Source organism: Juglans microcarpa x Juglans regia, chromosome 6D (genome assembly GCF_004785595.1).
Source record: "Juglans microcarpa x Juglans regia isolate MS1-56 chromosome 6D, Jm3101_v1.0, whole genome shotgun sequence".
Classification (NCBI taxonomy): Eukaryota; Viridiplantae; Streptophyta; class Magnoliopsida; order Fagales; family Juglandaceae; genus Juglans; species Juglans microcarpa x Juglans regia.
Genome location: NC_054604.1, coordinates 14,409,346 through 14,481,434, shown reverse-complemented (window position 1 = coordinate 14,481,434; position 72,089 = coordinate 14,409,346). Strand labels below are relative to the sequence as shown.

At 36.9% G+C, this 72,089-nt stretch overlaps 3 protein-coding genes, 2 long non-coding RNA genes and 1 pseudogene across 5 annotated transcripts; 4 read left to right on the top strand and 2 right to left on the bottom strand.

Annotated features, from left to right (window-relative positions):
• The first annotated feature begins 15,311 nt into the window (after positions 1-15,311).
• Positions 15,312-16,856, top strand: LOC121268897 (gibberellin 2-beta-dioxygenase 1-like). Its single transcript, XM_041173165.1, has 3 exons — positions 15,312-15,829; positions 15,960-16,308; positions 16,480-16,856. Exons 1-3 carry the CDS (start codon positions 15,429-15,431, stop codon positions 16,726-16,728), a joined length of 999 nt encoding a protein of 332 aa, XP_041029099.1. The 5' UTR covers positions 15,312-15,428; the 3' UTR covers positions 16,729-16,856.
• Positions 16,857-36,048: 19,192 nt separating this feature from the next.
• LOC121234442 lies at positions 36,049-47,719 on the top strand. Its single transcript, XR_005934394.1, has 2 exons — positions 36,049-36,625; positions 47,317-47,719. It is a non-coding gene; the product is annotated as an uncharacterized LOC121234442 (long non-coding RNA).
• A 6,567-nt stretch (positions 47,720-54,286) lies between these two features.
• Positions 54,287-65,776, top strand: LOC121235828. The gene is made up of 3 exons (XR_005934602.1): positions 54,287-54,299; positions 54,583-54,587; positions 65,633-65,776. It is a non-coding gene; the product is annotated as an uncharacterized LOC121235828 (long non-coding RNA).
• Positions 57,332-59,219, bottom strand: LOC121235825 (cationic amino acid transporter 8, vacuolar). The gene has a single exon (XM_041132250.1). The coding sequence runs from the start codon at positions 59,175-59,177 to the stop codon at positions 57,411-57,413; it is 1,767 nt and encodes a 588-aa protein (XP_040988184.1). The 5' UTR covers positions 59,178-59,219; the 3' UTR covers positions 57,332-57,410.
• On the top strand, positions 59,710-60,492 carry LOC121235826 (annotated as a pseudogene).
• LOC121235827 (40S ribosomal protein S28-2-like) lies at positions 60,564-60,850 on the bottom strand. The gene has a single exon (XM_041132251.1). It carries the CDS (start codon positions 60,792-60,794, stop codon positions 60,597-60,599), a length of 198 nt encoding a protein of 65 aa, XP_040988185.1. The 5' UTR covers positions 60,795-60,850; the 3' UTR covers positions 60,564-60,596.
• Positions 65,777-72,089: the final 6,313 nt, after the last annotated feature.

Here is a 72,089-nt window from a genome sequence, read left to right as displayed (position 1 = left end):
GACACCTCGACCTGGATGCTTGTTTGAGGATGGTATGGTGTCGCCACGTGATGGGTAACTCTATACTTAGTTAGTAGCGCTTCAAATTGGCGATTGCAAAAATGCTTCCCGCTATCACTGATTATGGCCCTCGGAGTGCCGAAACTGGAGAAGATTTTCTTCTGTAGGAAATTCACTACGACCCTTGCATCATTGGTTGGCAAGGCGACCATTTCCACCCATTTGGAGACATAATCTACAGCCACCAAAATAAATTTATTAGAATATGAGGATGGAAAAGGACCCATGAAATCTATACCCCAAACATCAAATAATTCAATCACTAAAATATTGTTTAAAGGCATCTTATGTTTTCTAGAAATGTTGCTAGCCGTTTTACAATGATCACATAAATTAACAAAAGTAAAAGAGGCTTTAAAAATAGTCGGCCAATAAAAGTCACATTGTAAAACTTTCATTGCTGTTTTTGCTCCACCAAAGTGGCCGCCTGCTTCCAATGAGTGGCAGTGTCTGAGTATGCTCGCCATCTCCTCCTCGGGCACACATCTCCTGATTATCTAGTCCACACAATGCCGGTATGGAAAAGGCTCCTCCCAAAAATAATATTTCAAGTTGAAGAAGAACTTCTTCTTTTGTTGATATGTCATCTCGACAGGTAAAATTTTGGACACCAAATAATTTATCTTGTCGGCATACCATGGAATGACTTGTATAGCCATTAATTGCTCGTCCAGGAAAATCTCATCAATTGGAAAATTCTCCTCAGCGGTCGCCTCTTTAAGCTCAAGACGAGATAAGTGGTCGGCCACTACATTCTCGGTGTCTTTCTTATCTTTTATTTCCAAATCAAACTCTTGTAATAGCAAAATCTATCTTAACAGTCTTGGTTTGGCATCCCTTTTTGATAGCAAGTATTTCAGAGCTGAATGATCGGTGTAGACGACCACCTTCGAACCTATCAAATAAGAACAAAATTTGTCAAAGGCAAACACAACTTTACATTTCTCGAGGGATAAATATGTAACTTGCAACTCTTTTTACATTGTTAGTTACAATTCAAGATGCGATTGACATGGAGTGTGAAGAAGGAAGCCCTGTGGTGGAATTAATGACGGCAAATATGAGGGAAAAATCTTATAAATATTGGGGTAACATTGCAAATATAAATTTTTTGTTCTATGTTGGGTTTGTTCTTGATCCTCGGTACAAGATGATATATCTTGAATTTTCATTAGAATCAATGTAAATCCATGATCCAACAAAATCAATTGGTTTGAGTTGGAAGGTTATAGATGCTTTAACACGCATATATGATGCATATGTTGATAATGAAGAAGGGAACAATTATGTTCAACAACAGCAGCGCACAAGTCACCCATGTAAAGATGTAAGTGCTACAGTTAGTAGACTTGAGGATGGAAGGCACATCAATTGGCCCTATTTAAGCAACAGTTACAATCGAAAAACTCTTTGGAAAGCAAGTAAGAGGTTGATAGATACTTAACTGAAAGTAGTGAGGAACAAGATACAAGTTTTGACATTCTAAATTGGTGGAAGGTTAATTCAGTTAGATATTGGGTACTTTCAAAAGTTGCACGCGATATACTTGCAATACTGGTATCTATAATGGCCTCTGAATCTGCAGTTAGCATGGCGGGTTGTGTACTTGATCCTTTGTGAAGTAGTTTATCTCCGATGATGGTTGAGAGTCTCATTTGAGCACAGAATTGGTTTCGTTCTTCTTCTACTCCAATCAGTCTTTGGACTTTAATGGATGAGGTGGAGAATTTTTAGAAGTAGCTGGATATGAGTATGTAACAATTACAAATTTACTCCATTTTATATCTTTTTTTATTTATATGTTACACAAATTTATATAATTTGTCTTATTTTATCTTTTATGTATAGAACTTGTTGGGGAGGTTGAAAATTCTATAGAAACATCGAATACAATGCCTACACCCAATGCAGATGAATGAGGTAAGAAGAATATACTTTTATACTACTATACTAGTTATTTTTATTATTAAACTAAGACATTTAATATTTATTTGCTTTGTTTCTTCAATAAAGTTGTGAAGACTTACAGTTTTAGATTTTGAGACTAAAGACTTGGAGTTAGAATTTTCTTTTATTTCTATTCAGTAATTTGCAATTTGGACTTACATGCATGGATTATAATTTGTAAATTTTATTGTGTATTTTTTTTTTACTTTTTTTTTGGTTTTGTAACTTTTTTTTTTTCCTTTCATTTGGAGTTTGGATGATTAGGGATTTTTAGTTTTATTAGTATTTTTTCATTTTTTCAATATTTTGTTGTATGTTAATAATAAATTAAGTTGAGAATAGTCTCAAAATCAGGACTTGAGCCAAAACTTGACTAGTAAAGTCAGTTGGGCTGAAACTGGAAAAGTGGCCCATTGGGGTAAGGGTCGGACCGACCGACTGGACTGGACCGATTGGCAACCGTCTGGTCCAGTCCATAGGCCACTTCAATTCGATCCAAGGTGGGAAAACAATGGACCGGACCCCTTCGGTGCGGTTCACAAAATCCCCTTTGGATCGATCAGGCCGAACCGAATTCACACCTAGACATTACAGTAGTTATGTTTTTATGATTTTTCATCAAATTAAGATTAGGCCTTGTTTGGGAAGTGAGATGAGTTGAGAACATCTCATCTCATAATTTTCTTCTGAAACATCTCTTAAGCAAGAAACACTTTCAATTTCAAGTCTTCAACTTTTAAATCTAATCATTACAACTTTCTCAGACTTTCAAACAAAACACAAGATACAATACAAAATTTTCAAATTTCAAAATAAAAATATTATTAAAAGATTATATTCAAACATTTTTTTTAACTTTATAGTATTTTTATTCAACTTTTTGTCTCTCATTTCCCAAACCCAATAAAACATCTTAACTCAAACCATTTCACTATTATTGACATAATTCTCATCTCATCTCATTACCCAAACACGATTACCTCTTGTTATTTTGCATAAACGTGTCATACATTAGAAAATTTGGCCCCCTCTTAGAAATTTTATTGTTTTGCCACTATTCATGAGTGAGGTTCAGGTGGACTAATTATGTGTTTATCAAGTTGAGTGTCAGTGTTAAGCTAGGTGTATGATCTAGGGCTTAATGTACTTGGAGTGTTTCAGGTTCTGGTAAAGAAGAGTTATAATGGGTGTACTAAAATTTATTATTTTATGTGGATGATCCTAGGTTAAAAAGAATTTATTGATGATGCTTTTGATGCCATACGATAGACTTGCGTGAACGAATAAAAGAAACTGAAACCCAAATGATTTGGCTTAGGGTCATGTTTAGAATTAGGGTCGTTGATGTTTGAAGGAGTTAGACACACATCTCATCCTTAGGTTTAGTTGCATGTTGCATACGTTATTAATATCAAGAGATGCTTATAGAACTACATGAATTATTATAGGTTCCATTTGAGGACTTTGTGACTCGTACTTTAGTTTTAAGCAAATTCCAATCTTCATTCACCAACTTAACAAAATTGGAATTTGTGATGTTGCCTCTTTTGTTTTCTCTCTCAGTGTTTTTTAGCTTTCTTTCCAATGGGTCTCTCCAAATGTACATGCAATGGTGTGGCGTCCCATCCCTCGATAAGGTCTTGGTGATGTTCCGTGGTGCCAAGGGTGCCAGTCAACACCCAGGGTTTGGTTGGGTTAGGTGTGCCTCGCCTAGATGGAAGTTGTGATAACCTGGACTAAGCCAATTCCTCACTCGTTGCTTTTCCATTTTCTGTCTAGGTCCAATTAGATTTGGTCCCAACAATTTATGAAGACTAGAACCTTGTAAGTAAAGTGGACCCTATCTTTCACTATTGAGATAGGCGCCCAAGCCCAAAAAGAAGCCCAAAGTCTAGAGATTTAAGCCATAAGGGTTTAGGGTTTTGGAAAAACCTAATCAGGGTTTTGCTGTAAGGAGAAGGTGCCTAATTGGGAGAGAGACCCTTAATTTCCCTAAGCCACAATTATTAGAGCCAAATGAAAGGATTTTCAGTTTTGGCAAGCATGCAACTAAGCTTCTAGAAGAAGCTTGTAAGAAGGAAGAGGAAAGACCATTTTCGGCCATAGGGAAGGAGCTACCATTTGGCACACATGCAAGAGGGACATTTGAGTTTTCAAGAAGGGAATAAGCCATAGGGTTTCAGTTTTGAAGAGCGACACGTCACTTGGCAATCATGCCATATCCCTCCACTAGGTTCATTGTATTTGGACCCAAAAGTGGAAGAAGAAAGGGAAGGAAATGATTTTGGGCATGGAAAAACACACGCAACTTGCCACATGGCATTCATGCATTAGCTTCCTAGGGTTTCTAGAATATTCTAGTCATGATAGGAGATATTTAGGGTTTCAGCCAATGAGGATCTACATGCCACCCTTGTTCTTTGCATGGGTTCATTCAACCTAGACCACAAAAAAGATGATAAGAGGCTTTTAGGATTTTGGCTAGGGCAAGAAAATGCCACGTCTTTAATGCAAGAAGTGTCCCTTAGGATTCTCAAGAGAAGCAATGCTTAAAAGGAAGAGGAAAGGATTTCAGCCAAGACAAAAAGAGGGCGCCACTTAGCACCCATGTAGCAACAACCCTTTAGTTTCCACATCAGAGTAATGATAAGAGAGAGAGTTAGTGGGGGACAAGAAGCATTTATAAAGGGGCATTAATGGCCAGGCGCCCTTACCCTTTTTCGAAGAGCATGTAACCTTGAGTTGCATGTCGTGATACTTCAATTTTCATCCAATCCCTAGCGGGGTATTGGGGTGTCACAGAAGTGCATATGTCGGGTTTTAGATTTAAAGGTCAAAGTGGAAAAATAGAGGTTTTATAACAACCCAAAAACCTAGGAGGATTTATGTGATGCCTCTAGATCCCGCTTGGGATTGGACGGAGTTTGAAGCAAACACCTGCTACCTCCTGAGTTTCTCTGTGTTATGTTGGAGTGCTCCCAGCTATGAATCGAGCTTGTCCTCATCCTTCGTATGGTCATCATGTCCTTTACTCACTTGGTGTTGGGCGAGCCTTCCTTTGTCGCCCCCTGCTGTCCCACAACTGACAAGCTCTCTATGTGTTGCTTGCCTTACTTCTACCTTGGCCGCATGTTGTTTGTCCAGCTGCCTCATTGTTGCTAGCATTTTGCTCGCATGACGGGATTCCTTCCCTTAATTCAGTGTAGCCCTCACAGAAAGACCACGTCATACGTCATCCAATCATATTGTTGGCCTCCATAATTGAAAATTAAATCAGCATTTAGTATATTATTTTCTCGGAGGTGGGCAGAGGGGGTTGGGTTATATCATGTCCACCTTATTCATTGATTGAGTACGTTCCATATTGTAAACCAAACAGTAGGGACACCCATTCTAATTTTGCTTTTTAATATATCTTGAGAAAACTAGAAAATAAAAAATAAAACGAAACAGTGACACATCATGAGGCTATGGATCCATACCTAAGCCCTAAGGCCAGGTACGTCTATAATTGAGGCACCGAATGTATCATCCTCAGATTCATGCACACCTGCAGACTGAAAAGCTTACCCACCTTCAAAATAACTAAAAAGAAAAGGAGCAACTGCATCACCGAGTCCATCATATCATCGTACAAACTAGCTTTTTCTCAAAAAACAAATGTAGTGTACTCAAGAAATTGGAACAAACCGCTGGAAATGAATTACTTTAAAGAAAAATGCTGATCCTCTCGTTGGGCGCTGGGCTACCGTTGGGTTTTTTTTTTTATTATTTATTTAATAATTAAAGAAGTATTTTTTAATAATGTTATAAATTTTTATTCTTTAAAAAAATATTTAAAAATATTAAAAATATACATGTGAAAAAAATAAAAAATAAAAAATAAAAAGACATCCAAAATACACTAACAATAACTCAACAGTAGGTGTAGAGCCACCCTTACTTTAATAATTAATAACATATCTAAGATTCCCAATTACGTCACTATGGACTAAAGAAGTTTGCGTTTGTTGAAAGAGTCAACGGTTTTTTTTTTTTATTTTTGCCTGAGCGAACGATACTAATTAGGGGCGGACTTTTCATTGATAAAATGCATTTGTTGCATGCTATGCTACAAGCTTGGCATCGCCGTCATCATATTATACATACATACATATTATATATACATATATATGTATGCATGTATAAATATATGTATGCATGTATATACTTCATCAAGAATTTAAGATAACAAGTTGTTATTTAAACAGGACCTTAGTCGTTTACACTTTATTTACACTTTCATAGATCCCATGCATGCATCTTGATTTACTTTGTTTTTGTTCTCCTTAAGAGAATGACATGATAACTAAACGTATTCTTCAGTTTGGATGGATTCTACTATCTACAAGCTAGTTATTATAGAACTATATTTATGGTGAAAATCAAATCACAGATGTTTTTTTATTCTATCTAATATGAAAAGCTTTCACTTTAATAGTATAGCTGATATGTCAATAAAAAATTTACCAATAAATTTGTTAGATATATAGATAATCATAGAGCGCATGAATATATTATATGTGTTAACGTCGTGTTTCGTATGTCTTTGGGTCAGATTCCAGCAACTCGGGTTTTTAAAGTTGGGCCTGCAAAAACGAAGAAGAAAGAAGCTAGGAGAGGGCGGCTTTGGGGCCAGAGAGTCTCCGATGCTAAAGTCAGTAGAGTATTTTAAAAGTTTGTAAATAATGAGAGAGTCTAGAGAGATTTTTTCTTAGCGTTTTTTTGTACCTGAAAATTACTATTTATACCGGGAGTTTGGGAGGACAGATCATGCTTGTCCCTATGGAGACCATGTCATTTTCAGTGTTCTTTTTGTCAGAGTCCTTTAAATGCGGTGTGCCTCTATGACGACGCTATTAATGTGGTGCGTATTAAAGAAGATGCTGAAAATATGCAAAAGTCAACAAAGATCCAACGGCAACAATAAATCACTCCAGATCTCATTCCCAGATTTTATGCTAAGCTTGATCACAGGAATCGTCTTCATTCTCAGATTTTATGCTAAACTTGATCACAAGAATCGTTTTTATTCCCATGTAATTAATAGTTTTTATTCTTGCTGTAAATGTTATTTTTCAGTTACATAATTATTGTAAAGCTCTCGGATTGTATTTATATATACTAAGGTGAATAGAAATGAAGTGTGTTCAGTTTTTCAAAATCCTTAGCAGTGCAATCCTTTACAGTGCTTTGCTCGGGTAGTGGTGCCATTGATACGGCGTGGTTCTCCGATTTGCTTGGCAACCATAGTAACGTTTTTCTTTCCGCCTTTGTTGGCACATCTTCCGATAACTATGCTTGTATTCGATGGCATCCTTTCAGTTGTGTCAGTATTGAGGGTGTTAGGCAGTGCTTCGCTTGCGCATTGCTTCGTGGTGCGTATTCCCTAGGATTCGAAGTATCTCGCACCCTTTTCTTCTACAACAGGGTGTGAGAGATTAACCGCAACGTCCTTCCCTTATAAGCACAATTGGGCAGTTGTATTGTCTTCTTTCTTCGTACCGTAATCTTTTCACCCTTCTTTTCTTCTAACTTTCCATTTTTTTACGGCCGACCTGGGAGTTTTTGACGTAGGAAATTATGGGCTTTGCGTTAGGCAGGGGGATTGCTGTCATCCAAAACTTTACGATCCACCCCGCCAATGCCTAACCTATTCCTGGCGACCACGCTGGTCGACGACTCTCTACTAATATTGTCCTTTTTCGCCCTCGTTGGTCAGTTGTGCCTTTAGTGATATTGTTTGACGAGATTGATGTCTCTCCACTTTTTCTTTAAGCCAATTTCCTTCTTTTTGCTGTCTGTCTCTCGGATGTGCTTTACCTCGCCTAGTTCTTTAGTTCTTTCATTTTACATTGTTATACTTTATTTTGATATGCAATTGGAAAAAAAGAAGTGTCATCAGGGTATGTCGGCCTTCGTTCGCTGCCGTCGGCTTGGAGGGGATGGAAATCCCCCCTAAGAGTTAAACTGTGTCAGGGAGACTCTGGTTGCCTCCTCAGGGAGGGTAGGCCGGGAAGCATAGTGGCTGTGGAGTTGAATTAAATAATATGGGCTGCTTTTTGCTGTAATGGGGGCCGGGATAAGTATTTGGGTGACTAGGAGGCCGAACCCGCTCTCCATTCACGGGAGGGACAAGGCGGCTTCTAGCTTGACCAGTCCTTTTTATCCCCGCAAGAGGTAGATTGTTTGAACAGTTTACAATTGGACCCGCTCCCGCCCATTGAGATTGTATATTTAATTCCTGACAAAAAAATAAGAAGGTTATCATAACTTTATCCTTAACTTCGTAGGAGTTAAACTTCACAAACCTGGGCCATTTGGCCTATGATGCGATGTGCTTGCCACTTTTTACCATGTTGTTGATGTCCGCATTCATTGGTGCAGCATTTAGGCGATCAAATGACTCGGCCCGCACTCCATCAAGGAGAGGTCAGGATACCTCAGGTCAACCTGCCTGTTTAACCCCACGAGGAGGTAATTCGGATAGCGATGTGGCTGCTCTGCTCCTTCACCGTGATGGGGGTCGGAGTAAGTTTTTTGGTAGCCTCAGGGCTGGACTACTCTCCACGCGAGAGGGATAAGGTGGCCTCTAGCTCAACTTGTCCTTTTCGTCCATGTAGGAGGTAGGTTGTTCGGGTAGTTTGTAACTGGACTTGCTCCCACCTGTTGACATCATAAAGGGTAAGTTTGGGTTAGGCTAGCGCTGATCCCATACTTCGTCATAGCGAAGGTCAGAGTAAGTTATTTGGGTAGCCTGGGGCTGATTCCGCTCTCTACTGTGAGGAGACAAGGTGGTCTCTGGTTCGACCCGTCTCCTTGATTTGCAGGGAGGTAGATTATTCGGTCAGTCTGTAACTTGACCCGCTCTTGCCTGTTGACGCTTACAAGAAAGGTAAGTCTTCATTTTTGAGTAGTTGAAGACTACTCGCACTTCGTCGAGGAGGAGTCGGAATGCCTAAAGCCAAATCGCCCCTTTGCCCCTTAATGAGGTAATCCAGACAGCGATGTGCCGGTCAACTGCTTCGCCGCGATAGGGGTTGGGGTAAGTTTTCGGGCAGCCTTGGGGCTGGACACGCTCTTTGTCACGGGAAAGACAAAGTGGCCTTTAGCTCAACCCATCTCCTTGTTCATCGCGAGAGGTGGGTTGTTCAGGTAGTCTACTACTGGATCGCTCCAGCCCGTTAACATTGCAGGGAAGGGTAAGTTTTGCTTCAGGTTGGCACTGAACCCACTCTTCGTCATAGCGGAGATCAGGGTAAGTTATTTGAGTAGCCGTGGGGCTGATCCCGCTCTCCGGCGGGGGGAGATAAGGCGGCTTCTGGCTCGACCCATCTCCTACTAGACCCACTCTCGCCTGTTGTAGCTTACGAAGAAGGTAAGTTTTTGTCTTCGGGAAGTTGAGGACTGACCCGCTTTCCGCCCAAGAGGGATAAGGCAACAATTTGGCCTACTTTTCCCTCTAGTATCTTGTGGGAAGGTAATTCGAATAGCGATATGGCTAGTTCGCTTCTTCACCGTGATGGGGTCGGGATAAGTTTTTCCGGCATCCAGGGGGCTGGCCCACTCTCTCGGACGAGGAGGTTGAGCCTTCTGCTTACCTATCATCCTTCGTGGGGAGGTAGGCTGTTCAAAAAGTTTGGGACTAGACCCGCTCCCACTCGTTGACATCGCAAGAAAGGGTAAGTTTGGGTTAGGCTAGCGTTGATCCCACCTTTCATTGTGATGGAGGTCGAGGTAAGTTTTTCGAGTAGCCTCGGGGCTTGACCAACTCTCCATCGTGGGAGGGACAAGGTGGCCTTTGGCTCAACTAAACTTTTGGCCCCGTAGGAGGTATATTGTTCGAGCAGTTTATAACTGGACCCGCTCCTGCTTGTTAACGATCACGAGGAAGGTAAGTTTTTATCTTTGAGTGACCGAGGGTCGACCTGCATTCCTCCGCAAGAGGGACAGAGCAGCCTCTGGCGTAAGTTGTCTCTTTGGTATCACGCGGGGAGGTAAATAGTTGATGAAGACTTTGTTGATGGAGATTACGTTGATGGAGATTCTGTTACATTCCTAAAACTTGACATTGAAACACAACACCTCTTCAATTAGGATCTGTAGTGTATGCAAGAAAAATATAAATTTACAATAATTAAGGTAGTTTTAGAAATAAAATTTTCGTAGTTGTTCGGCATTCCAGGGGTGCAGCAACTTGTTTTCTTCGAAGTCTCGGAGTCTTTAGGAGCCCGAGCGATTGATGGCGGTGACCACGTAGGGGCCTTCCCATCGGGGGCCCAACGTTCCCTCATCTCGCGTCGTTGTTCCTTTTTTTTTAGTACGAGGTCTCTGACTTTGAACGCTCTTGGACACACTCATTTGTTGAAACATCATTGAGCCCTCCTTTTGTTGGCGGCGTTCTTTTCTACGCTAACACTTAAGCGTTTCTGCCTCACCCCTTTGGCCTTTAGGTCCGTGTTAAGGCTGTGTTGTATGACTTCGGGGGCTATTTCAGGCATGTTCTCATGGCTCTAAGCTAATACATCCCTAGTGTTCGGCGAGGAGTTGCTGCGTGGCGCTCCGCACCTCAAACGCAATCTTGCTAGCAATTCTTGTAGTGGCTTCTAGTCGATTCGAGTTGAAGGAAATGAACTCCAATGGCTGGTTCGGTTCCACCTTTATGAGTCTCTGCTCATCTTGGGTTTCGCCTTCTGCTGGTACACAGACTAGTGGCAGTGGTAAGGTGCAGTCATCTACCATAGGGCATACTGCGTTCACCCCATTTCCTGGGTATGTTCTCGCCTCTCTTCCGCGGTGTCTCCTTATCCAATTCTGGGAGCTTGCTTCCTTCTTTGAAGACCTGAGTTGTCTAGAACGGGTTGTCGTTGTCCTATGAAGTACACGCTAGATCTACAAGGATCTCACAGGCGGCGCCATTGTTAATGTTTTGTTTATTACACCTTTGGGTCAGGTTCTAGCAATTTGGTTTTCAAAGCTAGGCCTACGAAAACAAAGAAGAAAAAAGTTGGGAGAGGGCGGCCTTGGGGCCAGAGAATCTCCGATAATAAAGTCAGTAGAGTATTTTGTAAATAATGAGAGAGTCTAGTGAGAGTTTTTTATACCTAGAAATTGCTATTTATATCAGGATTTTTTTTTGGGGGGGGGGGGGGGACAGATCCTGCCTGTCCCTGTGGAGCCCATGTCCTTTTTACTATTCTTTTTTTCAGAGTTATTTAATTGCGATGTGTCTCTGCAACAACGTCATTAATGTGGTGTGTTACTCGGATAGTAATGTCATTAATGCGGCATGGTTCCCTAATTTGCTTTACTCTGCTGATGTCTTTGGTGATCCGTCGATATTCCCTTGTCAAAAGAACAAAGGTTCTCCGTCTTTCTCATTCTGCCCATGAGCGGGATGAGGCCAAGTGGCGTCAGGCCTGTCTGTCCCATCAGCCATCATTGCCTACTTTTCCTTGCAGACGAGTTGCTTTGTGAGCAAGTCTGGGCCCTAGGGTCAAGTATCGGGGCGAAACTCATCACTCTCGACCGAGCGCCAAGTAGGCTTATGAGTGAGGGGGAAATCCCCTTACAATATGCTTAATTTCATACTCATTGATCACAATAGTATTGTTGTTTAACAATACATTAATGTTCTCTTTGTTTATGTAAATAAAAGAATAAGAGATTTTATAGAGAAGAAAGTTAGATATGATTTATTAAATACTTAACTTTATTTAATTTATAATAATAATAATAAATGACATATATTCTAGTATTCTATGTCAACTTCCCCTTTCATATAAATAATGTTAACAAAAAAGAAAAGCTAACCATCAAGTTCAAGACCCATCGAAATTCTAAAATTCTTTAACATATTTAAGATGTTGAACATTTTATACCATTAAGAGAGGCATATATATATATATATATATATATATATATAGACTCATTTTATTTAATACAGTGTTTTGTTGCATCAATAACATAGAGTATAATATTAGAGAAATAATATTATGGAGTCTATACTGTATTTATCTCTCCTATCCTCGATTTATCAAAAATAGTTAGATAAAATATTTAAAAAAAAAATTCACAAATAACTAAATAAGTATCCTAGAAGAGAATCATCCCTTCAAGATTAGATGGAGTAGTCATGAGCTAACAATTCATTCCAAATTATAGATAACTTTAAATATAAGAATATTTTTTATTAAATTTAAACACATCAAATAAAAAATAAAAAACAAAATAATATTTAAAATAATATTATTTTATTACGTAATTATATATAAGTTGTTAATTAGTGATAACTTTATCATTTGCATGGAGGTATATAAAGGAAAGGTAAATGGTAAACAAACTGATACATTCTATTAAGATTTTTTTTAATAGTTAAGGAATTAATTATTAGTGAATTTATATATTTATTGTTAAAAAAATATTAAAAAATATTTGAAAAGTATTTTAAAGAAATTATAAATAAATAATCGTTCTATTCTCTCGATTGGCAATTTGGCTGTAGGGTTCCACGTAGCATTGTACTAAAGAAAACGGTGGACGCTTTTGGACAAGCTGGCACTGACAGATCTTCTGTTGGTACAAATACGGATAAAGAAGTAATAATAACTTGAATAGAATAATAGAAGAGTATAGAACGAGCAAAAGAGAAAATTACGAATGCTAGGAAGAGACGTCATGAAAAGCCAGGACGGCCCTCCCCAATAGCCACCCATGCACGCGTTGTCCATAATACCCACCAAGGGGATGCTGATTGCTGACCCTTCAACACGTGTGCTTTCACCTCCAAGATACAACTCCCAAAAGTTCACCATTGACCCCATTCTGCTTCCCTCCCAGTCTCGGTGTTTATTTCTGAGCATTCATTGCTCACTTCAATTATTATTTCTCCAAATCAAATAGTTATAAATATTATTACTCATTTTTATCGCTTGTTTTTTCACACTTTTCAAGAAAATTTTATTCCGATCAAAATCAGATTTCAATTTAATAGCGAGTTATATAAACCATCTGATTTAATCTTATTTAATTTTTATAAATTTTTATATAAAATATAATTAATCATTCAAATTTTTAAAATTTTTAAAAGATATTATTAAAAACTGTATTATAATAATATTTCATTCGAGTTATAACTTTCATCTTATATTACAAACAAGTCAAGGATTTTTTTATTATTTTAAATAAATTGAAATTAAAGTTAGAAGTTGAATAAAATATTATTATAAAATATTTTTTTAATATTATTTTTATTTTGAGATTTGAAAAAATTTAATTATTTATTTTATTTAATATAAAATTTATGAAATTTATAATGATTAAATACCATTAATTGAGATTAATTGTTAAAATAAGTTAGACTAATGATGCAGTAATACTTTATATTTTTATTTTTTCATGAAAGACCTTGACTGCGTGGCAAAATGTAGAGCAACAAACAATGGTCCCCCCAAGAGGCAGAGAGAAAGAGAGACGGAGGGTGAAAGAAAGAATCTTTTTCTATTAAAAAGCATCATACTGTTGGCGATGGCCATCCTTTTCAGTCCAATTCAACTGGACCCCTTTTTTATGGAACAGTCAAGTATAAAGTTAGGTGTAGGTCAAACTGTAGCCTCTATTCCCATCATATATGTATTTACTATTCATTACTCATTTGTGATTTGACTTTAAAAGGGATGATGCATGCATGCTCTAAAATATCCGGCCACCAAGCTCTTATTGAAAAGTTGAATATCAAATTAAAACATATGGAGTCGTATTTAGTAAAGTTTAAATCATTATGGTTTTTGGACCATTTTTTTAGATGATTCTTTCCCCTTAAATAATTCAATTGCCTCGAGAAAAAAAAAAAAAAAAAAAACAGAAGTAATTCATCGGCGTGCTGGATTTGCGTAAAGTAGCAGCCTTCATCCCCTTCGACGTAGCAAATCTTTTTGACATGGTGAAATTAAAGTAATTCAAGGTGAAATTCTAAATGGATTTAACAATAAATTAATTAAAAGTAAAAGTCTATCATTAACAAGATAAGATGAACTGAGTTTTTTTTTTTTTTTTTTTTTTTTTTTATGTAAGTTCCTAACAAAATAGAGGTAATAACTTCCCACTCACCTAACGCACCATTGATCTAACGTTCCATATGAGTTTCTTTAGTACTCGAAAAATGACAATCACATATGTCTAGTTAGAGTACAAAGTATATAATTATCATCTAGAGAAATCCTCTAATTAGAAAGCAAGACGTGATATGGGTTCTCAAGAAAATTCCCTCCTATAAAAGAAATACACAACAAACATAAAAGAGAAATCCTTTAGGTATAAAAAGATTTTATAAAAATAAATCTAAAAATTGATGTGTTTTGATATTATACGTTAGATTGTAAAATTATTTTTATTATAAAATAAATCTAAAATATTATCTAAAATTATGTCAGTTTATATATTTATTTTTGTGTAATCTTCCATCACTTCTCAACATAAAAACACTAAACCCAGACAATACCTGCATTCATTCCAATAAATTCTTAAGAGTACACCATGGTGAAGTCGCTCATCCTCTCTATTTGTTTTCATTTGGGTATAAAAGTATAATCTTTGAATTTCAAAGATTATTTAACTTTTTCCTCTTATATAATATCCCACTTTAATACTCATTGAACATTCATAAATCTAATTGGACTAAAGATGAATTGAATTTTGCCATTGCAATAATGCAATCCATAGCTCTCTAACCAAATGTTTAAAATTCAAAGACGCAAAGTAAAATCAAATACAAGGAACTTGTTGATGTGACCATTTCCTTTTTAAAGCAATAAACTTGTCATGTCACTTTTAGTGGAAGAAACTCGAAGTAGTTTGTATCATCAAGGGGTAGTGATGGCTGGACCGCTTTTTAGCGTGATAGTGATGTTCATTCCATTTGAAACGGATGATAGAGTGAAAAAACAGTAAAAATAATGTTTTAATTATCCTTTCTAAACTGTTTATTTAATCATTTTATATTTTAAATAAACAAACACTCCAAAGTTACTGTTTATAATTAAAGGCGTGTGACTTGATTATTATAATTTTCAATTTTTAAAATAAAAGTTTGAAATTCGAAATTCCATCCTTTAAATATATATATATATATATATATATATATTTAAAGGTCTGCTTGTCTGTCTGTCTGTCGGTCTCTCCCTGATCTCCGGTAGTCGACTATTTGCAAGTCAAAAGGAACCCACGACCCACCCGTTCAAAATTGTACTATAAAAGGGCCAAGAGCCCCCAAACCATGTAGTTCAAGTGCCTTAAAACAACTCTCACCCAAATCCATTTCTATAGCTCTATCTTTCCATCCTAATCACCCTTTACAAACACACAAGAAACCACCGCCTACAACAATGGTAGTCCTGTCCAAACCAACAATAGAACAGTACTCTTACATCAGAAACTGCTTGAACCCCACATTATACTCTGGAATTCCCCTGATAGATCTCTCGAAACCCGACTCCGACCACCTCATAGTCAAGGCCTGCGAGGATTTTGGATTTTTTAAGGTCATCAATCATGGAATTTCAATGGAGTCCATCGCCAACTTAGAATCTCAAGCTGTCAGATTCTTCTCCCTACCACTCTCACAGAAAGAAAAAGCAGGGCCTTCTGCTCCCCTGGCGTATGGTAACAAGAGTATTGGACCCAACGGGGATATTGGTTGGGTGGAATACCTTCTTTTCACAGCCAATCTAGATTCATGTTCTCAGACATTTCTCTCAGTTTTCGGAGAAAACCCAGAAAAGTTTCGGTATGAAATTCAGACAGAACCAACCTGAAGTTGAACTTGATTCACATGGATAACAATTTTGTTTTTTTATTTTCCGAATATCTAAGTAATTGCTAAAATAACACGTTTATTCTCTTTTTGTTTATTGCAGTTCTGTTTTCAATGACTATATATCAGCTGTGAGGAAAATGGCATGCAAGATTTTAGAATTGTTGGCTGATGGATTGAAGCTTCAACCAAGAAATTTGTTCAGTAGGCTTCTGATGGATGAACAGAGTGACTCTGTTTTCAGGCTAAATCACTACCCTCCATGCCCAGAGCTTCAAGCTTCGAAAGGCGCCAATATGATCGGATTTGGAGAGCACACTGACCCACAAATCATTTCCCTGCTGAGATCAAACAATACATCAGGCCTCCAAATTTCTTTAAGAGATGGGAACTGGATTTCAGTCCCACCTGATCAGAACTCATTCTTCATTAATGTTGGTGATTCTTTGCAGGTACAGCTACAGTTATAACAGTAAAGGAAAGATTACAGTTACATCAACTTCCTGTTCCCATGGATAAGATAGAGCTTACTTGGTTGATTCATTGGGTTTTTTTTTTCCTTTTATCTTACAAATATTATTCTGTTAACGGCTTTTCTTTGTTTGGTGGATCGATGTATGCAGGTTATGACTAATGGAAGGTTCCAAAGCGTAAGGCACAGGGTATTGACAAACAGCTTGAAATCTAGAGTTTCAATGATATATTTTGGGGGACCACCTTTAAGTGAGAAAATAGCTCCATTACCCTCACTTGTGGAAGGAGAAAAAAGCTTGTACAAAGAGTTCACGTGGTTTGACTACAAGAAATCTGCTTACAATTTAAGATTGGCAGATAACAGGCTTGAGAACTTTAAGAGAATTGCAGCCCCATGATGTAACATAAGTACTCTCACCTTTTACGCAAAACAATACGGTGTTTCAATTCTTAGAGCACTATGATGGATTATGTAAAACAAATTGTAACGACCCATTCCCTAATAAAGTCATTTTTGTTAATTTTCAGAAAATTAGTGCGCTACTAAACTTTCACTTAAAAATTTTTTCTTCTTAACGAAACGTCAGATACGAAAGATCCCATAAATAAATAAATTTTATATTTCTTAAATACTTAAAATCTAAAAGAGAGTTGCGGAAGCACTTATTTAGAATCAATAAAGTCTCATGTACTTAACAAAATAAATTATTAAACTAAAATCATAAAACTAAGCATAACATAAACTGTCTAGGGCTCTGCCTCACCTTCCTGGGCCAAGTCCTGTCCTGCAGTCTCATCCTCATAAAGATCATCACTTGGGATGGTTAAAACATAAAAACATTACAGGGTGCACTACTAGCATGTACAACCTGACATGAGTATGTCCAACAAGAGTCACATAACATCATGTCAAGTAAGCAAGGTTGAAGCCCAAATGGAAGTGATCCTGATGCAACAACCAATTGGGTTTTAAGTCCATCATAACCGACCCAATATATATCTATTTTAAGACTTTCTTATGTCTAAATTGAAGTTCAAGATGTTATATTTCCAACTAGACAAGTTTCAGTGGATTTGGAGGTGCGCACCTGGAGATATGACTATTTTAAGTGGAGTGGTCGGAACTGCCCAAAATTTCAGGATCTTGTTTCCTTCCTACTTGACATTTGAAAAAGCATGCTTGCCCCCTTGACTACTTTCCCATGAATTTAGCATGTTTGTCTTTACATTATTCTCAATCCTATGCTTAGAGGATTGTTCTAAGCTTCTATAAGTATTTGTGTTTGAAGATGTAGAGAGACTAGAGTTTATGAATTGAATCAGCCTTTGGCTTTGTGAGAAGAGATAATTCTTCTTCTTGTAATTCTGTATCTCTTTGGTATAATCCTTAGAGTGGTGAATTCCTATAGTTCTGTATCCCTTGTTTTAATCCTTTGGGTGGTGATATTCAATATCCATTTGGTGTTATTTCTTGGGTGGAGAACTCCTATATTTCATTTCTTTGTTTGATTGTTGAGTTTCCTCCACCTCCATTTCAATTTGGTATCAAATTAGTATCAGATCTTTGGTTTCTTAAAGGTCATTTCTAATGCCTTGGTTTCCATATCTTAGTTCCATATCCGCTGCGAAGATCGATGTTTAAAGCATTTATGGGTCAATTTGTTGTTGTTTACTTTGATGATATCTTAGTTTACAGCAAGTCTCAAGAGCAACATATGGAACATCTCCATCAAGTTTTCCAAACCCTACAAGACCAAAAGCTGTTTGTCAACTTGAAGAAGTTTTATTTCTTCACCAATAGTCTTGTATTCTTAGGATATGTTGTTTGCAAAGAAGGAATCATGATGGATCTGAGCAAGATAGAGGCAATCACCAGCTGCCTATTCCCAAGTTACTTCACGACATAAGAAGCTTTCATGGACTTGCATCATTCTATTGACTATTTGTCAAAGGTTTCAACACCATTATTGCTCCTAACACGGAATGCCTTAAAGGAGGGACATTCAAGTCGACGGAGGAAGCCCAAAAGAGCTTTGAGCTTCTCAAACAGAAAGTGATGCAGGCCCCAGTCCTTACACTCCTAGATTTCTCCAAAGTGTTCGAAGTTGATTACGATGCCTCTAATTTAGGGTTGGTGGTGTTCTTAGTCAAGAAGGTAAACCAATTGCCTTCTTTAGTGAAAAGCCCAATGAATCTTGAAAGAAGTATTCCACCTATGACAAGGAATTCTATGCTCTTGTTTGCGCATTGGAACATTGGAGTCATTATCTACTCTTTAAGGAGTTTATACTTCATTTAGATCATGAAGCTTTGAAGTACTTAAACAGTCAACAAAAACTCAACAAGCGACATGCAAAGTGGAGTGAATTTTTGCAAGCTTATTCATTCTCCATCAAGCACAAGTCAGGTAAACTCAATCAAGTTGCTGATGCCCTAAGTCGAAGACACTCTTTACTTAATACCATGCAAGTACAGTTTTTGGGTCTTGAAATTGTCAAAGAACATTATAAAGTTGATCTTGATTTTGGCGATACATGGAAGGAATGTTTTAAAGGTCCTAACAACAAGAGTCACATAACATCATGTCAAGTAAGCAAGATTGAAGCCCAAATTGAAGTGATCCTGATGCAACAACCAATTGGGTTTTAAGTCCATCATAATTGGCTGAATATATATCCATTTTAAGACTTTCTTATTTCTAAATTGAAGTTCAAGACGTTATATTTCCAACTAGACAAGTTTTAGTGGATTTGGTGGTGCGCACATGGAGATACGACCGTTTTATGTGGAGTGGTCGGGACTGCTTTGAATTTCAGGATCTTGTTTCCTTCCTACTTGACATTTGAAAAAGCATGCTTGTCCCTTTGACTACTTTCGTATGAATTTTTCATGTTTGCCTTTAGATTATTCTCAATCTTATGCTTAGAGGGTTGTTCTAAGCTTCTATAAGTATTTGTGTTTGTAAGTATCGAGAGACTAGAGTCTATGAATTGAATCAGCCTTTGGCTTTGTGAGAAGAGAGAATTTTTCTTCTTGTAATTCTGTATCTCTTTGGTATAATCCTTAGAGTAGTGAATTCCTATAGTTTTGTATCCCTTGTGTTAGTCCTTTTGGTGGTGATATTCTATATCACTTTGGTGTTATTTCTTGGGTGGTGAACTCCTATCTTTCATTTATTTGTTTGATTGTTGAGTTTCCTCCACCTCCATTTCAATCTGGTATCAATCTAGTATCAGAGCTTTGGTTTCTTAAAGGTGATTTCTAACGCCTTGGTTTCCGTAGTTCTTGTTATTATGGCTGGTTGTGGTTGTCGTGCTCAAGCGAATCTAGTAGCAGCTTCAATAGCACCACCCCAACGAGACCCTCGAGATATCGAAATGGACGCCTTGAGGAGACAAGTATAGCAGCTCCAACAATGCCTAAAGCGTTACTTAGCTTTTGAACATGGTGCCTCTCATCATGGTTCGGATGTTGAAGTTCTAGCAATGATGGAGACAATGTTAATCCTTTCCACCGTGCTCATAGTCATGCCTCAAGTGATAGCACTCCACCTCACCCACGTGACCTAGGAAATCATACTTTCTAACGTCATTATGATGTAGGATAGACATTCTAGAATTTGAAGGAAGAATGCAACCCGATGAATTCATTGATTGGCTTAACACCATTGAGCGAATCTTTGATTGGAAGGACATTCCATATCACAACAAGGTGAAGCTTGTTGCCATCAAGCTATGAAAACATGCTTCTATTTGGAGGGAACACCTTAAGAGGCAGCGAGAACGTGAAAGGAAGAGTTGCATTGGGACATGGGCAAAGATGAAGAAGGATCTTAAGAAGAAGTATTTGCCAAATCATTATAGGCAATATGCTTTTCTTAAGTTCCACAATTTCTGACAAAATGATCTTACTGTGGAAGAATATACAATTGAGTTCGAGTATTCTATGATGCGTTGTGACATCGTAGAACCTGAAGAACAAATGGTAGCCCGCTATCTTGGAGGGTTATGTCTTGAAATCAGTAATGTTGTACAATTACAACCTTATTGGACTTGCAATGATGTTTACAAGCTAGCAATCAAGGGGAAGAAACAATTAAAGGAAAGGGATAAGAGCAACTATCTGCCTTTCAATCGTGATGGAAACACAAACCGGGGGAGTAGTTCTACTTCCAGGACCACTCCATCAACCAAAACTGTATCTATCGAATAACCTACTAAGAATGAAGCTCCATCAGGTTCTAATTGCTTCAATACTACTAATTCAAGTAGAAAATGCTTTAAACGTCATGGTTTTGGACATATTGCTTCCGATTGTCCAAATCACAAGATGCTCTCCCTTGTTGAGGAAGAATTTGAAGATAATGCTGAGGAAGAGCAAGATGAGGAGGAATCCGAGGAGGAGTTGAAATATGAGGATCAAGGACAGTCTCTTGTCATTCGTAGAATTTTGAAGTCGACTTATGCAGAAGGTGATTGGCTTCAGAACAACATTTTTCACACCAAATGCACTTCCAATGGCAAGGTGTGTAATGTCATCATTGATGGGGGAAGTTGTGAGAATGTGGTGTCTACAACCATGGTGGAAAAGCTAAATCTAAAAATAGAAGCTCATTCCCATCCTTACAAACTTCAATGGCTTCGAAAGGGCAATGATATCCAGGTAACTAAGAAATGCTTAGTTCAATTCTCCATTGGGAAAAAGTATGAGGATGAAGTTATGTGTGATGTTGTTCTTATGGATGCATGTCATATATTACTTGGTAGACCATGGCAGTGTGATAGGAAAACTATCCATAATGGTCTAAAAAATACCTATTCTTTTGTAAAAGATGGAGTTAAAGTGACTTTTAGCCCTATTGAAAAGGAAAATTACTCCTAAACCTTCTAAAGGGGAGGGTTTTAGTTTACTTTCTATAGGTGAAGTTGAGAAAACTTTAATTGAATGTGGGGAGGGGTATGCTCTTGTGGTAGATGAAAAAAAAGACCTCATTGAAATTCCACTTATAATGCAACCACTTATTGAGGAATTCCCTGATGTTATTCCTGAGTAACTTCCACCGGGCCTTCTACCTATAAGGAGTATACAGAACCGTATTGATCTTATTCCAAGTTCTATTTTACCTAACAAAGCAGCCTATAGGATGAATCCAAGGGAGCACAAAGAGTTGCAAAGGCAAGTTGATGAGTTGATCTCCAAAGGCCCTGTGCGAGAAAGCATGAGTCCTTGTGCCGTTCCAACATTTCTCGTACCGAAGAAGGATGGCTCGTGGCGAATGTGCATTGACTGCAGGGTTGTCAACAAAATCACCATCCAGTACCGCTTTCCCATCTCGCGGTTGGATGATCTCCTGGATCAGATTCATGGCACCACAATCTTCTCAAACATCGATCTTTGCAGCGAATATCATCAAATTCACATGAGAAATGGCGACGAATGGAAGACAACGTTCAAAATGAGAGATGGTCTTTATGAATGGATGATCATTCCATTTGGACTATCTAATTTTCCGAGTACTTCAATGCGCCTTATGAATCATATTTTCAAACCATTTATGGATCAATTTGTTGTTGTTTACTTTGATGATATCATAGTTTACAACAACTCTCAAGAGCAACATATGGAACATCTTCATCAAGTTTTCCAAACCCTACAAGACCAAAAGCTGTTTGTCAACTTGAAGAAGTTTTATTTCTTCAGCAATATCTTGAGTTCTTAGGATATATTGTTTGCAAAGAAGGAATCATGATGGATCTGAGCAAGATAGAGGCAATCACAAGCTGGCCTATTCCCAAGTCCCTTCACGACATAAGAAGCTTTCATGGACTTAAATCATTCTATTGACGATTCATCAATGGCTTTTCCACCATTATTGCTCCTAACACGGAATGCCTTAAAGGAGGGACATTCAAGTGGACGGAGGAAGCCCAAAAGAGCTTCGAGCTTCTCAAACAGAAAGTGACGGAGGCCCCAGTCCTTACACTCTTAGATTTCTCCAAAGTGTTCGAATTTGACTGCGATGCCTCTAATTTAGGGGTTGGTGGTGTTCTCAATCAAGAAGGTAAACCAATTGCCTTCTTTAGTGAAAATCTCAATGAATTTTGAAAGAAGTATTCCACCTATGACAAAGAATTCTATGCTCTTGTTTTAGCATTGGAACATTGGAGTCATTATCTACCCTTTAGGGAGTTTATACTTCATTCAAATCATAAAGCTTTGAAGGACTTAAACAGTCAACAAAAACTCAACAAGCGACATGCAAAGTGGAGTGAATTTTTGCAAGCTTATTCATTCTCCATCAAGCACAAGTCAGGTAAACTCAATCAAGTTGCTGATGCCCTAAGTCGAAGACACTCTTTACTTAATACCATGCAAGTGCAGGTTTTGGGTTTTGAAATTGTCAAGGAACTTTATAAAGTTGATCTTGATTTTGGCGATACATGGAATGAATGTCTTAAAGGTCCTAACAACCATTTCCTGTTACAAGATGGTTTTCTATTCAAAGACAATCACTTGTCCATTCCTCAATGTTCGTTGCGAGAAGCCATTATCAAAGAAGCCCATGGAGGAGGTGCTGGTCATTTTGGTAGACACAAAACGTTAACTCTTGTGCAGGAACATTTGGTTTGGCCTAAAATGGTGCGAGATGTTGTGCGACATGTGAAGCAATGTTGAATTTGCCACCTTGCAAAGAGTTGCAAATAGAACACTAGGCTATACATCCCATTACTTGTTCCTAATGCTCCATGGAGGATGTTAGTCTTGATTTTGTTGTAGGTTTGCCAAGAACTCAAAGAAACAAAGACTCCATTACGGTTGTGGTTGATCGATTCTCAAAGATGACTCATTTTGTTCCTTGCAACAAAACTCTTGATGCATCTCATGTTGCTAACTTATACTTTGGAGAAATAGTCAAGCTTCGTGCCATTCCTAAGACGATCACCTCTGATCGTGATTCCAAGTTCGTGAGACATTTTTGGCGTACACTTTGGCGGAAGCTTGGCACTATCCTTCAATTCAGCTCTGCTTATCATCCCCAAACAGATGGTCAACCGAAGCTGTTAATTAGAGTTTGGAAAATCTCTTGAGAAGCTTTGTAGGGAAGAACATCTGTCAATGGGATCTCCTCCTAGTTTAAGCTAAATTTGCCTATAATAGGTCTACAAGCCAAACCACTAGTTGTAGCCCATTTGAAGCTGTCTATGGTCTAAAACCCATTAGCCCTCTTGATTTGGCTCCACTTCCCACCACTACTCAATTCAGTGGAGACGCCGATAAGCGAACGAATGGATCAAGAAGTTACAGGAGCAGATTTAAGGCCATATTGAGAAGTAAAATGAGAAGTACCGCACATAATCAAATAAACATAAAAAGTCAGTTGCTTTCAAGCAAGGAGATCTGGTATGGATTCATCTTTGAAATGAGCATTTTCCCATGAAACGTCGATCTAAACTTCTACGACTTGAGGTATTTCAACGCATTGTGGAAAATCGTGGACTTGAGGGCAAGTCCTCAACAACCGAGGGAGCCTAACATGGGTATGTCTAACAAGAGTCACATAACATCATGTCACGTAAGCAAGATTGAAGCCCAAATTGAAGTGATCCTGATGCAACAACCAATTGGGTTTTAAGTCCATCATAATTGGCCTAATATATATCCATTTTAAGACTTTCTTATTTCTAAATTGAAGTTCAAGACGTTAAATTTCCAACTAGACAAGTTTTAGTGGGTTTGGAGGTGCTCACATGGAGATATGACCGTTTTAAGTGGAGTGGTCGGGACTACCCAAAATTTCATGATCTTGTTTCCTTCCTACTTGACATTTGAAAAAGCATGCTTGTCCCCTTGACTATTTTCCCATGAATTTAGCATGTTTGTCTTTAGATTATTCTCAGTTCTATGCTTAGAGAGTTGTTCTAAGCTGCTATAAGTATTTGTGTTTGTAAGTATAGAGAGACTAGAGTTTATGAATTGAATCAGCCTTTGGCTTTGTGAGAAGAGAGAATTCTTCTTTTCTTAATTCTGTATCTCTTGGGTATAATCGTTGGTGTAGTGAATTCCTATAGTTTTGTATCCCTTTTGTTAATCTTTTGGGTGATGATATTCTATATCCCTTTGGTGTTATTTCTTTGGTGGTGAACTCCTATCTTTCATTTCTTTGTTTGATTGTTGAGTTTCCTTCACCCTCATTTCAATCTGGTATAACAACGTAGCAATGTAATATGCTTATAACATATGGTACCATCTTCATATCATAGCATAGGCCGTTGCGTATCTCCTTGAGGATTCTAGTGAGCATGTTCCTTGGAGGTTTTGCCTTGCATGCATCATTAATGAGTTCATTTAGGCATCAACTAGAGTGCATGCCACACATTTCATGAGATAGGTTATGGATTAATAGATAGCATGCATCATTTAGATGTCTAAGGGCATTTTCACAATTTTCCTTCCATGTGAATATTTATTTTTCCTTAAGTTAGTTAGATTGACTTAACAAAATTTATTTCACAGCCAGCACTTCACTTACAGCTCTAGTAGTCTGTAAGTTGGCCCCTAACTTACACTTTGATTATTATTTATGATTTATTAATAAATGCTACATTCATTTTATAACTATCATTTTGAGCATGAAATGTCATATCTTATGTTCTATTTTTATTTCGCATATAACTATCATTTTCCTTGGCCGAGTTGTACGAGCTACTCGATGGATTAGCTTAGTAGTTATACTTGTCCTTCCATATATTTAAGGAGCACTATCTCCAGTACTCATAATGTTACAAATATTTTGGACTTACACTGTAACTTTTGAACGCCTATTATCTTAAGATTATGAAATATGTTTGGATGTTTGGGATATATCTTATCTGGTACATAGTATTGCTCAAATAAAAACTATTTGCTACAAATATTACATATTGTTAGATGTATGCTAGGTACATTGCATCTTTATTTATTATGAACGAGGGCATGTAACATTATATTGTATGTCCCGACGTTTTAGAGTCCGCCAAATCCTAAGTGGAATCTGGAGGCATCATAGAGGCCACCATAGAGATGGGCTGAAACCTAATCAAAATAGAAACAACAACTAAACAAATGGTTGAAGGACGAATGCGCCTCACAACCCAACACAAGATTACATAAAGCTACTTAAAAACTAGGCTACCACAATCACACTTTCTCATCTCTTCATTCGAATATTCTAGTACTATCTCACTTTTTATCCTTTTTTTTTTCTCAAAAAAAGACTTTCATAAATAAGCAAATGTATTAGCTCAAACATTACAAATAGGTGGGCCTTTCTCACTATGAAACTCTAACAAACACTACAGAACTTTGGTTAGATGAATGTTCCCAATGAAATTATTGGAAGCTACCCATTGCGCAATGGATGCGCGCATCGATTCTGAGAACGATGTATTTTTTTTACTTCCCATGTCAAGAAATTGTCTAGTAGCAATCTTGCGTCCCATATGGTACCCTCTGCTATCTATTCTTGAGTTTCTTCTGGCTCTATCAATGCTGATATTGTTCTTTGAGAGTCCCCTTCCATTGTGATGTTCAATAATTGCCTGGAATGTGCTTCTTTAACTCCTAAAAATGCTATCATTGCCTCCCTTGATTTGGATTGCAACTTCCTATTTGATCTGCCACTATGAAAATTGTTTCCCCTGTGTGTGATCTGCAAACTGCAACTGGGGTGCTTCCTTTTGATCTTACCGTCACATCAAAAGAAATAGAGTACTTAAGTGGGGGGAGGGGTTCCATAGTTATTCTACCCCTTCATTTTTTTTCTTTGAAATCCCATGAATTACAATGATCACTATAATAATGCTTTACTTTAACAACAAATTGTTCTATATAAAGATTTAGAGAGTCATGCACAATTTGATTTCTATAGAACCATAAGTTATCCATAATAATCACAGCAAAATTTGAAACTTGTGTACTTGAGTATCCATAATTTGAAGATTATGAACCGGGTCTAAGATGCATCTAATCCAATTATGGAGATCTTGTCCTATAGCTGAGATGTTAATGGGCCAAGGATATTGTCTCCAAAGGATTCTAGAAAAGGAGCACTCTAAGAAAAGATTATATGCAGTTTCTTCAATAGAATTACAGATAGGACAGAGAGCTTGCTCTTTAGAAAGGGAAAGACATCTTTTCAGGAGAGCTCTATTTGGGAGTATTATTGAAGACTTTCCAGACGAGGAGTTTGAGCCTATCTTGGATTTTAAGGGACCGCATCTTTCTCCAAATGGTGGTATTTTGGGCATTATTTACATTATCATTGCTACTTTGGGAGGCCACATCTAAGTAAGCAGGCTTGACAAAGAATTTTCCAGACGAATGGTGAATCCATTTCAGATTATCCCTGATTGAGAAGAAATCAATCTAAGCAAGAGGAATCTTTTCTATTTCATTCGCGGTTTCTTGAGAAAAAAGTGTTTGTAGAAGAATGGTGTTCCATCTCCTAGGTTTTTCAAGGATCAGCTCAGAAACTCTCATAAGGGGATCCTGGGTAATGGGCAGGGTTGAAGGTATTGGAATAGGAGGGGATAAAGTGAGAATCTAGGGGTCCTGCCAAACTTTTGTATTAGCACCATTGTTGATCTGCATGCAAAGGCTAAAGGCCAAAAAGTTTCTTTGATTCATCAATCCTTTCCAAAACTTTGAATCAGAGGGTTTAGTCTGCACAGTTAACCAAGAAGTCTATTTTAGGTACTTGCTAGTAACAAACTTTTTCCACAAACTAGTGGCATTGGTAGCCAAATGCCAACCTAATTCGCAAACTCTCATAAAGTCACTCTTGACTATCTCCCAATAGTATTTATAAAAATAACCAGTAAATCCATCTGAACCCGGGGCTTTATAGGAAGGGGTTTGCTTGATCATCGAAAGAATTTCTTCTTCATTTAGGATTTTGCAGAGGGCCTCATTATCCTAACCAGTGATTTGATTAGAGAAAAGATTCTCAAGATCACCAGGGAAATCAGGTTCAGTGCTTTTGTATATGTTCTGAAAATGGTCTGGGAACATACTTTGGATATTGGAGGGATCTTGAGTCCTTTTTTTTTTTTTGATCTTGAGTCCAATTGTTATCTTGATCTTTTAGACAATGGATGTTATTTCTTCTGCATCTCATGGTGGAGGTCATGTGGAAAAAAATTTCGTGTTGAGGTCAGTGGTTGTGAGCTACTATAGTCTAGATTTTTGTTTCCACTAAAAATCTCTTCCCTTTTGAGATTCTCATCAAGGCCAGGAATGATATTTTCTTCGATGGCAAGAGAATTGTCAAAGGGAGGCTACTTTTGAACCCGCAATAAGGTGTTGATTTAGATCTCTTATTTTTGGTTTGTATATGCCCACAATGATCCCTGTTCCAGATTTTTAAAGCTTTTTTTTTTTTACTGCAATAAGCTTTTGGAAGAAGACATAAGAAGGGGTACCCATGATGGGACTACCCCAGACCCTTGCTACTACACTCATGCCGTTAGGATCTCTGGACCTAAACTCTTCAAATTTGAAAGATTGTTTAGTATTTTTTAGACTGGAGGTATCCTAGAGAAGTGGGGCATGGTCTGAAGTTTGAATTGAGAGATGAAGAATTTTTTCATCAGGAAAAAGGGTAGTCCATCGATTATTGGTAATTCCTCTGTCTATCCTTTCCCTAATATGGGAGATACCATGCCTTTCATTGGTCCAAGTAAATTTTGGACTAGAAAAGCCTAAATCAGGAAGGTCGTATTGGTCCATGAAGAAATGCAGACCATTTAGGTGTGAGGATGATGCAAAGGATTTCCCGCCTATTTTTTCAGATTGGTTTCGAATGGAATTGAAATCACCTATCCCTAAGATTGAACCAGAGAAATTATAAACAATGGTACTCAACAGTTCCCAAAAAGTAGATTTTTTACTGTGATTAGCAGGACAATAAGCTAAAATAAGCAACCATGGTACATGCACAAGATTAGGATATACTATAAACATCATTACATTCATAGAAATATAAACATGTTCCATGTCCAGTCCAAGATATGTAGGATAGAATGCTTATTAAAAAAGGGGAGGAACATGTAGGAATATAGAAAAGCCTATCCTATTAACAACACCATTTGTATTTACATCAGACAAAAGTGTTTCCTCCAGGAAAACTGTATCAAGTTGGTGTGACCTGATTTGAGCCCTCAAAGAACGCATTGTAGAGGGTTGGGCAATCCCTCTACAATTCCAGCATAATATTCTCATATTTGATCGTGTAACAGATTAGGCTCTGCCACCTTAGCCAATTCATAAACAAAAGCAATATGTGATTGAGTCTGAGTGGGGTTACCAGCTGAGTCCTTAGCCAAGACCTTAGCCAAGACCGTCCCTTTGGACTACCTCCTCACTGCCAATTTTATTTTTCGAAATTCCTTTGGCTTTTGCTATTCCTAGCATTCTTGTTTCCTCGTCCCTATCAGCAAGTTTGTCTTCTGAGCTGCAGGTATTATTTTTGTGGGGATTGGAAACAAGTAAATTTACAACTCTCTTTTTGGTGGTATCTCTACCTCAAAAAGTATATTTTCTCTCTTTTTTGGGTTATCTCTAGGGGATAATGGAGAGGAAATTTCTTTGATTTCATAGAGGATGTGGGTTTCAGACTATTGGTCATGAGTGTCCTTTTTTTCACTGATTTTGTAGAGGATTGTGGGATTCCCAATGGAGGTGTTTTTTGTGAGTCCGCAAGAATTATTTTTTTGATCTTGGAGAGTAACATGTTCTTAGCATGGGATGGGGTGCGCATCTGAGATGAGAGGTTATGGATGACTGCAGTGGGCTTGAAGGTATTGAGGTCTTGAGGGATTGAGGGACTCATGATGAAACTGATGGAGGTGTCTTTTGTGAGTCTGCAAGAACTTCTTCTTTTTTTATTTTTTATTTTTTCTGTTCTTGGAGAATTATGGATTCGTAGTAGGGGGATGGGGTGCGCATTTGAGATGAGAGGTTAGGGATGACTGCAATGGGCTGAGGTTTACACATTGGGCTGGGCTTGAAGGTTGGGCTAGGGGAGATGTGAGTCTCTTGGGTTTGATTTAGGCTAGCTGAATTTGGGCTTTTAGCCCACACATTTATGGCCTCCAGTTCATGGAGAGTGGGCTCTAGATTAGAAGTTTCAGTTGGGCCTAAGAAGTTAAAAAGCGGGCTCATTACCTGGTCAGCAGACTGAGTTGATATGATGGCTTGGTAGAGTGATGGCCCCGTAATAATGGATTTGAGAACAAATAGGTCTTTTGCTTTGAAGTTGAAGGGGACAAAGCTTGAATTATTCTGATCGAATGTGACTGTCGAGAATCCCACGTTTGATTTATCTACAGGGCTTGAATTGATATGGGAAAAGACAATTGGTTGCTTCGATAGGTGATAGACCTCAGAATGATGAAATGGGCTACTGAGATTAAGATGGTTGGTTGCAATAAATGGTTTCATGGGCCATTGTTCATCTTCAACCGATCCTTTTCCTGCATATTTTCCTATGGCATTTTCATGTAACTCAATAATTACTTCCTTTCCCTTCCATTGATCCAAGCCTCTCATACCTACTTCAGTTAATGCTTCCTCATTGTGACTCTATTCTTCAGCGTAATGACATGCACCTTTTTCTTCATACAACTTCCATTTTCTTTTGTGAAGATAAAAACCTGGCAGTGCTTGATTTTTAGCAGATTGATTATTGGGCTGCTCATTGATTCAGATCGGTGGCAAAGGGATTCTACGAGGGATCTGCTCTACATTCTTCTTTGCAAATATGTTGTTCTCGACCCTCATCCATGGCCCATACTGTGAAATTTTTGTTATTACCGAAAATCAGGGACAAGCTTGAGCTAGATGACCCATGCATCCACATGCATAACAAAAATAAGAAATTCTTTCGTATTTGATTAAAATATTTTTCAAACCATTGTTGGGACTTGGTTGATCAAAACCTTTCGGTAGAGGTTTGTCAGTGTTTATTTCAACCTTCAATCGAAGGTCCTCCTGAGCACAACACCAAAAACTGAATTCTCTCAGCATTACAATTTGTAAGCATTTCCATGGGAAGACCATGGATTTGCGCCCAGAACACAACATAGTTCAGAGAGACTTTGTGGATACTAAGCCCTGGTGGCTAGTGTTTCAGTACCAAGTGGTATCCTTTGAAATTCCATGGACAATTTGCTAGGACCCTATCTTTATCTTCTTGATTAGGGAAGGTAAAAAGAAAGGTATTGATGTCTATGTCTTCAATTGTAAGGTGCAAAATAAAGCTTCAAACCACTCAAAAGGTTGCATGGAAGGTGTGTTTATTCAATGGCTTTGAGGATATCATTTTTCCTATCAGAGTCAAATTTAAGAAGTGATTCACGAGACCTACCTCTGGTATGAGTGGCAGATCATTCCAAGTAAGAGCAACTTGCCTTACTAATTTGCCAACATCAAACTGATTCGAAGATCACATGTCTAAAGTATTGGATGCTTTCATATGGTAGGTGGCGTTCTCAGATGAAGGTTCTAAGTATTGGGTATTTATGGGAGCGTGATGGAGGTTGATAGTTCTGGATGTTTGATAGAGGTGTGACTGTGAGGAATAAGGAGGAAAGTTCTACTTAGAGGGGGAATACCCATATGAGAGGTAGATAGAACTCACCTAGAGAGAGAGCTTGGAGTTTAGGCCCACTTTTTATCGTATTACGTTGAGTGTTATATAATCTATATATATATATATATCTATTATATAAGTGGCTATATAACGAAAATAACGATTTTTCTTGTTTTTCTGTCCATTTGTCTTGTTTTTTCCGTCAACTCCGTTTATTTTTCCGTTATTCGTTTTCCCTTTTTGTTCCTCAGATTCTTCACTTTAATTGATTTGTCTTTTATCCATCAGATTTGATTTCTTCTCTCCTTCCCTCTCTACTTTCTTACAAAACTTTATCTCTCATAACACCCCATCTTCCAAATCTCTCTCTAGCTTTCTCTCCCTTTTTTTCTCTCTGTTACTAACCACGCTACCTCTCTCTCTTTTGTTTTTCATGTCGTTGAAGCTCTTTTGAGAATTGTAGGTTTTTTTTTCATGTTTTGATCTTGGTTTGAGGATTGCAGTTTTTTTGTAGGTTCTTTTATTTGTAGTCTTCACAAAAACATGTGCAGATTGACTATGAAGAACTCGCTGGCTAGGATTCAGGAATCTATAGTAAAATTTTGACCATTTTATTTGTTCCAATTTTTCCGTCATGTTTTAGTTGTTTTCCTTTTTTATCCATTAATTTTGCTTTCTTTTGTTCGCATGTTTACATTTTGGCCCATTTGCTTTGTTTCTTTCTTAAGCTTTTCTCTCTCTCTCTCTCTCTATCTCTCTTTGTGCATCGCTCCCAACTACGACTCTCTCTCGTTTGCATGTTAATAGTTGCTCTTCGCCTCTATCTGTCTATTTGTCCATCACAGATCAATAGGGAAATGGAGAGATCTTGTTTATTTCCTATAGATCTGAATAGATCTCATTGTATTTCTTTTTTCCCCCTCATTTTGTTGTTGTTGTTTATTTATTTTTTGTTCCTACAGATCTTTTGTTGATGGGGTGACTATGTGGTTCTTCAACCGCGTCACGCACTCACCGTAAGGAAGACCCATCAACTTGCCAATCACTGTTTAGAGCTGATTTAGCCTCCGGTTCAGGCTCTGACCACCATGAAAGTGTCGCCGTCACCCACACAGATAGATGCACCGTGAGATCCAGCCCCCAACGTCCTTCTCTCCTATGCGTAAATAGTCGAAACGCCAACCACTCACCAAAATGGAAGCAACAGAAGCAAAGTTCATATGGATTAGAGAAACAATTCCAAAGGTCTTCAAAATTGTGAGCACGAGACTGCCACACAGAGATCTCGTCCCTCTCCTCCTCAGCCCATGGGTTTGCCGCTCTTTAGTCTCCTATCCCTCTATCTGTTTCGTAATTTTTTGTTTGCTCGTGTTTTTTATTATTCTTTCTTTATAATGAAAATTATATCGGTCTGTGTGCTTTGGGTTTTCGTTTTACAAAGTGCAGATTTTTCTGAAATGGATTTCTTCCGTTTCAGGACGAGAATCTGATGAAAATGTATAACAAAGTCTTCAAATCCCAGTTCAAGTTCCCCTTTTGGTTTTCGTGTGAGTTGAAGCGATTGATCTCCAAGCTCCTCGTCCCCGACCCAGATAGACGCATCACAATCCTGGCCATAATGCGCGTTCCTTGGTTCTGCAAAGGGATTACTAGGCTGGTTTGACTCGTCGCTACCATTGAGATTATCAAAGAAACACTGCAATTAGAGGTCATGGGGTATAATCACGATCGTGCACCTCCAAAGACTCCAACATCATTAATCGAAATCATGGAGCAAAACTTTATAATCGTCTTGACATAAAATACAGTACTGTAGCAGATTGATTTGGTCAAATAAGTTTGCTAGGAGTGAGATAAATGTTGTCAGCCCTTACAAAAACTTTAATGCTTGTCAATCAGCCCTTACAACAACTTTAATCCTTGGTCATCATCTTTCTCAATGCAATAAAAGCATCTTTATTATATATTTTAATTTGCTTACTTTTTCTAAATGGAATATATAAGGTTTACGAAAATATCATTTCTCTTTTAAAAAAAAAATACATTTAAAATGATCTCTCTTTATCAAATATCCAGTGACAAAAAATAGAAATATAATTACTTCAGAAAGTCACTTAGAGCCAAAGTAATTGAGTAATTGTTTGCTTATATGTTAAAGTTTATATATTTTTAATTTTTTTTTGTTGCATATAGATGTCAATTTTTTTTAATTAAATCGCTTGATAGACATCATTAAAAGGCTAACTGAGACCAAAAGCTTACACTTCACTTGTAAAAAGGTTAGGCATAGCTAAAGAGAAAAAGGGTCATCATTTTAAAATTAATTATGAAGAAAAGTAATTTTGACATATCCATTTTTATATGAGGAGAGTGGCCATGATCATTCAAGTTGGCCAAATATGTTCTTGAATGGATAGAAGACTTGCCAAAACATTGAAATGATAACCAAACCTAACAGCTTGTGTGGTATCCAACATGCTCAAAAGCAATTAAGCATATAATATCGTTAAAATGACTACCTTTTTATGTACCATCATAATTAAATAGAAAAAGTCTGTATTATGAAATGAAAAATGATACTCTCACCCAGAGTTGGGTATTAATTGGATCTCAACAAATTTTATTTTTATTATTATTTTTTTTATAGTTAGTGATTTGTTTCAGATAAATATATATTTATTTATTTTTCATTTTTTAAAATGGGGTTCATGGTCTAAGCAATAATAACAAGAAAACAAAAGGGTAAATCCAGGCAGCTCTAGATTTTGTAACATTTATCAGGTTGCGGCATTTTTTTGTTCAATAATGCGGAAGGCACCTCGAGTCTTGCCCGTATCTCGACAAAAGCTTTATAGCCTCGAGCCGCCGGATTATATTAGTCATATTAGTCATAAAAAATGCCTTGCTTTGTCTTTTATAATCATATTAGTCATATTGGTAAAAGCTTATGAAAATGAAGATACATATCTTTGCAACCTGTGGACTTTACTGTTTACACTCATGATCACTCATAAAAAAATGAATGCGACCCCAACATTTAAAACATTGCAAAGGTAAGTTTTTTCATGGTTTTTTTTTCTTTCTTTTTGCATGCATTATGTACCCCATTAAATAGACCACTTAATAGAGGCTTTGTCTTTCTCTTTCTCCATCAATATTAATACATACGGCCACTGAATTAGTAAACTCATTGTACTCCATTTATTAATCAATATTTTGATCTCTCTCTCTTTCGATATTAATACTTACGGCCACTAAGTTATTAAACTAATACTTGTGAAATCTTTGAGTGGAGGGCTTCAAAACTATCAAAACATTATCTTATCGCTTGCCGCACATTGGTTGTCTTTCTCATGTATACTCATGAGTCAAACAATTATTATTAATAAAGTGGACATTTTAATCTTCTCAGGATAACTTAATCTTGATTACCACGATCGATCTACTTCACCTGACCTAGATTAAGGTGTTTGACCTATATTTGATTTACCATCATAATGAAAATTTTAATATTTTGTAAGATAAATGCGCTATTACTTTTTTTATTAGTTAAAAAATTATTTTTTAATGAGTTTGTAATTATTTTTTAAATATTTAAAATGATATAAAAAATGACAAAAAAATAACATACAAAAATAAAATAAAATGCAATGATAGACAAAACTCTTAGGGCCGACCTAGCAAGTTCCCTTTCTTTAATTCATGCGGACGATATAGTTATTTTATTCTAACATTGTGCGCAATACCAGTATGTTGAATCTAACAACTGTATGTTGAATAAACCGTTATTACATAATCATCACTGTTGAGGCAAAGGCAAAGGACAAGGGAAAGCGTCTGACATTTGAGAGAAAAATAGCAATTGACTGTGTTGTGATTTATAGAGAGAGGATCGGAGAGCAACACGAAGTGCATTATAGTCTATCGTCAAAAGCCTACTACTTTCTCTTTCCTATTTATATTTTACCTCTACTTTCCCCTCAAGGATGGCCGACATGTTTGAAGGTCCTAATATTTGTCAGCATTGTCACTACCAATTAAGATAAACATATAACTCGAAAGGATATTATTGATCATCTAGAATCATTATTGTTGAATACCCACCCGTATATAAAATATGTCATGTCAATTTATCCTTAATCACTTTTTGGAAAAGATGTTGCCCTTGAATTAAATCGAGATATCAAAGAAAAGATAAATGACGATGTTCTATATTTACTAAAATTTATTTTTTGTTTTCATTCATTAAATTATTTATTAATCATTTTTTTAAATCATATTATTTTTATAAAAAAAAGTATTTCACCCAACTAGGCAACGTTCTACCTAGTATGTATATATATATATATATGTATGTATGTATGTATGTATATATTTAAATAATCTAATAATGATTTAAATGCCACGCTTACAAGATGATTCACATTCGGATAAGTAAAATTTTCTTAAATTGTAACTAAAAATTATCTTTTCCTAATTTGTTTTTTAAATTTGACTCATCTTTATAAACTTTCTACATCACACTTTTTATTCTTTCTCTATTTTATTAAAATAATATTTTTTTATTCTTTATTTATTATTTTTTCTACTTATTTCTTTATACATCTTTAACGACTCTATTTTTGTCTGTCGAGGAAAGAGTGGCCGAAAATATTTTAACTTATTTTTTCTCACATTTTCGTAATTATTTAATTATTTATTGTATTCATATTTTTGATTTTTCAACTATAATGATTTTTTTTAAATTACTTATCTCTCTAAATGATAATATTTTAAAAATTAGTACTTTCTTAACAATATTATTTTAAAAAAATTATATTTTCATAAATGGTAAATTTATGTTTTTTAAAAAAATTATATCATCTCAATGGTGATATATTTTTTTCTCAAATTTTAACTATAACAAATATAAGTATGAAAGAAAGTATAGATAATTAAAATAAGAATTTGTTTTATTAATTAGAATAAAATATTTATAAAAAATATTTAAAAATGAACAATAACTCTCATATTTAGAGATTACTGTTTAAATCCCAAAACTTTACCTTAAAATAATGGTTAGAAACTTAGATGGGAGAGGAGTTTTTGTTAAAAAAAAAAGAAATTAAAAATCTTTACTAAAATTTAGGGATAAAGAGGCTTTGCGGAACCGGATGCGGATACTCTTAAGGGGAAGATTATTGTGGTTCGTGGTATTATTCTTTGTGAAATCATGTAAGCTTGATAATTTTCAATCATGATGATTCTGCCGTGCGTATAGGCAGCAAGTCTGATATTTCCGTCAGTCAGTTGATTCATGGAGGCCGTATTGCTTCAGTGGTGGTTTTCGGTTGTTTCTGTGATGGTTCCAGTGGTTGGAGGCACAACGATAAGTGGTGCTTATTAGGAGAGGGATATCCCTTGCATAATTCGCAAAATTGAAGACTCAGGTGAACCCATTACTCTGTTAAATCTGGTCAACAAAAAATGGGGTATAAATGGACAGGATTCACCCGTCTCAGCTTGACTCCAAGCTTCGGTTTCTGGGAGATTCATTGTGATTCTCGGCTGATTTGCATACCTTTCGGCTGTTTCTTCTCAAGTTTCATTTTAATTGCCCATTTTGTCCACTTTCAGCCGATTAACGCCGGTTCAGTCACTCTTCTATAAGCTTTTGGCAGTTACAGGTTCGCTTGTTTCGATTGCTTGCTTCTATTTATTCTCACATTTAGTGGTTTAAACTTGTTTCTAGCTTGGAACTTCTGACTGTGCACAAGTTTTCTGGTTTGGAATCATTTGTTACTTTGGTTTTTGGAATATTATTGTTTATAAGCCTGATTTTGTTAACTATGTTTTTTCATCTAATTCCTCAGTAGAAGTTTAATGGGAAAAACGGTGGTTATGTGCCAAGTCCGCCGAAGACATTTTGCAGGACAAGGCTTTTATCATCATTTACCCATTTAGCGTCTAATAAACTCAAAGAATCTGATGCCAACCTCTGGTAACAAGAAGATAATTAACTTATATCTCTTATGTTTACCAGCATAAAACCAAATATCAGCTTAGAGTTAATCTGATTATGCTTTTATATTTAATGACTCCATCTAATGAAGAATTTATCATTTTGGGTATCTTACCTGGTGAGAGTTGTGTTGTACGTAGTGTCCCTTGCCTACAGGAAGGGGGAATTACACTTCAATTCTGTTTTCCATGAAGAACCTCTTGTATTGAAATTGATTGTCCCTTCGTTCAAGATAAGATTCTGATTGCAACATATCTACACTATTCTTGAAATCATTGGAGTCTATATATTCCAAATTAGGTTAATATGATGTATATTCTCAAACTTGGGAAGTATTAATAAGATTTGTGTAAAACTTTTGCGGTGAGGTTACATCCAAAATAATCATCTCTATTAATACTAGCCTAGTTTGTCAAAGCTAAATATGTCCAAATATTTGGTCTTGCGTTTGCTTTCCCTTTGAATTTAGTTCCCTCTTGTATTTTCTGTGGAATTTAGTTTAATACTCTCTCTCTCAGAAAAAAAAAGTAACTAGTTATAGCATGCCCTGATTATAATACATATTGCTTTACCATCCCTTCTTTATTTTGAAGATCACACTGTTATACATCCATTTGTTTACCTCCTATGATTTTCATGCTATGAAACGTTTTAACGTTTTACATCCTCATACATGTTCTCATGTTTTCCTTGCTCTTCCTGAGAGCATTGAAACTCTCCAGGAGGTTAAAAGTAATTCCAGAAATGGTTTTTGTTCTGATGAAAAAAGATGATAGTTACTCCGAGCAGCAATCTTCAAGGCATTGGGGACAATTATACTCTAGTTTGTTTATTATGAAGTATGACTCATTTTTAATTGGTGACTTTAACTTTTGGAAGCTCTCATTTGATGGCCAGTGAATCATGGGAACAAGGCCAAACTAAAGATTTAGCCACATTTACCTGCTAACTTGGTGCAATATACTAATGCAGATCACATTTCATTGCTTTTGGTGTTTCTGTAACGCCCCATTCCCCCAGAGTAATGAATAAAGTCATTTTAAAAAAAAAATCTTGATAACTGGTGTGCTACTAACCTTGACTTAAAAGTTTTCCTTCTTAATGAAGCACCATATACAAAAGATTTCATAAATAAATAAATTCAATATTTAATCATGAAACTTAGCATGTCATAAACTGTCTAGGCCTATGTCTCGTCTCCCTAAGCCAAGTTCCGTCCTGCATTTCCATTCTCATAAAAATCCTCACCTGGGTTGGTTAAAATATAAAAACATACAAAAATGAGCAGAAGACAGTAATAGCACATCATACTGTAAACTTAGCTTAACATTAAGCTTAATTTTGAAAACTTTCATGCTTCATCATACATACACATGGCATATAGATCATTCATCAGTAATGTAGGTGGAATTCAACATAATCATGGCAATACATGTAACATGGATGCATGAATGACTGACTCCATGCATTTCATATCATTCGTACATGACTTATTCATCTTATCTTTCCCTTACTTAGTGGCCATCATAACATATGTGCATCGGTATAATTGTCGTTGACCGCATAAATTGTAGCATAACATATGGTGAATCACGCTTAGGTTCGTGACACCTCATACATCATAGCATATATATGGTGAACCACGCTTAGGTCTGTGGCACTGCATAATTCATATGGTGAATCACGCTTTGATCCGTGACACCACATAAATCATAGCATAGCATATGGTAAGCACACTTAAGGTCTATGTCACCGCATACATTGTAGCATAGCATATGATGAAGCACGCTTAGGTCCGTGTCACCAAGTACATCATAGCATACTTATGGTGGACCACGTTTCAGTTTGTGGCTTGCACATCCACCCATAACATAAGGCCAATCTTAAAGCTTACTTATTATTCACATGAATTCTTACTTATCTTATCATAATGCATATGAACATATCGACTTCTTGACTTTCATGACATATCTCACTTATAAGCATGGCATCGCATTGATCATGACATATTAACATGAGCATTACTTAACATAACATAACTTACATAACATAACATAACATCGTAAGCGTTACATAGCATAATCTAAGCATAACATACATAATCATTACATGGCATACGTGTGATTTTCATAAATATCACATCCATTCTAACAAACAACCCAATCAGCATAACATACATCATTTCTTTCACGAGCATATCATCATAATTCTTTGAGGGTTCATGAAAAGGCGCTAACCTTGAATTGGCTCGTACATAGATAGGTGAACAACACTTTTTCATGCAGAACAAAATAGTTACAGCACACAAAAATTATAATCACACGCTGCTTACCTCATTGTTCTGCTTCCTGAATTTTACTTTGTAGCTTGTCACCTATATGAGATACTAAATGTTACTAAATGTCTAGAAAAACCTGTCGTAGTACTCTACGTAATTAAATACTTACCATGGAATTTAATTTAATAAAATATTCAGATATATGCTAACATTAGTAACTACTAATATCATATAATTATTTAAATACTAATATCATATTTAGTCCTTCAATTATAATTAGTAAGGAATATATATTTTTTATCTTAATCTATAGAATAACGGGGGAAACATTTGATTTGTAAAATAGGCTTAATAGTACTTAGTATCAAAATCCTTGTAACTTATTACTACGATCAAATCATAAATTAATACTTGGCAATATAAGTTATGCCCTTAATTATTTTATGTAAAAATAAGGTGTATGGGCTAATGTATTTATTCAAGTAAGATTTGCCCTAATTTAAAATTCCAGTCCAGCCCAATTAGGGAAAATCAGCCCAACTTACAACCATAGCCCACAAGAAAGTCAGCCTAATTAAATTTTATAACAGTTTCTGAAATGCAATAAAACCAAGCCCATGTGAAAATCAGGCCACTTAAGACAAGTCCATCAAGAGATCAAACCCAACGTGAGACTTAAGCCCACAAGCACATCAGCCCCCTTGAATTATTATAGGGCAATAAGGTAATTACACAAACAAAAGAGGCTTCCAGAGGCTTTACGGAAAGTAAAGGTATTGGTTGAAGAGCATTTTTGTTATAACGAAAGACATGCATTTACTTTTGGAAAATGATACAATTACAACTCTTTTTTACAACTTTTATACAGCCATGTGTTAAATGAGGGATATTTTTGTGAAACAACTTATAAAAGTAACATCACCTTATATAAATACCCTCAATTTAACACATAGCTGTATAAAAATTATAAAAATGAGTTGTAAGTCTATCATTACTCTGTTTTTTTGGAGAAGACTGAAAAATGAAAAAGGAAAATCTGATTGTGAAATCAGATAACACTGGAGAAAGCAAAGGCCTGTGCGACAAACTTAGAAAAGAAGCAAATTTGAGACTAAAAAAGTTTTGGGTACCAAGATTAGCAAAACAGAGTGTTTGAGAGAGGAAATATCATGCGACAAAGCGGGATTCAAGCTCACTGAGAGAAAGGAAGGTGTGATGGCAGAGGAAAAGAGAGGTGCGGCGGTGGATCTGGGGTGGCCCGAGTCGTGGCTAGCAGTTTCTGGGTTATCGAGTGGTGTTCCAACTCCTCTATGGTGGTTGACGGTGGCGACGATGTTTTCTGGTGTTTCCAGCGAGGTAAGTTGTGAAGCCCCTAGGTCACCGCTTGGTATGGAATGGAGACTTAGTCTGCGTTTGGTTGCAAGACTCAACTGAGCTTAACTGAGTTTAGTCTAATTTTAAGCTGAGTCTAACATCCAAACACTCAACTCTCAAATTACTAAACTCATCTCAACTCAAAACCTCCCTACACGTGGGACCTACAACCTTTTTCGATTTAACACATCTTTATACGTAGGATCCACAACCTTTTTCAACTTTCCATAAAAAGTACTAAACTCATCTTAATATCCAAACATACTTTAAACTCAGTTTAGATGGGCTCCACATGACTCCCTCCACTACTCAACTCACTACTATTTATAAAGAACTTAACTCAGTTGAGCTCAGCTCAACATCCAAACTCAGTCTTAGAGCCCCTAGATCACCGCTTGGGATGGAACGGAGACTTAGAGCCCCAGGATATGCAACACATGGTTACATACCCTCGTACATGACAGTTAATATACAATGCATCCTAGTATACAATTAGTAGTATGCAGTAATCGTAGCGGAATAAGGGTGACTAGATAAAACTCATGCCAGAATGAACTAAAACATCACAATATCATTAATAACCATCATAAGTTCAAGCCATAAGGTAGCATATCCCTCAATACAAACTACTTTCAATAACAAGTCTCCATGATTAGATCAATTCCTTCATATGCTCCAAAATACGAGGGGTTAGAGCTATGAACATGAAAATAAGATCTAATCTTCTATCGAGGTTTGACTCCTCTTCAATCAGTCAGATCCACTGGTCCATCCTGTCCGTCCTCGTCAAGTCTTTATACAACTTCTATCATTCTAAGTGGAATGATAGTGGATCCACAAGAGGTGAGATTTACTTGAAATCTCAATAAGTTAACAACCAACATGCACGGAGATATATCATGCATGATAAATGATAAATATGAAATGCATGCTATGCCGAAAAATCAATATTTGTCTCCCATCTAGATTCATCAACATTTTCAGGAAAAAAAAAAAAACTTTGATGCACATTTTCTTACAGTGAACATTTTTTCAATTTAACTTTAAAAAACATAACATTTCATCATCATTAAGCCATTATTAACAATAACATTAGCCTTGATATCATGACATATGGTATCATTATAGTTTCCAGTATGCACTGTGTGTACCTGCTAGTGACTGTAGTACAATTTATGTTGAAACTACGTTGTCTGCAAATTCGTTCTCAATGCATTAGTAACATAACATGACATCATTATAACATCATAACATATACACCTACTATTTTTAGGTGTCATAAATTTTGACTTCGCTCTGTCATTCTTTGAAAAGAACCCAGTCGAAGCCCCGTTGATTGTTCTCCGTCAATGTAGGGGTTACCGCTCCATTTTTAATTACTCTAGAGTGGACAGAGGAGTTCCACTAGGATAATTCTCCATCATAGCCTTTGGGGTTGTGACAAAAATGACATTTTCATGCAATTTTTTGAAAATATTTTCATGACATGTGTTAATAAGTATGTTTCTTGTGAAAATGACAATTTTGTGTAACATGCTCAAATCATGAAAGATTGCACATGTCATGTAAGCAAGTAGTCATGTACTTAATGTATCATATAACATGATGTTTCATGCTCAAAATGAAAAGTATAACATAAATGTGACATTTATCAATAAATCATAAATAATTTATTGAAGTGTAAATTAGAGGCCAACTTACAAACTGTCCAAGTTTGGAAAAATTGTAGCGGCTTTTGACAAGGTTATACTAAGTTAGGAATTGAGTTTCTAATGAAGAGGTTCATAATCAAAAGGGTTCAAATATAGGTATTTACAAAAATACCCCTAAACTTTCCAAACTTGCCACTAAGGCCCTAAATTTTCACTATTTGCAAATAAGCCCCAAATTTAACCAAACTTCATAAATCTTATATTTTCCATATTATAAAACCATCCATGCCCTTGTAATTTTAAAATTCAAAGTGCAACTATGCTAATCACCCCCAACCCATGGCATGCAGCCCATTGATGCCTAAGTTTGATTTCAACTAATTAACCTCCATGGTGCATGTGTACTCAAATCATCAAGTTCCATTAATAAGTACAACCTTAAAGATGAATTAAAAACTTAGGTTCAGGTCCTACAAGTTTATCCTAACACTTAAACATGGCTCAGTACCTTAATCATCACTAAATCATCCATTAAGCATGCATGATGTCTCTTAGTCTTTTTCATCAAGAAATGTTTCAAAACTTAAATCAAATCATGTATTTTCCTTCTTATCCCAATCACAAGGTTTTCTAAATGCTTATTACTCAAGCCTAGGTAACATTAATAAAAAACTTCCATGACTTAACTTTAACTAGTCAAAACCGATGCATGCTAGATGATCAACACAAGTTAGAATTAAAACCTATCATAGCATGCTTCTAATTTCTGAATTAAACCTTCAAGACTCAAACTAAGACATTTATGCAACATATAAAAATCATAACAAGTCATGCCATGACTAAAATTTCACCCAAAATAATTTATTTCAACAAAGTTTCAAATCTGACCCGGTTTGGTATCTATATGCTAAACCTTAATTAAACTCAATCAAAAACTCATTCTTATGCCATAAATTAAAACCTAACATGCTATTCTAATACTTAGCAAGAGATTAAGCAACAATACTTACAAAGGTCGTGGCCCTTAAAGCTCTCAAACACACTTTACTCAAGAACTTCACCCAACTCACTCGGTTTCCACTCTCTTGCACACTAAGTGGAGAAGAGGTCTCAAGAACTCAAGAGAAGGCTGGGAGAAGAGGTGTGGAGAAATGAGGAATCGAGAGAGGTATTTATAGGGTTCATTGGAGGAGTGTGGGAAGAGAGGCATAGCGATGGTGGGGTGTGGGGTTGGTGGAAGTGGGTGATGGGTAATGAGTGCCACCAAAACCAGTTGTGTCATCCTTGTGCTGTGAACAGTGCCCTATAACACCATGATCTCATCCAGGTCAGGTGCTGCAATGAACCTATGGGTGCAGGGCTGCCATGGTGCAGAAAGAAGAAAGAGAAAAAAGTAAAACTAGGCATGATGTCGCCGAGTAGGGTTTCCAAAGCTGGCCAGATTTCACCACTAATTTGTCTCATCTTCTTGGATTTGTTTTGATGGCTTTTCAGGTGAAGGAGTGATGCTTGGTTGGCTACCAAGTGAGAATCCATATGATAATATCACTACGTACATAGTAACTATCCAAAAAAAGATCACTATATGCATAGTATAGCACACCTGCTTATAACATCTTTGATCTAATTGTAATTCTACTTAGGGCTGAAAACTGAACCGATGGGTTTTAAATTTGCATGGAACTGACTGAAACCAGCCGATTGGGAGAGAGAGAGAACCGGCCGGAATTTGACGATTGGTACTGATTAGATCGGCGGTGTAACATCCTCCCCCCTCCCCCCCTTCCCAAAATAAAGTCATTTTTCATGTGTCATCAATGAAACTTTTGCTTAAAATCATGACATTTATAATTTATCATGACTTGGGTACATAAAAATGGGCTTCCAATGAGGCGTACATACATAATACTTTATAAAAGACATGTCGTTTACTGTACATACGTGTAAGGGTATGATCATGCTACTTATCTTGTAGTGCTAAATCTAATCCAATATTTCCGGGGCGCGATTGATTACCTATAAAATATACGTAACTTGCGTAAATTTCTAATTTAACAGGTACTTTGTAGTTAAAACCTAAAATTTTAAATTAACTTACATTTCCATAAAGCCTAAAATCCTCGAAATCCTAAAATATTGTCACTTCTTAAATATTTTATTTTCACATAATTTCTTCAAATAATATTACACGATTAAATCCTAAAATCCTATTAATCCAAAACTTGATCTTATGATATTGTCCATGCAACTTATAAAAAAAAAATATTGTCCATACATGTTCTTGAACCCAGAATACACCTTAAATCCGTAACATGCCATCTACAACCCATTTACTCTCTCTCTCTCTCTCTATATATATATATATATATATGCAACATTGCTGGGGTATACTGACGGGGAGGGGGAGAAATAGAGAGGGAGAGAGAGAAAGAGAGATCACTTACGTAGAGAGATCAGAGAGCTTGGCCGAGAGATATAGAGAGCGAGTCATCGAAGGAGAGGAAGAGGACGTGCAGCGTGGCTTTCAGCTTGGCTGTGAGGTTGTTCGTGGCTTACGGTGGGCTTGGGCAGAGCTGGGTGGTTCATCAATGGCACAAGACTGGAGAAGCTTGGTGGTGGTTAGAGAGAGAGATAGAGAGAGGAACCAAAAGCTTGAGAGAGAGAGAGTCTAACGTGAGAGTGTTTGAAGTTGGGAGGAAGAGACACTAATGTGAGGGAGAGGCAAAGAGAGAACATGGAGAGAGAGGCTTACGGTATAGTCTCAACAAGGTGGTGGAGCTTTCGTTGTCAGCAACGAATGTGCATGCAGTGGCTGGTTTTAGATGGTCCGTTTTTGGGTGGCTAGACCAGGGGACGTGGGAGAGGCTTGTGTGGTGGTGGTGCGGGCGTTGGAAGACTGTTGGTGTTGAAGGCGTGAGGCGGTGGTCCTTCTCTTGGATGCTAGTGGCGAAGCTACGGCTTGACAGCCTCGTGCAATTGCGAAACAGTTCAATGTGGGGTCTTGCTTCCTTTGGCCGTGCTTTGTTTTGAGGAGCAAAAACAAAGGCACGTTCGGTTCTTTATGAAGGTGGTTGCCAGTTTCTCTTGGGGTTGGGAAGTGGGGCTATCCCACGGTGGTTTTGTTCTAGATGTTGGAATAAACATGCAGATTGAGGGGTGGTGGTCGTGAAGAGCTTGCGGTGGTTTTCGGTATGGTTGACTTGCGATGTAGTTGCAGTTCAAGGCTTGCGGCTGTGTGGTTTCTGAAACTAGGAGGGGTCTGTTTGTCATACACGGAGGTTATATTGCTTCTGGGGTGTGGGTTTTGACTATGTCGTTCGGTGTTTGTCGTGAACGCTGTTGTGAGAGAGGAACTGTTACAAGCAGGGAGTGGTGGCTGGACATGCGTGCAGTGGTTTTGGCATTATTTGTGGTTGAGGAAGGCAATTCGGAGGAGCTACTGTACGTTGGTTGTTCTATGGTGTTTGTTACTCTGCTTTGGGTTGCTTAAATAGGGGCAGCTTCTGTTGTGTGTGGAGGTGCCTTGGAGGCTATGGCGTGCTGAGGGTAAATAGAAATTAAACTAGGGCTTGAAGAAGAATAAGATGCACTTACAGTGCATGGGGCTGAGTATATATAGGGAGTCGGTTTTTGAAATTTAATGCTAAGATGACTTGTAGAATTGTAAGAGAGTTCTATTGGGGCGTGAATCCCAGTGGAAGGGGGAGACGTGTATGGCTTATAATTATAGAGAAACTAGCATTGGGCCATTTCATGGGGCATGTCCCTTGATAACTCTAATGGGTCAATCTTAAATTTCAAATTGAGCCCAAGAAAATCACTTAATTTATCATAATAATTTATGGGTGCGTGCCCTTTCCAAAATTACCCGATAAATATCAAATAGGCTTATAAAATATTTGCCCATTAATACCCTCCAAAATATCCACTAAACCTTAACGGGCCTTGTTAAAGTATATTTTTGGGCCTATGTGCCTAATAAACGTTTCCGCCCCAACTGTAATAATTAATAGCTCGTGGGCTTATCCAATATGCCCCATTAAATATAATTTAGGCCCAATAAAATTATTCATATTCAATCCTGAATAGCATTGGGTCAGGTTGTTACAGGCGGTTTTGGGGTCAGTTTTTTATCCCTATAATTTCTGCTTGAGTCCTATCTCGATGTGCTACATCACATATTCACAAGGTCACAACATTCCAACTCCAAGAATCCATTATATGATTTCAAAGGGAAAGTTGACAAGAAGATAGCAATGGAACAAGAAACTAACAGGGAAAGTTGAAACGAGCATTCACCTGAAAGGCTGAAAGTGGTTGGTGCTCTGCGAGAAGTTTGGAAGAGGTGACGAAGAAGGAAGATTTTCCTTGGGCAGTGATGGCAGCAGTTGTGGGGACTGGGCTCCACCGGCTGTAGGAGGGAGGGCCACGAGAGATCGGAGACTCTGAGTGCTGAGAGAGAGAAACGGCGCGGAGAGGAAGAGGAGAAATGAGGAAGAAGGGAGGGGCATCGGGGTTATTAAACCCTAACTCAAAATGATGAGGTTTAACTCATATTAATTTTAATATGAAACCAAATGGCATTGTTTCATATTAATTTTTTTTTTCTAAACCGTATGTGTAAAACGATGCCGTTTAACTCATTTAAGTGAAACTGCGTCGTGTTATATAAGAATAAAATAAATATGTATATATATATGGGGTACCGGTTGGTTTGGTGGTTTGAACAAGGTTCAAATCGGAACCGAACCGGCCGATGTCGGTTTCTACCGTTTTATACTGTTGGGCCGACTTGTTCTCCACTGGTTTCGGCTGGTTCCGGACTCCAGTAGTTGGTTCCAATCGGTGGCGGTTGGTCCCATCAGTTTCTGTACAGCCCTAATTCTACTAATAAAAATGTTTGGCTCTAGTTGAAATGTCACACATCTTCTATATGCAACTAAATATGTAGTATAGGAAAAGAAATTATCCTACTGGAATCTTTATTGCTGTTGTTCTGTATTCATAAGTACAAATTTTGCTGGTATATTTCGCTGCTGCATTTCTCTTCAGCCTTACACCCTATACATGATTGTGTTAATGGCAGACCATGAAGAAACAAGTGGCAGATCCTGGTCTCATGACTGCCCAGTTTACTGCTGCTGGTGGTTGTTTGTGGCCAGATATGATGTTTGCCTTGCTCATCTGAGTGTCTTCCTTGACAGATCTTTATTGATTTGAGTTGTAAAGTCAAGAGGAATTGGCTAAACTTGCTTTACTTTTATGTTGACTTTAAAAGTCCATTAAATCATGTGATGTAGATTTATGTGACAAAAGTGTCAGTATTTCAAAATTGGAGTTCTGGTTTATTGGATTTGTTTTAGCAACATTGTGTTGCCGAAGGTGATGTATTAGGTTTGGTGGTTAAAAAAAGGGGTCTGCCTGTTATGTTGGTCTATTGTATTAGATTTATTATTGTTATGGTTTTCTGTTTTTTTCTTATATGTTTACCGTCATTATGTTGTTGGACTCTTTTAATTGTTTTTGTTAGAGGGCACTATTCAGTATAACTCATGAGGGTATAATAGTCAATTGCATGTTTAGGATATATAGTGGAACAGTGATGTATAAACACAAGTTAGAACAACTGGTTTTTCCCTCTTGTTTGTGTTCTTTCTAACTTTTACAACAGTTTTGTATTGGCTGATTTCTAATGATGGAAAAGAACAGCTGCACATGGGCAGAGAATCTGATACAAGTTTGGGGGGTGAGATGAGAATTTTGTGTTTTGTTTGAAAGTTTAAAATATTATGTTTTAATATTATTATTGTTTTGAGATTTAAAAAAATTGAATTGTTTATTATATTTTGTATGGGGAGTTGAAAAAGGTGTAATGATGAGATGAGATGATATGAGAATTTTGTGTCTCATCTCACCCCCCAACTGGTACGTTTGATGGTTTGACATTTTTAAATCTTCTCCTACTGCCGCAAACTACGGCTGTCTAAGATATGCGTGTGAATCATGATCATATGCCGATCTGGTAAATGATTAATTCTCTGTTTATAGTACTTTTTATTCAGATTTTTTTAAAAGGACATTTCTTCGATTTGTCTAGGTTTTTGTTCTCCAAAAATTAATTCAATCGATTTTGATGCTTTTTAGGTCATTCTCTATGAATTTTCACTAGGTGGTGATGATGATCACTATTCTTGTGGTTCAAATTTGTTTCGAGGCTAAACTTATTTTACTTTTACCATGACCTTCAGAGTGCCTTAAATAATAGACGATGCAGATTTTTATCAGTACATTTGGGAATAAGAGGTGTAGTTTATTGCTTATTGCATTTTTTTGGGTCATTCAGTTACAGATCTTCAGGTTCTTAAATAAAATCCCAACCTTTTGCTTAAGGTTTCTGATTTATTTGTTGCTATGATGCGTTGATTATCTTTGTTTCTTAATTTTCTAACAAAAAGCAGGCTGTGTTTGGATGTGTATATCGTTTCTTGTATTTGGTTGGCCACATTCACAATGTCACCTTTTGAATGCTATGTAAAACTTGACGGAGCCAAGTGAATCCAAGCTATGTTCAAACCTGGCCACACTTTATTTGATGTTGATGTTCTCATTATAGATATGTTTGAACCTACAGTTGTAAACAATTTTGTATGAGAGGCTGAGATTCTCCTTGAAGTCTTTCCTGAATATTCGAATCTGCCTGTCCGACTCCTGGTGGAACTTTTTTCCAGTCGACAAGTCACGAGTGTGCTTGAGGGGAACTTGACCTCAACGCCAAAATCTTCCCATCCTATCTTTGAGATGGAGAGGAGGTCTCATTTGAGTTGGTTTCTCACTGGCATGTCTCTGTCATTTTTAATGATATGAAACTAAATAGATAACGTAGTTTTCATTGATGCTAGACCTCGATTTTGATTTTGTTCTCATCTCCTTAGTAATTGATTACGTTATCTTTGAGACTAGTCTTTTTCCTTTGAGAAATTCTATTTGCAGTCCTCATTTGTACAAGACCTTCATTAAATAAAAAAAAGTACCATTTTGATAAGGATATTATTGTAATTTTAAAAACATTTAAAGATAAAATTAAAACTAGGCTTGCAATACAGTCTCCATTTGAGGACTATATGTAGCATTGCTATGAATCATTCCCGTCATTGTGCATGTATCTTGTTTGGTAAATCAGCTGTATAAGTGCGTTTAATGCAATGGGTGGAATAGCAAGGAATGGTTGCCCCTCTAATATGTAAGAACGAGTGTCACTAATATTTTTAATTTTATTTTACTTTTTGTGGCAACCCATTTCTCAGTAAAGAGATTGGAGATTCATGGTGTTAGAGATGTCAGCCGGTCAGCAACACCCCGATTTTTATTGTTGGGTCTAGGCACGTAATCATGTATTGAGTATGCAGATTAGTAAAACAAGTTTTAACTGAATGAGTAAAGGATTAGTAAAAAATAATTGCTAATTGTACCTTCTATACCAAAAAAAAATTCATCTATTAATAATAGTAATATCTATATGTCATTGATACTTCTCAACTAATATTATACACTACCAACTGTTAATTACTTATATTTACGTACAACGAATTGAACATAATTTGTCACCTGACTAAAATATACATCTTAACAATTACAAATAACTAATAGCGCTGATAGACTTTCGTATTTTCAACTCGAGTGGGATTGGTCATTCTTCCTTGGATAATTCTGTTTGGGCTACATTTGCATCAAAATCTAAGGCTTCGGTTAACGATATGGCAGGTGGGACCACCATAGTGAGACTTTTAATAAATTACAGTAGGTTAAACAACCATGATAGTACTATTAATGATGATGAATATGCATGCACAATTTTATTTAAATTGATTTGTGAATACATTTATTCATGGCAAGGAATCACCCTTCAGGTAGAAACACATGTATTCATAGTTATAGTGAGAAACCACCATCTGAATAAATCACAAATATATAAGCATGTCAAGGAATCACATTCTGAGCAAATCTCATGTATGCATAGTTATTATCATATATGAACATAGGATTTTCGTATGTTTTTAGTTTCATTCACATTGTATCAGATTTTTTGACTGAATAAAATATTTCTTTGTAAACGATATACAATACATCATCATTCCATACACTTTACTGTTCTCCCTGTTATTTTGTCAGTAAACATTGTTACAGCCCATATCTTAGGATTAGTAATCCTTGTGATTACAGTTCCACATGAGATTGACAGATGGAACCTAGTATATTGAAATGGTCATCACCAAGAGTACCGAGTGAGCCACCTTGAAGTTGCAATCTGCCCCTCATCCTGTGGTATCATAATCTTGTAACATTCATCTGGCCCCATATTTAAGTCTCACGTATTCATTCCTTCATTACTTTATTTTCATTCTTTTATTTCATTCTTCTCATCATTCATTTACATTAATAGGGTGTTTGAATGGAGGCAATCTTTTAGAGTTTAGAGGAGTTATAAAAGATTACTTTGATTGAAGAGCAATGCTATTTGAATACCTTTATGCTCTCAGTTTCATGGGTCTGGTACTTACCATGGCAGAGTATTTAGACACTGTAGACTTTGAATTATTCTTGGTTATTGCTAGACTTTTATGGCTGAGATGTAATGAACGAACTTCTGTATGATGGTGTTTTCCAGCATCCTCTCAGTTATTTTAGTTGGCTAATGTTTCTTTGGAAGAGTTCCAGCTAACGATTCAATCTTCATTTCATAATAATACTATGCAAGAGCAAGCTCCTGTTCAGGTTTGGCAGCCCCCATTGACAAATATTATAAAAGCAAATTGGGATATTGCTATGGATTATCAAAGTAAGAAGATGGGTATTGGTATTATTCTAAAGGATGAAAATGAGAGTGTCATTGCTACAAAGCAGCTTTCCAAGTATGGAAATCCTTCACTTGAAGTTGTAGAAACTTTTGGAGCTTTCTCAACTGTTGCTTTTTGTATGGAGCTGGGCTTTGGCTAAGTGATCTTTGAGGGAGATACTAAAAATGTTGTGAACTTTATTAAAGCTGCTTATGGTTTATATTCCTCTTTTGGTCATCTTATACAAGATGTTCTTGCTTTGCTTTTTTGGGTTGAGACTTTTGTTATGTTCCAAGAGATGTTAACCATGTGGCTCATCTCTTAGCTAAAGATGCAATTTCTTTACCTAGTGATTCTATATTTTTGGACAAGGTTCCATATTTTATCAAACATCTTGTAATGTCTTATGCATATATATAAAAGCCTAGTATGAATTTCTACAAAAAAAAAAAAAAAAGGACATTCTTTCAAATAGAATTATTCTTGATTAAATATGTTTAAGTGAAGGGAATTTAGATGCACATGGGCTTTTTTATAACCTTGAAAATGTCGAAGAGAGTGATTGGGTGTATATTAAAGTGTCACCCATTAAGGTGTGAATAGGTTTGGAAAGAGGAGAAATTAAGTCCGAGATATACTGGGCTCTACCATATAACACAAAGAATAGACCCAATAGAATATAAAGTAGTATTATTACCAGCAGAATACCATGAGGTACATGACGTGTTTTATGTCTCCTCGTTAAGGAAAAGTTTCTGGAACCAGAAACCCAAAATAACTATTCCAAATGAGATTAAGTTACAACTGAATCTTACTTATGAAGAAAATCCAATACGAATTGTGGACAGGAAGGAATAAAAACTTCGGTCCAAAGTCATACTGTGATATCCCATATGATAAGAATAAGGGTAGATGATGTATGATTCACATTACCTGGAAATGAGAAGTTCTTGTTCTTTATAATTGCAACGTCTCAAAAGAAATTAGTTTTGACCTTAGAAACGCCCTGAAATCCCAGAATCGAGCTATCAATTAGGTTTTAGTCTATTAGAGTAATCGAATTGTGATTCGCTATGGAGACGAATTTCTTTTTTAATTTATTTGAGGTACTTAGGAGTGTAATTTGGCAAAACGAATTGCACCATTAGACTTGTATGGATTATTTAGGATTTTATGGCTTAATAAAAAGTTTTTGAGTTTTTCGAGTGAATAGTAGACCCTTGAGAGAGCACTACGTGGCATCTGGTTCAAACAGCTATTAAGTCACCATCTAGGATGTCCAAATCAGCCTAGAATCTCTAGAAAACCTTTTTGGACACAAGACATCATAACAACCCTCCGTTTGGAAATTCACTTGACACTTGTCAAGAGAAGTATAATCATGTAAGGTGAATAGAGTGAAAACCAAGCAAGTCAACATGCTTCTTACACAATACATTATTCTATCCACTCAAGCACTATTGTACCAGCAGCGAAGAGGGTTTCAACTCTAATGAAACTCCAAACCTGGTGGTAAATTCCGAAACCCCAAATGCATAAGGTACCGAAACCCTAACCCTAAACATTGTAATCGATTTGACCAAGTGTTTTCCTCTAGATTTAAACCACTTCCACAAGCAATCAACCACTCAAGTACAGTTTCTTAAACCCTCATCTACTCCCCTACACCTTGGTACTTTCATTTGACCAAGGAAATTGGATGTGGATTGAAACCTTAACCGAAACCCCATCAAAACCCTAAACGCATGCCATTCGTTTAAGCCTATTTAGTTCTAGGTGAAACCTCTAGTTTCCTCCACGCTTGTCACAAAAGCTTCTCCCACTTGAATGACCATTCCATGGCCGAAATTTCACCTTTTTTTCAGCCCCAGATAGTGCCATTTATGGAAGGTTAAACAAGCAACAATTCACTCCTCAGAATCACCATCTCGGCAGCAAGTTCCAGCCCACACTTTAGCATTTTTTTTTCTCCTCTTGCACAAGCCACCCTCATATCTTGTGTCATAGATCTCACCCACTCTAAGTCAACTCCTATAACCCCACACCACCCTTCTCGTTTCTCCCACACTAGATATTTTTTTTATCCCTTTTCCTAAAGAGAAACCGAGTTCGAGTTGGAGGAAAACTTTTCTGGTGCTTTGTTTTTTGTGTTCCAGCCCTTGCAAGTTTTATTCTCCTAATTCAAATCTCTTATATTTATTTTGTTAAGGTTTAAGTCTTGAATTTTTGGGAGAGTAATGGTTAAATTTTATTGGAGGTTTGAAAGTTGAATGTCGGGGTTTGGTGATGGAAGTGTTTGGTTTTGGAGTATGTTGTTGAACCTTGAAGAGTTTTGTTGAGACATTTTGTAAATATTGATTCTATGATGTGTTGAAACCACAAATCAACTTCCTTCATTTAGAAAATGTTTCCATTAGACCACTAACACAACCCTTCAACATCTATTAGGAAAAAAAAGGGAGGGGAAGATTACTCACCAAGTTGAAGATCTTTGAAGAGGAGGCTTGGTTTGCACTGTTCTAAGCCACTACTCTTGGTTCTCAATATTTGTGTGGTTTGCTTCTGACTTGGGAGAGAGGGAGCTGGAACTTCATGTGTGTGTGAGCGAGTAGAGAGAAGAAAAAGAGAAAGCAAGGAATAAGTGTGATTTTCGTGTAAAACCCTTAAATCAAAAGATAAGGGGGGGTGGTTTTGTACTAAAACTAGCCCAAACTCTCTTTCTTCTTGGAATCTGCATAAATGATGTGCAATTCCCCACGAGTTCCATTAATGACTCTCTATAAATGTTGCGCAATTTTCCATGAGCTCCATTAATGACTCTCTATAAATGTTGTACAATTTTCCATGAGTTCCATTAATGACTCTTCATAAATGCTCCACCAACCACCACTGAGCTTTAAATGCTTGAGTTCTATTGGGTGATGATGGCCGGCACACTAGGCTAGGTTATAGGGTACAAAAATTTGAAAAGTGTTTTTGAAAAGAATCCTCTTGCCCATTGGTGTGGGTTCTTGAAAATTCGAAATCCTCTACATGTTCCTCATAATTGCTTTCTTAGGAAACCAAAGACCACTTTGAATGTGTGCCAAGTGGCACTAGCCAAAACCCCTTAATGCGTTCTTCATGATTATCCTCTTGGGAAACCTAAAAGTTCCACATGAATATGGCGCCAGGTGGCATGCTCCGCCATTACCAAAACTTGTCTCTTACTCCCTCATCATTGCTTCCTTGAAAATGCAGAATCATCCTTACATGGGCGCCATGTGTTAAAGCCCATCCATTCTCTCTTCTTCATGTCCTAGCCGAAACCTATTCCTCTATCCTCTCATCATTTGTTTTTCTTGAAAACTTAGGAGACTTTTCTACATGGAGAACAAGTGATGCTTCCCTTAGGGTGGTCGAACCCTAAGCTCCCCCTCCATCCATTTTTTATCAAGATAGAATGAACCAAGAGAAGGTGAAGTGCATGACTGCCAAATGGCAGTGTGGGTGGCGTGTACCCTCCATAATCGAAACCCTAATGATCTTCTTGCATCATAAGATCTTTCTAGAATCCTTAAACTTCTTTGCATGGAAGACATGTGGTGTCTCCTACTCATTGACCGAATTCCATCTCTTCTTCTTCCATCATTAGATTCTTTTAGAAATTCCATTGGCCTATGCACGTGTGGCAAGTGGCCATGTTGAAGTTGGCTTCCAAGGGGTTGGTGTGCACTCTAGAAAATCGAGCCCTATGCCCTTCTTCTTTCTTATAACTTCTTCTAGGAGCTTGGTTGCATGCTTGGCAAGTGGCACATCCATTGTACAAACCGAAACACCTATTTCCAAGATGCCTCATAATTGTGGCCTTGGGAACTGAAAGCTCCCTTCTTGCTTGGCTCCAAGTGGCACCTCTCACTTAGTCACAAAACCCTAATGGCTTTTCTTAGACCCTAAACCCCTTTATGGCTGAAATTCACTAGACCTTGGGCCTTCTCTTGGGCTTGGGCACCTATCCCACTAACAGAAGATAAGATCCCCTTCACTCACATTGTTCTAGTTTTCACTCACATAATTCTAGTCTTCAGAACCAGGAGATACAACGGACGCTAGCCGACTAGAGATGGCCAACTAGGCATTGCAGACACGTTGCAAAGCTCGTAGCCTCCATGATCCGATTCATAGATAGTATTATGCCATCCTTGACCGAGTTGTGCGAGCTACTCGACTGATTAGTCTAGTAGATGTTTGAGTTTATACATGTACTTATGGAGCTATGCCTCCCATACTTTTGTGATTATAGACCTTTTGAACTTATGATGTAATCAAGAACGCCTATCACTGTAATGCGTATTTATTACGTTTCAAAGTTTTGGGATAAATATCATTTGGTGCATAATATTGCTTAAGAAAAAAGTTATCTACTGCGAATATTGCATATTGCTAGATGCATGCTAGGTGCATTATATCTTTAATTGTAATGAATGGGGACAGATAACCTTGTGTTGCATATCTTGACGCTTAAGAGTTCGTCCGATTCCAAGCAGAATCTAGGAGCATCACAGATAGCATCGACATTCCATTTTTTGTATAATACAACCGAACTGCGTGAGCAGCTTAGATTTTAAATATGGTCTAACTGCGTGAGCAGCTCAATATAAAAATGGAGTATTGTTTAATAAAGCACTCATATTTTAGTTTATAAATGTGTGGAATATTTTATACTTGGTGTAAGAATGTGAAGTTTTAAGATTTGTAGCATTTGATTTGCCTAGCTATACATGCCTAGAGAGACATGATGTTATATCCAGTACAAAGTTTTAAACATAAGAACAAGTATGATTCAAAAGAAAAGGCTTGTTTTATGCTCGGAAACAACTTGTTATTTCCTTCCAGTCAAATTCAAAACATACTGGTTCTTCGTTAGTAACATCTTATAGGAATGAATCATGTAGAAACCACAAGTGCATGTCCAAAATAATCTCTACAAATCATGACCAAAGCTAGAGGGAAACTGTAGAAACTGCATCAAAATTACTGTCAATCTTGATGGCTCCATTGCCGGCTTTGCGAAGAGGCTCTCTATAGATTGATTATGATTGAACCAATGATATTAATTAATGACGAAACATGATGGTATGGGATTATATACTCCATAAATAATGAATTGTTTTGTATTCTTGTGGAATCTCTTTAGCAACCTACAACCAGAGACTAAAGGTGGCTAGAGGTGGTGTGGAACACCTCCAATGCCTAAGGTTAGGTTTGGATGATGAGCTAAGATAAAAGTTGAATAAAATATTGTTAGAATATTATTTTTTAATATTATTATTGTTTTAAAATTTGAAAAAGTTGAATTGTTTATTCTATTTTGTGTGGGAATTTATTAAAGTTATAATGATGATGAGATGAGATGAAATGAGATTAAGTGTATATGTTATTTCTTAAATTTCTATTCAAATCTGTCCTTGTGGTACATACTTTGATTCTTATTTATATGAGATGAATATTCTCTTTTGGTTGAGCTTGCCTTCCGACGTGATTTCCTATGTATCAGGGAAACTAATGTAGTGGGCGAGTATCACGTTGGAGGGTATTGACTTCTATCATCGCCCATTACATCATTAAGTCCTTATTAATGAAGAGTAATTCTACATACAACTATGAATTGTACAACCGCTGCGTAATCGCTTTGAAAATGAGTGGGATCTACTATTAAAAAATTAATATTTTCAAAGCGATTACGTAGCAATTATACAATTTACGGTTGTAAATATCTTTTCTCATTAATGAAAGATTGGATTCGAATTTCATATTTAGGTATTTTGGTGATCGAGATTCCGACGGTGGCTGAATTGGTTTATGGCCCTTCGAGCCCATGGGCTTTAGTAAAGCGAAATTCGGCCTGATAGGAAATATTTGTCCTAGCATGTGTCAAAACCACAAAAGTGTTACTGCAGAAACAATAAGAGGGTTAAGCTTTTGGCATTAAAATTAAATCAAATTGGATAATTTACACAAGCTGTAAAATTAATTTTCCATACTTAATTACTCCTTTATTCACTATATAAGAATCAGTCATTACCCAATGCTAGTCCTAGAACTAAGTGGAGTCCTTGGGGATGAAATGGATATAATTCTATCCTTGAGCATTTCTTCATAAACTGGGAGGCTTTTGAGACTTGAACCTATGCACTTGTACTGAAAATTAGCCAATTGATTCAGAAAGTAGTCTCCACTAGAGGCCAAAAAAATTCCGAAAAGAAGTTTCGAGTGATATTCATTGAAAAATATCACAAACATAATTTTAGAACACCGTACCTACATATACATTTACAGACCTTGATTAACATCTTCCCTTCCCTCAACTTCTTTTGAATCCTGCTTGTTTTCATGAGCGACGTCATAGGTGGCATGGAGACCAATTAACAAATAGTAGACAAGCATTACAACGCTGCAAATGAAGAACCTCCAAAGTGCGACAGAACCAAGTGACCCAATGAGAAAAATATTCATCCCAATGGACAGTGAAGGCAACCATGGAACGAGTGGAACCCCCCAAAACTTGGGAACACGGTGCTTTGGAAGCAGCGCCATCCTCAGAGTCCCAAAAAGCCAAACTAAAACAGCAACTACATACCCAATCCAATTCCACCCTCCTCCGTTCAAATTCCAAAATACCGTTCCGCTAATGCAAGATCCGATAACAACAAATAAGCAAACAAGAAATTTAATCAAATCATTCTTTGGTGTCACATTCGAAACATAATGTCGCCTCACGAGCAATGCAACAGCAATAAGCACAAAAATGAAAAGCGTACTGAACGAGAAAACACTCGACAACACATCCAAACTAGTGAAAAATGCCACAATTATACTAGTTATGGTGACCAATAGAGTAGCATTAATGGGGGTTCCAGTCTTTGGGTGCACGAGAGCAAACCAGGGTGGAATCAAATGCGATCTCGCAATCTGAGTCGTGTATCGAGCTTGCCCAAGGGATCCAACCAACAAGCTCGTAGTCATCCCCTTCAGTGCACATATACTCACTAAATACTTGGCCCAATTCATTCCAACATTAACAAAAGCAACTGAATACGCCGCATCCTTATCAATCTCAGTGTATTTCTGCATCATCGTCAATGCCAAAGCCATCATGCAATAAACCACAGTTATCATAGCCATGGAACCAACCAACCCCACCGGTATGTCCCTCGCGGGCTGCTTAGTCTCTTCCGCCATAGTCGCCACCATATCGAACCCGGTATAAGACCAGTACACGATTGCAGCAGCCTCGAAAACACCCTTTGCTCCCGTTGGAAAAAAGGGCACCAAATTTGAGCTCTTGACATGGACGAACCCAACCACTATTATAAACACAAAGACAAAAGCACTGACTATAGAACTAATCCAATTCAAGAAAGACGTCCTCCTTGTCCCACTCATAGCGATCCCGTTGGCAACTAAAAGCACCCCAACGGCAATTGGATCTAAAAGATTAAAACCTTTAGCCAAATAACTTACCCCAATGCGCAAGAAATCTGGGTCGTTCTTTATTATACTGGCGAAATAGGAAGACCATGCCCGACCCAGCCCGGCCGCGCCGACCACGGCCTCTAACAGTATATTCCCGGCGGCGATGAAGGCGATGAAGTCGCCCAACTCGATGCGCAAGTAAGAGAAGGAGCCTCCAGCGACGGGGATCTCGACGGCGAACTCGGTATAGCAGAAGGCGGAAAGCATAGCGGAGAGACCGGCGGCGGCGTAGGAGACGACGACAGAGGGGCCGTGGTCGTGGGCTACGAGACCGGTGATGGTGAAGATGCCGGAACCGACGACGGAGCCGAAGCTGAGCCAGAGGAGGTCCCACCAAGTGAGGCACTTGTGCATGGGGTGCTCGCTGGCCTTGCTGAGCTCGACGAGCTCGAAATCGTCGGTGGAGCGGTCAAGGACGCGGTCCTTGAGGCGGTGGCAGGTGTGGGATAGTGCGGTCTTGTAGGATGTGTAGCTATCGAATGAGGCTTCTGGGAAAAAGTCCTTCTTGCTCCATCGCCAATAGCTTCTACTTGGAGGTTGTGCTTGTTCTGTTCGGGTATCCATGCGGGTTGGTGAGGAAAGAAGTACTTTCGGGTTAAGACTTACGCTTCCCTAATTTTATATAAGATGAATATTAGATTGATTATTGCCCAAGATAATACATTGATATTGGACAAGAGAAACTCTACTTTCAACCGAGCTTGGAAAATCCGTGCAACCGGCGCTCTTTTGATGATAATTTTTAACATTTTGCCCTTATAATTTCATTCCTTCTCTCTTTTTTTTTTTTTTTTCAATTCTTTTTCAATTTTTTTCTGACATTCTTCTTCTTCCTCCCTTTACATTTCTCTCCTCTGCACATTGTAAAAATTTTTGAAACTTATCACTCCCAAGTACAATCCCTCTTCAATCAAAACATTTCTGACCCTCTTCAATAAAAAACTTTCTGAAATGGAATGGTATTGTGTACACCTCAAAGAATAATAGATTCGGTAATTGCAAAATCAAACTTCATTAAACTAGCAGTACTTAAATTGCCATTGGCTAACCACAATGAGAAACCAGCAAGAACTTGAGGAGTACCACAAATTGTTGCTACTGGGATGGCTTAAACGTAGGGGTACCGCCCACTAGAGACGGAGGACCCCAAGAGGCAAGATGCAACCAAAGTTGGAGTCTTTGTTGGGGACCCACGAACAAGGCAATTTGCTGAGAGAGGCAACTCTTGTTGGAATTCTATCGCTATTTTAGCTCGAGAAGAAAAAGGAAGAAGAGGAGAAACATGGAGGTACTGAAGTCATGGAGAGTGTTCTCCTTCAGGAACGCAACCATTGTGGTCTGCTTCTTGAACGTCGTTGCTGCTATTCTCTTGCTTCAGAACTTCTTCTCTTCGGCCCCTTCCCGCTACAGAATCTCTACATCTCAATTCACTTCTGCGCAAATCCAGTATATCAAAGAATCTGAAGAGATCCGCCTTGCTATGCAACCATTGGAACTGATCAAAAGAGTGATGGAAATTGAGCAAGAAGCATATGCAAAGCCAGAGACGGTCTAGCAAAAAGATACAAAGCAAACTGCTGCAGTTGATCTTTCTAAGGTTAAAGGATTTTCGTTCCCTAAATGATGCTGGCAGCTTGAAAGCTTTGGAGGAATGGCATAAACGGAAGATGGAACGTGCAAGACAATGGGAACTAGGAAAAAATGGATCTATCAACTCTCAAGCCTGATGCAATTGTAGTATTGAAACACTTGTGAAACTTCATACCAAGTTATTATACGAACTTCTCTTTTACTTGTATATATCGCTTATAGATGTACTATTGTTGATTTAATTGCTAACGGATAGTTGATGGATATGAACTTCGAGTTTGGATTGCAAGATGGTTTCATCTTATCTCAAAAAAAAAAAAAAAAAAAAACAAAAAAAAACAAAAAAAAAAGAAAAGAAAGAACTTGAGAAGGAGGGGAGCAACTAGTAGCCAATTAACGCAATCTTCTTGCTTCTCTTTCATACTTGAGTAAGGTAAGGATATCGCCTTCCCTCATAGGTCTCTTGCCATTCCTCATGATGAACCGGTTCTGATTGTCCAGAAACTTGACTCTCACCTGAGTCACCTGTCCTTTCGATCTGATCTGACCCATTACTTTCACCACCACGGCATGCTTCACTTGAGATTCCATCCTGTGCTAAGCAGCGGCGGATGATCTGAAATTTTAGAGAGAGGTATATAAGTGGACTCGAGAGCTTACGAAGGCTAAAGAGATGAAGAGGAAGACAGATAAAGAAAGAAGAAGAAAAAAAATGAAGGGTTTGGTCTCAGACATAACATGGTGGGTTTGTTTCTGTTCTTCCGCTTGAATCTGGAAACACTTCGATTTTTTAGAGAATAGAGAGAGAGTGTGTGTGACAGTGATTTAGGTGAGTTAAATTCTGTCAGAGTCACGTCATCCGGTTACACAAGATTCCGCAAGGGCAGTTGTACAAAGCAGAACTGATTTGATAATTGCCCACTTTTTCGCTACAAGATAGATACCTCATTGTAGAGGTATCCTCGGTGTTTATTATTCGATTTTATTCTATTAATGACTCAATTCTCATGACTTGTCGTATTAATTTGTTTGTGACAAAATCGATTAGGATTTAGCTTGTTAGAAGTCTACTATGAAAAATAAAAGGAAAATGTTAGTTTGCCCTTAGATTTAGCCGCTCATGTATATTAATTTTTTTCTTTAATGATTAAGGGAGTGACTTGTAACACCCCCTTCCCTAGTGTTATAGTTGCTAGAAATTCAACGGATGAATTTTTTTAAGCTTTAGGTACGTCGTAAAAATCCAGAAAAATTTTCACGAATCGATCAATTGCTTATGTTTTAGTTTGTTGGCATAGTTAGTCTTATTACTCACTAATCATTATCGTACCATAAACGTGATTTTATTTATTTGAGGTACTTAGGAGTGTGAGAATGAGAAACGGTCTGCACTATTAGTCTCAGATAAATATTTAAGATTTTATGGCACAGTTAAACGATTTTCGTTTTCCGAACAACTGTTCGAAAATGTGTTTTGAATTGTTTGAGACACTTAGGAGTTGAATTTTGCGAGATGAAGAATGCTCCTAGTTTCATATGAATATTTATAATTTTATGGTGTAAAGTTATTTTCACCATTTCTCGGAGTGAATAGTGATTAGTAAAGCTCCATGCGGCACTCAGTTCACTATTTTCAAGATCACAATGTGAAATATCCAAATTAAGTTAGAAAAAATTTATTTGGATACTTGACAAGTTCTTAGCCATACTTGGTGAATAGTTTGGTCACTTGGTATCAAGAGGAACCATGAGACGAAAATGTGAAGGAAATCAAGCTTTGTGATCATACCACCTAAGTAAACCCATATTTCATCAAACCATCCAATTTGTACCAAACGAAAGATAGTTTCAACCATAGAGAAACCTTAAACACTTGGAATCCAATTAAAACCCCAAAATCTTGTTGAAAACCAAAATCCCAAAAGTTTGTCTCCAAACATTAATTGAACTCGGTTTTAGCTTAGTATTTAATTACTTGATAAGATAACTTCCACATGCTATTTGTTGGTGATAACTGTGGCTCAATTCTTGGAGACAATCACGAAGGAGTGATATATGGAAACACCAATCATGATAGACGTTGTACCGCTAGTATCACGGTGTAGGATTTGTTCTAAATATAGATTGTATAGCTATAGCTACTTATTGCACCTACTTTGTACTTGTAAAGAATTCTATATGATAAAGACTCCTACACCACATGCAAGTTACAGTGGTTATTCACCAAAATATCTTTGTCTAAATCTTCTCTTGGTATCACAAGCCTTTTTAGATTAACCTCCAAACGATCCTATGGCCTATGATACCTCTTCCACCACTATTTTTTTTAATACCATGGTTCACATGATCACTATAAAGCTTTCTTCTTCAAATTTCCTTCTTTGGCATAGTCAAGTGGTTCCTCTTCTGCAATGCCAAGACCTTTATGGCTCTGTTGAAGGCTCAAATTCAATGCCTTCTACTGCTGCTGATTCCACAACCTTCATTGCCTGGAAGCAAAATGATCAACTGGTAATGAGTCTTCTTCTTTCCTCTCTCATGGAGGAAGCTCTCTCTGTAGTGATAGGTCTCACAACCTCTAGAGACGTATGGTGTGCTCTTGAAACTACTTTCAGCCCCAAGTCCAAGGTCTGTGAACTACAAATCAAGGATAAACTTCAATTAATGAAGCATGGCTCTCACAATGTTGCTGAATACTCTTGAGAATTCAAGGTCCATTGTGATCAATTGTCTGCAATGGGACATCCGGTGGAGGATACTGATAAGGTTAACTGGTATTTACATGGTTTAGGCCATGAATTTTCTACTTTCTTCACTACTCAACTCTCTCTCACTCTTATACCAAGTTTTAAAGATGTTGTTCCTAGGGCAGAAAAGTTTGATTTTTTGTCCAAGTCCATTGACCATTCTGCAGGTAGTCTCTCTGCCTATGTAGCCAATCCTTCCTCTAGCAATTTCAACCGCAATGGCAAGCCCAAAAATTATCCTCAGAAATACAAAGGAGGGCAATCCATAGGAGTCAATTGTGGAAAGAAACAATATAAGCATCATCCTCGCTGCCAAATATGTCGTGAGGAAGGACATTATGCCTCAGATTGTTGAAACAAATATACTAAGTCTGATGCCCATCTTGCTGAGTGTAACATACTAGTCTTGGATTTAGGGTATATAAGTAAATTTCCTACTACAATTTTTCTATTATTATTATGATTACATTTTGTTTTATCAGATTTTATATTTATTTTATTTTAAGAATTTCTATTATAATTTATTTGAAAATTTTTAGAGTTTGTTTTAATAATGATTACTAAATTGCATCAGATTATGCTTACTAGAGTTTGGTTTGAAATTTAAAGTTTATTTCTCTCTACTTCCACCGAACCTTATCTCTCGATTTTAACCTCTTTTTACACACTTTAAACCACCAACCCGTAAGTTTCATCCCACTTTCTGTCGAATTTGAAATTTTAACCTTATATTCAGCCTCATCCGTAGCTTTGTAAATTCAAATTCTAGTAGAAACCGACTCTATTAATGAGTAACGATTTCCACTCCGCACGTCTCTACTCATTCACATGCACGTCTCTACCCTTCTAGAATTTTCCTTATATTTTCTCTATCATCTACCATTATAAATCTGGCTTACCTCGTGTACGAGAGGAGAAAACTCGGAAACACCGTGAGCCACCCACTTCCTTCCGCAGCAACTCCACACTGCTCAGACCACGTCAACCCACCTCCCAGCCACCACAGAAGGTGCCGACCAGCCCAGTCCCAGCTCAGCCACTCCTTTTCGGTAAGCCGACCGCCGCCAGCCTCCTCTTTTTTTCCCTCTCTTTTGTTTCGGTCCTACAGTTTCTCTCTCTAAACTCTCTCTCTCTCTCTCTCTCTCTCTCTCTCTCTCTCTCCCTCACTCGGTGCCGCACCACGATAGGAACTCCCAGTCGTGTCGCCGGTCACTCCCAGCCACCCGGAGCCGCTGTCGCACTCAGCCCTCTCACGGTGAGCTCTCCTTTCACAGAACCTCTCTCTCTCTCAAACTCTCTATTTTCCTTGTGATTAAGCCCGTGTGTTTCGGTTCTTGAAGAACCCGTGGGTTCTTTTTGATGGACCCTTGGGCCTTAGGCCCTTGTGTGCGTGGGATGGACTATCCTTTCGTTGGGCTCATGTAGTAATATTATGTTATGGGTCAGATTGTATTATTTTACAGAAACTATTCTAATTATTTTAAATGGACTTGTATTTTAATTTGTATTTGATTTTATTTTATTTCAATAACAGTTTACTAATTTTATTGGGCTTAACATTTTAAAAGTCAGTTTTCTTAAATAAATATATTAGTCAAAGACTATTTTTATAAGGATGTTTGCAAATATTTTGTTAATATTCCTTTGTCTATTTAGTAGAATTTAATAAAATTATTATGTTAAGAATTTAATAAAATTATGATGTTAAAAATATTTAATAGAATTTGTTAGGTTTCTTATAAGATTTAATAATTATGTTAAGAAATAAAACTTAGTTTAAGAATTTAAGTTTTATGAATTATTTTAAAATAGTTCGAGTATTCTACTAAATTATAAATTCGTATTTTAAGTAAATTAGATACTAGGATTTATTAAATTGTTTAACACTATCTTTTAGATTGTGGATTTAGTTAAGTAAGATATTAGTACTTATGTGTTTCCAAACAAATTTAGTGATAGTTATTATTTCATATAGGTCTCAAGTTACGAAGTGTTATTTAAGAAGAATCGCAGTGAAGTAAGTAATTTGATCACAAACTAGGATCATCACAGTTTAGTTTATAGATAATTAGTATTCAAGCCAGTTCATTTCCAGCCAATTATTTATGCACCACTCATGTCATATGCAAACATGTCATCCAGAATAGCATACTATTTTGTCATTCCGCATCATGTTTAAATTCAGAAATTATGATTATGTATGTAATATGTCATACATCTCATGTGTATACAACACGTAAGCCATCTTAAATTCAAGTGAAAGATAAGATAAGATCAGTTAATAAGATGGTCATTCAGATGTATGGTACCAATGCAGTTAGTTTCAGGGTGGATGTGCAAGCCACGAACTCAGTCGTGGTCTACCATAGTATGCCAGAATACTATCAGCGGCTCCCCTTGCGGCCGCGGGATGTGGGGCCAGTGCACAACCTCGCACATAAGGTTAAATGTGTTGGCCAATAAGATAAATTAGTTAAATCAGATAAATCGGTCAGATCAGTCAGTTAATTCAGTTAAAACAGTCATGCATAGCATAAACATCAGTATGAATAGTCATGAATTTAAACTCTCAGCATGAAAGTTTTTATGAAAACCTTATGTTTATTATGTTTACGTTGTGATGGATTTCTTACTGAGTCTTCGACTCATTTTTGTTTGTTTTCATGTTTTTAACCACCCAAGTGAGGATGATGAATACGAACAGGCAGGCCAGGAATAGAATGAGCATTAAATTTTAGTTCAGACTTTTTAAAATAAAACATGCTTTTATGACATGAATTTTGTTCGATTTATTTCATTTAAATTTTTGGAAGATATTTTATTAGACCTTTTCCACAAAATAAATTTTCTAATTTCATTTATGAAATTTGAGATCTCTTGCCGGATTTATTTTTATGAAAAGTACGTGACACTCTTAGCCTTTGGGAATGGGGTGTTACACTGAGGCTCTTGCAAATTGCACTATTACTAATGATAATGCAGATTGGTACACTAATATGGGCGCTTCTACACATATGACTTCGGATGTGAATCAGCTTGACAAGGCAGAACCATACACTGGTAGGGACAAGGTTACTGTTGGTAATGGATCTTCTCTACCCATTACTCACACGGAGTCCTGCTCTCCCACCCCTTCTCTTACCTTACATGATGTGCTTGTTGTACAGCTAGTATCTCGGTGTAGGATTTGTTCTAAATATAGATTGTACAGCCATAGCTACTTAGCTAGTATCACGGTGTAGGATTTGTTCTAAATATAGATTGTACATCCATAGCTAATTATTGCACCTACTCTATACTTGTAAAGAATTCTATATGATAAAGACTCCTACACCACATGCAAGTTGTAGTGGTTATTCACCAAAATATCTGTCTAAATCTTCTCACTATTAACAACTCAAATTCTTGTTATTATACCCTTATTTATTCTGTTAAATTTTGGTAATTTTATTGTGCCAAGAAGAATTGCATTTGGGCTTGACAGAAACTCAAACACCATTAAAACCCTAAATGGAAGCCCATTAGGGCTCATGAAATTTCACCAACAAGGCAAAGCTTGTGGACGAAGTTTCTCCCTCCCATGGAAGTCCTTTCACTACCGAAGTCAACCCCAAATAGTGGTTGATGGGAAGGTTAAAAGACACCTCACCTGTAACGCCCCGTTCCCGGAGGTCCGGAGAGTTAACTCTTAATGCCTAAAATCAACTTAAATAACACAACTATAAAATCCAGAAATTTCCATAAAATATTAATCCATTTAATCAATCCAAATATCTAAGTTCCTCTATGGGGACAATAAAGAAAATCTCAATAACATAAATTAAAAACTCTCCAAAACTTGAAATTATTCTTAACTCATCAAGTCAAAATACTCGAAAAATAAAATCACTTTACCAACTATGTCTCTCAAATAAACACTTGTACCCTCAGGCACTTATTCCATTTCGATCATCACATCTTGCTAAAACTTCCTACTATTGTTCTCCAGCTGAACTATCAAAATTATCTGAAAAATATATAGAGATAAGGGGTGAGTTATCAACAACTCAGTAAGCAGAGAACAAATACTAGTGTGTAAACATGAGCATTTACAGAATTCAGAGTGCAGAAACAAAATATTTTCTTTCAGAATGCAGAATCAGAATAACATTTTCATAATGTAGCGTCAGAACATGTTATCACAAATATCATAGCGAAAGTTCAAAAATATTCATAATCAAAATCCCTTTGGCATAACATAAACTGAAACATCACATCTTATCTTATCATATCAGAACAAATACCATGTTTAACCCCCGTGGTAGGGTTGTGCAAACCCCGGTAGCTAACCGAGCAGAAACAGAATGTGAATCTTCCCCTTATTCATTCTCGGAGCTCCGAGTGTGCACATATGAATGACCACGCAGAAAACCACTTTGTTTCCAAAGTGGGTGCACCAGAAACAGAAAAGTTGGTACCAACCCAAATAGTGGCCACAGTTTTACACCCGTGGTGAGGTCAAAATCGAACATAAACAGAAACAGAATGTTATGCCAGAGGTTTTCAGAAATCACATCAGATCATATTAGAGTACAGAAAATCTTCAGAACAGAACAAAATTATATCACAATATAATTTATGTACAAAATTTCATATTCGTTCACTTTTTTCAAAGTTCAGAAACAGAATGTCAAAAATAAGCTCATGTCTACACCAGTCATGACAGAAAATAATTTCTTCTTAAACGGAATCTCATGAGTAATGCAGAACAATTAACTGAAGTAGTTCAAATTTCATTTCATAATCAAATATGTATATTTTCTAAAAATAACCTCAGCTCATTTTATTTTAATACAAAGTCTAGCATAGGAACCCCGCTTACCTTGACTTCTTAGCTTTTCAGGAATTTCTTCAAAATGCCGAACAATTATTAATTGTCACATATAAAAGTCACATAATTCCTGTAAATTTCCAATCAACTACGTATTTCGATATTTAAACTAAAAATACTAAAAGAACCTATTTTTAAAACCTCAAAACTTAAAATTCTCATAACCTTAAAATACCATCATTTTCTAAGACCATCAATATCCACTTAATCGAATTCATACTGAAGAAGAAAATTTATTGAATAAGTATTATGATAATTATATAACTCAAAAAAATTAACATTCAAAATATCTAAAATACCAACAATTTTTTATAAATAAAAAGAATACATTGGTTACTAAAATTTTCATATAAGTCATTAAAAACTCATCTCTTAAGAAAAATAGGTTTACTTCCTTTAACTAACAATATTATCAAAATACAATATAATATTTATTGAAACTTAAAGCAAAAATCCTATTTAAATATAAACTCAACAAAAAAAAAAAAACAACTTCTCACCCGAAAACAGTAGGCTAAAATCGGGAACTTTCCATGTATATACATATATATTAGGTTAAAACTTTACATATAAATATACGTATATATATATATATAATTACACCTTAAGAAATAAAACTAGCGATGAACATAAACGCATGAATATTAGACATGCAGCAGCGGCAAAGACTCACAGAGAAGATAATGTGCGATGGGGTTGTATGGAGGGACTGTGTGGCGCGGCTGAGGTGTAGGAGTGCAGCGGAGATGCCGTCGAGTTGGGCTGGGTACGAGGGAAAGAAAGAGAGAGAGCAACCGAGAGGGAGTGAGAGAGTGCTGAGAGAGAAGGAGAGAGTGATAAGCAAAAGAGAAAATGATGGGGGAACGGAGAGAGAGCAATCACGGCATGAGGAAGGAGATAATACTGAGAAGAAGAGAGGGTTGTATTGTGGCGACGCGTGGCGGCTCCGGACGAGAAGAACACTGAGCTGCTGATGCTCTGTTTTCGAGAGCAAAAACAGAGTATGTCGTGTGTTCCTCCCTCAATGGCTGGGCGACGGTTGCTGCCTTTCCGTGGTGGTGAAGACGGCTGGAGGGGGGTGCGTTGTTGCATAGAGGAGTTGCTATCAGTGAGTTCGGGTGGCAGGGCAGCGGCGTCACGGAGAATCAACCCATTTTGCGCTACGGGCTTGGCCAGTGATTGGGTGTTGCACGGCTTGGGGTGGTTCTACGAGACCAAGGCGGAGGAGTGCTCTGCAGTGGCTATCTTACGGTGTTGGTGGTTTGCGGTGGAGGTTTATGGTGGCAAGGTTGATGATAATAGAGTCGAGAATGCAGAGAGGCAGTGAATGAGAGGGAGTGAAGCTTGGGTTGCGTCGATTACGTATAGGGGCAGTGAATGTAACAGAGCAGTTTCTCTAAGCATGGCCAAAGTGTGCGTAAATATATTATGCGAAAACCCTAGAGATAAGAGAGACGTGTGTGTGGAGAGAGCTGAAAAATAGAGTCGTGAGTATGTGCAAGTCGTGGACGAAAGGAACACTACGGTGAAAAAGAAATATAGACGGAAAGAAAGAAAAAAAAATAAACATGCGGGGAGAAAAAAAATAAAAAAATTATCGTATGAAGAAAATAAAACAAAATAAAATGAACAAAATAAATAAATAACAAAATCAATAAATAATCAAAAATTGAGTTTGATTGGATCCGGGTGTTACATCACCCCCTCCCTCTCACACGACAGTAGAAGGCAAATATTGGGTAGCAGCACTTGGTTTTGGTTGACACAGTATCACCCAAAGTGTCTTTTTTACATCTCCTATCACCCTTCCAGATGCTTTAGTGTCATCTTTGTCCATTCCCCATGCATTTGATCACTTTTGAAGCCTTTTCTTGGAGAGGAAACTAGAGACACTCTCATATAGTTTTTCTCGCTTACATTCCGCGACTTTGTTGAAGATGTTGTAAGTATTTTCTCACAAACTATCATTCACATAAGTTATTCCTCTTTAAGTATAGTTTCTTTTGGTCTGCTTTGTGTAGATTTTCATTGTCATTTGATAGGTTAAAAGCTTTTTTAAGCATGTAAAGGTTATTATGGGCTACGTCCGGATAGTGTGTGATATTTTGATGTTTTTGACAAAGTTATTAGAAAGATCTTGGTCTAATTTTTTTATGGTTTGTATTTAAAATCTAATATACAGGTTTGATGACGATTAGTTTCATGTTATAAGCTTTTTATGAGAGTTTTGCAAAGATCTAAAAAGTTGAAAATTGAGAGTTTGGAAACAAATTTTGTTTTGAATAAGTTTGAATCTTTTGTTGAGAGAACATGGTCCAATGTCTTTAATATTCATATATAGTGTTCCTAGAAATTTTATTTACATGTTAGGATTTTATTTTGAGGATTTATGGTGTTAGTTTTAAATATATGAATTTTTATGCATATAAAGGTTTGGATCGGTCTAGTCTTTGAGGCTTTCAAGTAGATCTATGTTTTGATGCAAATTTTGCCATGTGATCTTAGGTTTGATGCTTAGATATATTTTAGGGCTTGATTATTAACCATATTATGTTGATCATTTATGATTTATTTCATGAAATGTTTCGGAGCTAATGGTTTGATCAAAACCAAACCAAACAGTTTTAGGTTTTGCTGAAATCGTGAAAACTGAATGTTTCAAGTGTGATTTTGTGACTTTTTGTGGTTTTGGCTTGATGATTCAAAGCATGATAGTTCTTAGGAATGTGTTATGAATATATTGAGGGTATGTTATTGGAGTTTTGGAGTTTTTTTGGAAAAGGGTTAAAACCTTGGACATCAAGGGTTATGCTTAATGTTAAATACTTGAAGTTTTGTATTAAAGAATTTGTGATTTTTGTGATGAAAGTTTTGTTGATTATTATAGTATGTTATCTCAGTATAGGATATGATTTTTGTACGTTGCATATTTCAGTTTAAGCATGAGAAATGAGGTTTGATAGAATTGCAATAAAAATTAAGAGATTTGACCTATACATGTTTTGGCCTATGCATGTTTGATCTAGTTGTGATGTATTTTAAACTTTTATAATTAGATATTTGGATTTAGGATAAAATTTACTTGAGAAATGTAAAGTTTGATGAGTTTTAGAGTTAGCATGTGAAATCTTCAAGGTAAGGATAAAATGGTTATTTTCCAATATGTAGAGGGATAAAATGATAATTTTACTCTAATTCAATATTTTATGTTTCTAAACTGTTAGCTAGGAGTTTATGACGTTTAGAAATCTCTCCTTACAGTTTCTCGTTTATTCGCCCATTTAATCGTCACACTACAATCACTATAAGTTAGCTTTTAACTTACTGTCAGAATATTATGTATGTGTGTTGGTAAGAGATCAATTTTTCATGTTCTTATGTTCTTATATTATATATATTTAATGCTATGTCATTTCACTACATGTATGCCTGTTACACATATTATCATGTAACAAATGTATATCTGTTACACACTTTATTATGTCAAGAAAGGACAGATGACCTGACGTAATGTAATGTGACATGTACGTGAGATGAACGACATGGTATAACATGAAACAAATGAACATTTCGTGACATGAAGTAGCGTGTAACAAATAGCATTTTGTAACATGAGATAACATGTAACAGATGAACATTTCATGGCATGACATTATGTGTAACAGATAAATATTTCATGACATAATATAGCCTGCAACAGATAAAGATTTAGTGGCATAATATAATAGTGACATAACATGTCTAGTTTCTTGTTATATGTACTCATGCGGGTGTAGATATTTATCACGAGATACATACATTATGTTTTTAATAGTAGGTACAGATACCTGTGAACTGTTATGTATGTTAACGCACTTACAACTTGTGTAGATTTCTTTGATGTGATACGGTATTGGTAGGGACACACGGCTCAAGGGAAACCGTGTAACACCCATATGTTCAGGTTTATTAATCATATTTAATTATTGAGCAAGATTTCCAAGTTCATGTTATTTCACGTTCAAGCTCATGTTATTTCATGTCCAAGTTCATGATCAACTTCACATTCAAGTCCATGTTATTTCAAGTTCAAGTCCAATTTCAATTTAGTCTCAAGTTCAATTTATCTCATGTCAGTTCAAGTCCTGTAAGAACATGCCATGTTATTTCTCAAGTCACGTCAAGTTTATTCATGATTACGATATGTGTTCATGCTTTTACTGTCATGCATGCATCTTTAAACTACCAGTTTAAGTTGTTTGTCAAATCTCACAGTGATAGTCCCAACTA

Bases quoted from the DNA above. Each gene is read 5' to 3' on its own strand.
- LOC121268897 (XM_041173165.1), top strand. From the start codon at position 15,429: ATGGTAGTCCTGTCCAAACCAACAATAGAACAGTACTCTTACATCAGA. The intron at 15,830-15,959 runs GTATGAAATTCA...TGTTTATTGCAG, and splicing joins GAAAACCCAGAAAAGTTTCG to TTCTGTTTTCAATGACTATA. The intron at 16,309-16,479 runs GTACAGCTACAG...CGATGTATGCAG, and splicing joins ATGTTGGTGATTCTTTGCAG to GTTATGACTAATGGAAGGTT.
- LOC121235825 (XM_041132250.1), bottom strand. From the start codon at position 59,177: ATGGATACCCGAACAGAACAAGCACAACCTCCAAGTAGAAGCTATTGG.
- LOC121235827 (XM_041132251.1), bottom strand. From the start codon at position 60,794: ATGGAATCTCAAGTGAAGCATGCCGTGGTGGTGAAAGTAATGGGTCAG.